Source organism: Danio aesculapii, chromosome 4 (genome assembly GCF_903798145.1).
Source record: "Danio aesculapii chromosome 4, fDanAes4.1, whole genome shotgun sequence".
In the NCBI taxonomy this organism is placed as follows: Eukaryota; Metazoa; Chordata; class Actinopteri; order Cypriniformes; family Danionidae; genus Danio; species Danio aesculapii.
In genome coordinates, this window is record NC_079438.1 from 26924607 (window position 1) to 26996695 (window position 72089).

Genomic DNA, 72089 nt, shown 5'->3' on the forward strand with positions numbered 1-72089 from the left:
TGTGATTGTTTTAAACGCTGTTGAGAAGGCAAACGAGGTAGTTCAGAATGGCGTGGTGATCGGAGGTTCACTTACTGCGGTGCTCCCCTTGAGCACTCCTTTAAAGAAAATAATCCTTTCAAACGTCCCCCCTTTCATAAAAGACGAACTCATCACACAGGAATTGTCACGCTATGGGAAACTTGTATCCCCCATTAAAAAAAATACCTCTATGATGCAAGTCTCCTTTAGTTAAACATCTTGTGTCCTTTAGGAGACATGTTTTCATGATCCTAAAGAATACAGACGAGGATTTAAACTTGGCATTGAAGCTAAAAATAGATGGTTTCGATTACACGATGTTTGCGTCATCTGATACAACGATGAAGAGTTACGGTTGCGGAAAAAACTGACATCTCATCCGTAATTGCCCCGAGAAGGGTGATAAAGATACAGAACAGGACAGTAGTGCGGCTGAGAATAGCGCACCTGTGACTGCCGTACCGGAATCCGGGACAGATGAGACATGGAGTGTGACGCGGGCAGAGCCGCTTACGGGAGAAAGTAGTACAGAGGAACGGGTGTTCGAGTTTTCTCGTGCTGATAATAGTGAAGTAAGAGAGCCGGCAATAGGAGAAACTGTATCTTCAGTTACAGTCGAGTCAGAAAAAGCTAAAGAATCTGGGAATGAAGAAGTTAGGCTGAATGATTGTGAATTGGACATGGAAGATGAACCAACATTTAAAATTCCAATCAAAATAAAAAATAATCTGAATGAAAAAATAAAGAAACAAGCTAAAAAAAAGTGATCTTGATGATGAGAAGATATCTTATGATGAGGATTCAGATTCAAGTGCTTCTGTGTGCTCAGCTTTCTCTGATTGTTCTCAAAATTAAAAGGAAAATGCTCTTTATAAAGCTGAAGACATTAGACGTTTTCTAATAGAGGAGACTATTTCTCCAATCCAGAACCATTCATAAAAGACACAAAATATTGGTCAAAAGAAGGTTTTTTCTCTGACCTTGAGATTTTTCCTTTGTGGAAACTTGTAAACAAGTTAAGAAAAACAATGCTTGATGAGGACAAAGCTAGTATGGATTAGATTAATGCCTTTTGTGATTTTGATTATAATATTCTCTCTTATAAATGTGTTTCTGAACATTAATAGTGTCACGGTTGCAGGTTTGTGCGCTTTCCGGAGTATCTGTTTTGTCACATGGGTTTGTTGTTTGTTTTTCCACGTGTATTTGTTTGGTCACGTGTCATGACGGCACTCAGCTGTTTGATTGATCACCAGCTGAGGTTCATTACTGAGCCTATATTTGGGCTACGTTTCTATGTCTCGATGTCAGTTCGTTGTGTTTGCTTATGTGTATCTGTGTTGTGCTCAGGACTAGAAGAGTGACTGCAGATATTGGTTTCGTCCCTCTGTCCCTGCTCCAGAGTTCCAGTGTCCTCACCCTTTTTGTAGCCTTGTTGGCTTATTTTTCACGGTTACCATTAAATATATCACTTGCATTTGGATCTATCTCTGTACTCTTATTTCACACGTGACAGAACGAACTGACCTTGTCATGGATCCAGCGAGTGCATCCCAGATCTCTGAGTTCGTCTCAATCAGTAATGCCAGGATTGACCGGCAGGATGAGGCATTAGCTACCACCGCTCAGGCGATTCAGGCTCTGGTCGGCCAGGTCTCCTTGCTCACCACGCAGGTCCAACAGCTGGTTACAGGAGCGGCACAAGCTGAGACCGCACCACCCCCTGTAGTGTTGCCAGCACCAACGACTACTAATCGCCTTGTTGAGCCTCGCCTTCCTCCTCCAGCCTGCTATTCCGGAGAGCCTCACCTATGCCGGTCCTTTCTCTCCAAGTGTTCCTTGTACATCACGTTGCAACCGTCGTTGTTCGCCACGGAGCAGGCTAAGGTTGCCTTTGTCATCACTCTCCTTTCGGGTAAGGCGGCTCAATGGGGAACTACAGCCTGGGAACAGAAACTGCCATGCTGTTCTACCTTCGAGCTGTTCTCCAAAGAGCTTAAGAAGGTGTTTGATCGGGCCGCTTCCGGGAGAGAGGCCGCCCGAATCCTCGCTGAACTCCGTCAGGGAGATCGGAGCGTGGCGGACTACTCTATTGAGTTTCGGACTTTGGCGGCTGAGTGCGGCTGGAACGAGGAGGCGCAGTGGGACATGTTCCTGCATGGACTATCCGAGCGTCTTCAGGACGAGATCTATACTGCAGATCTTCCAAAGACCTTGGACGAATTAGTGGATCTGGCAGTTCGGGTGGACAACCGATTGCTCCGCCGAGAGAATCGCAGGCAGCAGGTCAGGTTTTTGGAGCCGGTCTCTGGTCCTCCGGTTTTGGCTGCGGCGCCGGAAGTGGGAAGCGCTGACCCGGAACCGATGCAGGTGGGCAGGTCCCGCTTGTCCGTGCAGGAGAAGCGCCGACGGAGAGAGGAGGGACTCTGCCTTTACTGTGGTGGCACGGGACATCGTGTGGTTTCCTGTCCAGTAAAAGACAACACCCATCAGTAGGTAAGAGGTTACTGATGGGTGAAATTAATCTGGATAAACCCTCTGCGGCGGCTACCTTGTTGCCCGTCACTTTATCATGGGGTTCCGGAAGCCAGAACACCCATGCCCTTGTTGATTCCGGGGCAGAGGGGAATTTCATTGATTCCAGTTTCGCTTTCAGTTTTAAACTTCCGGTTAACACCCTTTCACAACCCATTGCAGTACGCGCCCTCAGCGGACTTTCCCTTCCCAATATCACTCACTCCACTAAACCCATAAAGATGATCACGTCCGGAAATCATGTTGAAAATATATCTTTCTTTTTAACAGACTGTGCTAACACACCAGTGGTTTTAGGTCATCCTTGGCTGATCCTCCATAAGCCTCACATTAACTGGGGTCTTAATACTATATTTTCATGGAGTGAGAACTGTCATGAGTCTTGTCTTTCGTCTGCTCGTTCTGCTGTGTCTTGTTCTGTGTTTCAGGAGGAGCGCATGGACCTGTCAAACGTGCCCAGTGAGTACCTTGACCTGAAGAGAGTGTTCAGTAAGTCTCGGGCTGCTTCTCTGCCTCCTCATCGTCCCTATGACTGTGCTATAGATTTATTGCCAGGTACATCTCCGCCTAAAGGCAAACTATACTCTCTTTCTATTCCTGAGAGGGAGGCCATGGAGAAATACATTTCTGATTCTCTAGCGGCTAAGATCATTCGCCCTTCTTCTTCACCGGCGGGGGCGGGGTTCTTTTTCGTGAAAAAGAAAGATGGGTCTCTTCGTCCTTGCATAGATTATCGAGGGTTGAACAACATCACGGTGAAGAATACTTATCCTTTGCCGCTGATGTCTTCAGCGTTCGAGCGTCTGCAGGGGGCATCTTTTTTCACGAAATTAGATCTCCGCAACGCATATCATTTGGTTCGCATTAAGCAGGGTCATGAATGGAAAACTGCATTTAATACCCCCAGGGGTCATTTTGAATATTGTGTTCTCCCTTTTGGGCTTTCCAACGCCCCCGCAGTTTTCCAAGCACTCGTTAATGATGTGTTGCGAGATATGATAGATCAGTTTATTTATGTCTACCTGGATGACATTCTGATTTTTTCCCGTTCTCTCCAGGAACATGTGCAGCACGTCAGGCGAGTGCTTCAGAGGCTGCTAAAGAATGGGCTTTTTGTCAAGGCGGAGAAATGCGTGTTTCATGCACAGTCTGTTCCTTTTTTAGGACACATTGTGTCAGTCGAGGGGGTGCGCATGGATCCAGAGAAGATTCAGGCTGTGGTGAATTGGCCAATTCCGGAGTCTCGTAAGGCCCTGCAGAGATTTCTGGGTTTCGCCAATTTTTACCGGCGTTTTATTCGCAATTTCAGCCAGCTCGCCGCCCCTCTGACGTCCTTAACCTCCTCCAAGACTTCCTTCAGGTGGTCGAGTGCAGCACAGGCTGCATTCACAAAATTAAAGGGCCGCTTTGTTTCAGCCCCCATTCTGGTGACTCCTGATCCCTCCCGGCAGTTTGTGGTGGAGGTTGACGCGTCAGAGGTGGGGGTGGGCGCTATCCTGTCCCAGCGTGCATCCTCGGATGACAGAATTCATCCTTGCGCGTTTTTTTCACACCGTTTATCTCCCGCAGAACGTAATTACGACATTGGTAATAGGGAGTTGTTGGCTGTCAAACTCGCTTTGGAGGAGTGGCGTCATTGGTTGGAGGGTTCGGGGGTTCCCTTTATCGTTTGGACCGACCATAAGAACCTTGAATACATCAAGTCTGCCAAACGACTTAGCTCCAGGCAGGCTCGGTGGGCATTATTTTTCGGACGATTCGACTTTACCATCTCTTATCGACCGGGTTCTAAGAACATCAAACCCGATGCGTTATCCCGTCTTTTCGATTTTTCCGAGCGCAATACGTCTCTTGAGCCCATCGTTCCTCAGAGGATTTGTATTTCTGCGGTGACTTGGGAGATCGAGAGCAGGGTTCGCACAGCCCTAGATGGGGTAACGCCCCCGGCCGGATGCCCACCCAGCCGCTTGTTTGTGCCGGAGGAGATTCGGTCTGACGTCATTCGATGGGGACATTCCTCCAAAGTGGCTTGTCATCCTGGGGTGAGTCGTACTATATTTTTGGTTAAACAGCGATTCTGGTGGCCAGCTATGGCACGGGATATACGTGAGTTTGTTTTGGCCTGTTCCGTTTGTGCTGTTTCTAAGACTTCTAATCGACCTCCCGCTGGACTCCTTCATCCTCTGTCAGTGCCTTCGAGACCCTGGTCGCACATTTCGCTAGATTTTGTCACAGGTCTCCCGCCATCTGGTGGCAATACGGCTGTTTTGACCGTGGTGGACCGGTTCTCGAAGGCTACTCACTTTATCCCTCTGCCCAAATTACCCTCAGCCAGAGAGACAGCGGATGCTGTCATAAATCACGTCTTTCGCATTCATGGCCTCCCGACGGACGTGGTTTCTGACAGGGGGCCTCAGTTTGTCTCTAAATTTTGGAGAGAATTTTGTCGCTTATTGGGGGCGTCTGTAAGTCTTTCTTCTGGTTTCCATCCTCAGAGTAACGGACAGACTGAAAGGGCCAACCAAGATCTCGAGCGTATGTTACGTTGTTTGGTTTCCCAGAATCCCACCTCTTGGAGTCAGCAGCTCCCATGGGTGGAGTACGCACACAACTCATTACCAGTGTCTGCCACGGGCCTTTCTCCGTTTCAGTGTAGTTTAGGTTACCAGCCACCAGTTTTTCCCAGTCTGGAATCCGAAGTCGCGGTCCCCTCCGCTCACGCCTTTGTCCAGAGGTGCCGACGCACTTGGAACAGGGCCAGACAGACCCTCCTCCAAGTGGGTGCGCGCACCAAGGCTAAAGCCGATCGCCACCGGTCTAAGCCTCCCGTTTACGTCGTCGGTCAAAAAGTGTGGCTTTCAACCAAGAATATTCCCTTGCGTTCCGTATGTAATAAACTTGCACCTAAATTTATTGGCCCATTCACTGTCACCAAAATCATTAGTCCGGTGGCAGTCCGCCTCAAACTTCCTCCAGCGTACAGGAGAATACATCCCGTGTTTCATGTTTCCAAATTAAAGCCCGTTTTTCATACGGCCATTAACCCGCCCAGTCCGGTCCCTCCCCCGCCGCGTCTCGTAGATGGGGAGACCGTTTATTCGGTTAAGCGCATTCTGGATTCTAGACGGAGGGGGCGAGGATTTCAGTACTTGGTGGACTGGGAAGGTTACGGTCCAGAGGAGAGAAGTTGGGTTCCGGCTAGGGACATATTGGATCACTCTCTTATCGATGAATTCAATCGCCAGGTAAGCTCTTCTGGGAGCACCAGGAGGTGCTCTTAAGAGGAGGGGTATTGTCACGGTTGCAGGTTTGTGCGCTTTCCGGAGTATCTGTTTTGTCACATGGGTTTGTTGTTTGTTTTTCCACGTGTATTTGTTTGGTCACGTGTCATGACGGCACTCAGCTGTTTGATTGATCACCAGCTGAGGTTCATTACTGAGCCTATATTTGGGCTACGTTTCTATGTCTCGATGTCAGTTCGTTGTGTTTGCTTATGTGTATCTGTGTTGTGCTCAGGACTAGAAGAGTGACTGCAGATATTGGTTTCGTCCCTCTGTCCCTGCTCCAGAGTTCCAGTGTCCTCACCCTTTTTGTAGCCTTGTTGGCTTATTTTTCACGGTTACCATTAAATATATCACTTGCATTTGGATCTATCTCTGTACTCTTATTTCACACGTGACAAATAGCTCTATGAACCAAGTAAAAATTGGACCCCTAAATTTAAACGCTGCTAGAAATGTTCAGAAAAGGATGATGATGTATGAGTTTATAAGGGAGAAGTTAATTGATGTTATGTTTGTGCAGAAAACACACAGTGATAAAAGAACTGAAGTAAATTGGAAAAGAGAGTGCGATTGAGAGCTATTTATGAGCCATAAATCTTCCATTAGTAGTGGAGCAGCAATTTTATTTTCTAAAAAAAGTTACTCCAATTTCCTATAAAATCAATGAAATCGAGAAAGGACGTTTAATAAAAGTTATAGTACAACTGGAAAAAATGGTGATGGTTTTTTTAATATGTATGCACCTGCCAATGGAGCAGAAAGAGTTGTGTTTTTATAATTTACTTAATGACACCTTAAAAAATTTAAATACTGATGATTTTCTTGTTTTAGGTGGAGATTTTAATTGCAGTAAGAATGACTAAATTGACAGGAATCACTTAAAGCCACATCCTGCTTCTCAAAAGATTATTAAACAGTTAGTTCAAACCTTTGATCTCAGTGACGTTTGGAGGAATAAAAATAAAAACTCTAGACCGTATACTTGGGCTCACTGTAAAGAGAATTCTTTATCTTTGGCGCGATTGGATAAATTGGACAGTTTGAGACATAATTTCAGTGTTTTTAAGTCCTGTATGATCAATCCTGTTGGATTTTCTGACCATAGTGCAGTTATTTGTTCTGTATTCATGAATAATGTAAAGTCAAATAGTGCTTTTTGGCATTTTAACGCTTCTTTAATAAGAGATAAACATTTTAAAGACTCTTTTATTTATTTTTGGGATGTTTTCAAGCAAGAAAAGTTTTTATAGAGTTCTTTACAACAATGGTGGGACTGTGGGAAGATACAAATAAAGAATTGTTGTCAACAGTATACATTAAATGTTACGAAAGAAATAAGAAAATCTTTGAATGAATTAGAAAAGGAGATAAATGAACTGTAGAGTTTGTCAAATGATAATAGAGCTCATATTGAAACTCTTTCTTCAAAGAAAATTTGTTTGGCAAGATTGCTAGATATAAAAGCACAAGGAGCGTTAGTACGCTCACGCTTTCAGAGCGTCAATTAGATGGACGCTCCTACCAAATTTTTCTGTGATATGGAAAAGAAAAATAGTCAAAATAGAGTAATTCCTTCTTTAATTTCTGAAAATGGAAAAGAAATAACCGAATTGACTAAGATAAGAAATATTGCAACACGTTTTTATAAGAGATTATATATGGCTGAAATTACTAATGAAGCAGTACTGACTGACAATAGTTTTTTTGAAGGGTTGCCAAAGATAGATGAAGAAAGTAATGCTCTTTTAAAACTGCCTTTATCCACACAAGAACTTTATACAGGTTTAATGAATATGGAGAATGGGAAATCTCCTGGAATCGATGGATTACCTACTGAATTTTAGAAAGCTTTTTGGCCCGTTATAGTAGAAGATCTTTTAGAAGTATTTATTGAAAGTTTGACAAAAGGTTATCTTCCTCTTAGCTGCAGAAGAGCTGTCATCACTTTACTCCCCAAAAAGGGATGCCTCCAAAATATCTCAAATTGGAGACCTGTTTCATTGTTGTGTACAAAATACAAATTTTTGTCCAAAGTTATGGCTATGAGATTTAGTAAAGTAATAGAGAAGTGTCAAATTATGATCAAACATATTGTACACCAAATAGATCCATCTTTGATAACATAACTCTTGTAAGAGATGTTTTGGAAGTGATTTGGTATCAATACTTCTTTAGATCAAGAGAAGACTATTGACCGTGTTGAGCACTCATATTTATGCTACACGTTACAAGCTTTTGGTTTGGCAATGTATTCTGGAATTGAGAGTGTATTGAAAATTAATGGAGGTTTGGGTAACCCCTTTAAAGTTCAGAGGGGGGTAAGACAGGGATGTTCAATGTCTGGAATATTAGATGTGCTTGCTATAGAACCCCTGTTACTTATGCTAAAAAACAATCTAAATGGGTTGACTTTACCAGAATGTAACAGCACCTTGTTTTTATCTGCATCCGCTGATGATGTTGTTGTTTTTATAAATAATGCTGAAGATGTAAAGTTACTAAAACAGACAGTTGACAAATTTAAAATGATTTCATCAGCTATAGTCAACTGGAAAAAAAGTGATGCACTGTAGATTGGAAAATGGGAAAAGGGAAGTCCTGCTTTACCAGGAGGACCGCTATGGCAAAGAAATGGCATAAAATATCTTGGTGTTTATCTCGGCAGGGAGTCATTTATACAAAAGAACTGCATAGGAATGGAAGAAAAATGAACAGGACGCTTAAAAAATGCAAATGGCTGCTTCCTCAGTTGTCTTTTAAAGGACGTATTTTAATTATAAACAATCTTGCAGCTTCATCGTTGTGGCGTAAGCTTCATGTCTGGATCCTCCTGTTGGTTTTTTATCGTAAAATTCAAGCAGAAATGGTTCGTTTCTTTTGGGACAAGTTGCACTGGATCCCTCAAAGCATTCTTTTTCTCGCTAAAGAGGACGGAGGTCAAGGCTTAATACATCTTGCAAGTAGATGTGCGACTTCTCGTCTTCAGTTTTTGCAGAAGCTCATGTTAGGGTCTGAAAGATTGGCATAGATACCTGTTGCTAAATGCATTGTGCGTAGAGTAAATGGAACGGGACTGGACATTGCTTTGTTTTTAATGGATTGTAAGAAACTTGATCTGAAAAGAATTCCTACTTTTTATCAAAGTCTTTTTAAAGTTTGGTCTTTGTTTAAACCTCAATGGATGGAACTTTTAATGTCCATTTACTGGCTACTTGATGAGCCAGTTGTGTGTGGAGCACGCTTTGATGTATCAGGTGATGATTTACCAGGTCTGATGAATATGCTGCAATAAAACAAATGTATACAAATCAAACATATTGTCAATAATACAGGGTCTGATTTTAAGGAAGTGGAAACAATGTCAACGTTTTGGGGGGTAAAATCTGTACGCTTTATGAAACATTTTCTAGATGAGATAAATAAGCTTTTATGCTTAAAGTAACAAATGCTAAATGGCTAAAAAATAGAAGTGATACTGTGTGGAGAGAGAAGTTAGAAATGACTGAATTAACAAAGCCAGTATGGAATGTCCTTTATAAAGCACCATTACCTAAAAAAGCGGGTGATCTTCAATGGAGGATACTCCATGGGGCCATAGCAGTCGATTCTTTTGTTGCTATGCTAAATCCTAATGTTGGAGAAATGTGTCTGTTTTGTAATGAAAGAGAGACTTTTCATTGGTTTATGCTTTGCTCCAGACTTTCATCTTTATTTAATATTCTAGAAATTCTATTTTTAAGGTGTTATTTACAACAAGAGATTTTATTCTTGGGTACAAATATAGTTGGAGGAAAAAAGTTCAATGTCAGTTGATTCATTTTAGAGTTGGTACTGCTAAACTAGTCATTTATGTTAGGAGAAAAAACTAAATGGATCAAAAGGGAGATCAAGAAATTGTTTCAGTTCTGAAGAAAATGTTAAAGTCACGAATTGTAACCGAGTATGCTTTATACAAACAAATGAGCACATTGGACATTTCTGAATTTGAGTGGTGTTGTGATAATGCGCTGTGTTTTCTTGATGAAGAACAGCTCATCTTCTCATATATACTGATGGAAGATGGAAGATTTGGTTATTTATTATTATCTCCTTACATTATTTGATTAGTATTTTTCCTCTGGTAAATAAATTGATGTGAGATTGTGTTAAAAATTATTTGTTAATAAAAAGGCTGGCAAAAGTCTCACACACACACACACACACACGCACACACACACACACACAGCTGCTGACTGCTCCTGCAGAGGATTGTGGGTAAATCTCTCATCAGTCTTCAGCTCAGTTTCACTGATGATCCAGAATAATAAAGCCTAAACCCAGGCCAGAGCGGCTCAGTGAATGTGGTCTGGACTGAGTGGATGAGGCTCATTGTGTCTCTATAGATGTTGTAGAAGATCAGAGTTCCTGCACTGTGATCCACAAACACTCCTATTCTCCTGCTGAGCCGCTTCACTGGGAGATCAGCGTGTGTGTGATTGTGTCTGAATGACAAACTGGAGGAATCACAGAACAAACTCCAGGACTGAGCATTATATCCAAACAAGCACTCATCACCTCGTCCTTTCCTCCTGATGCTCTTATATGACACTGATATACACACACCATAATCTCCACTCCAGTCAGTCTCCCAGTAACAGCGTCCACACACACTCTCTCTGCACAACACCTGAGGATAATCATCAAATCTGTCTGGATGATCAGGATACGGCTGATTCTCCCACACACACTTCACCTTTCTGTTCTCCTCAGACAGAATGAGAAGAGTGTGTGCTGTGTTTGGATCCAGTGTGAGGAAACAGACATCTGAACACAAGAACACACACATTTATAACCACATCTGTGTGTGTGTGTGTGTGTGTGTGTGTGTGTGTGTGTGTGTGTGTGTGTGTGTGTGTGTGTGTGTGTGTGTGAAAGAGAGAGGGAGTGTGTGTGAGTGAGAGTGTTTCTGTGTGTGTATGAGTGAGAGACAGAGCGTTTGCGTGTGCATGTATGCGCATGTGTGTGCGTGTGTCTGTGTGTGTGTGTGTGTGTATGTGCATGTGTGAGTGCAAGCGAGTGTGTGCGTGCGAGCCAGTGAGTGTGTGTGCGTGTGTGTATGTGCATACGAGCGAGCGAGTGAGTGTGTTTGGGTGTGTGTGTGTGTATGTGCGTGCGTGCGAGTGTGCGAGCGTGGGAGTGAATATGTGTGTGTCTTTGTGTGTCTGAGTTTGTGTGTGTGTATCTGTACCTGTGTGTGTTTGTGTGGATGTGCGTGCGTGTGTGCAAGTGAGTGAGAGAGTGTGTGTGTGTGTGTGTGTGTGTGTGAGAGAGAGAGAGGGTGTGTGTGTGTGAGAGAGAGAGAGAGATTTTTGATTTTACAAAAACATGTAATTACAATTATTAAATCATTTCACATATATTATTATTATTTACATCAGTTCATTTATAAAGAACAATTCTTCATTGATTACAGAACACAGCCCAGCATCACAACGCCTTTCACGCTCAAAAACAGTAATTGCATTTGTCAATTTATAGTAATTAAAATCAACAACAATTCTAGATTTTATCATGTTTTTAAAAATAGATACAATGTTTTTCCCATTTCTTTGTTCAATTTCATTCTTCCTAGAAAAATAGATGGCTAATTTTGCTTGGCCAATAAGAAGATTAATTAGTTGACATTTGTATTTCTGCCATTTGCTATTCTTAAAACCCAAGATAAAAACCTGTTTTGTAAAAAAATGACCCATTCGTGACAATATATCAGTTAGAATATTAAAAAGTGGAGAAAGTCTCTTACACTCTGTAAAACAATGAAAAATAGTTTCTCTCTCAGGACAAAATGGACACTTATCACTTATATTAGGGTTCATTTTTGTTACAAAAGAGTTCACAGCTACTGCACCATGTAATATTCTCCACTACAAGTCTCCTCCTCTTTTTGTCAATGGTGGTTTATATATAATTCTCCATTCTGGTTTTATTACTTCTTCTACTCCCAGTGTGTTTCTCCATACTGTGTCAGTTCCGTCTTTTAAAATGTGCTCGTTATTTATTTTCACAATATATCTGTAAAAAATTTGACCTTTGGCTGAACTAAAATCAACACTTTCATTAAAACATAGCAATGGACTATTATACCCAACATTTCCAACAACAGGTTCAAATCTGATGTCTGGAAAAAAATCTTTGTCATCTGGTATAAAAAGATACCGACTATAACTCTCAATTTATCTAAAAGTTTCTTTGCAAACCGTATTGATCGTATACCCATACATTTAGCAATATTAGATTAGATTCAACTTTATTGTCATTACACATGTACAAGTACAAGGCAACGAAATGCAGTTTCGGTCTAACCAGCAGTGCAATAGCAGCAAGTGCAGGATACAGGTATAAGCTATAAAGTGCAGTTATAGAAAAATTATGGTAATATTTAGAGGTGGATGTACTATCAACATTATATACAGGTTGTATTAGCTATGAACAGATTTGCTTTAAATGTGCAAATGTTAAATAGTGCAGTGATTGTGAGGAGTATAAGTTAGAGGAGTGTGGGGGGTGTATTGGGGGGGGGGGGGGGGGGATCAGTGAGGGGCAGAGTTCAAAAGGGAGACAGCTCTGGGGAAAAAGCTGTTTCTCAGTCTGCTGGTTTTTATCCGGGGGAGCCTGAAGCGCCTGCCGGAAGGCAGAAGAAAAAACAGTCTGTGAGCAGGGTGAGAGGTGTCCTTAAGAATACTGCGTGCTCTGCACAGAGAGCATTTCTTCTGGATGTCCTCAATGGCTGGCAGTGTAGTCCCTGTGATGCGTTGGGCAGTTTTCACCACCCGCTGCAGTGCCTTACGCTCAGCAACAGAGCAGCTTCCATACCAGACTGTGACGCAGTTGGTCAGGATGCTTTCTATTGTGCAGTGGTAGAAGTTCACCAAGACGGCTGATGAAAGCTGGTTTTTCTTTAGTTGCCTCAAGAAGAATAGGCACTGGTGAGCCTTCTTGACCAGGCTGGAGGTGTTGGTGGTCCAGGAAAGGTCCTTTGAGATGTGGGTCCCCAGGAACTTGAAGGATGAGACAGGCTCAACGGCCATCCCGTTAATGTGGATGGGATCATGTGAGCCTGTTCGTCCCTTCCTGAAGTCCACAATGAGCTCCTTGGTCTTGTTGGGAGCAGATTATTGTCGGTGCACCAGGTGGCCAGATGCTGTATCTCCTCCCTGTAGGCAGTCTCATCATTATTGCTAATTAGACCAATCACTGTGGTGTCATCTGCAAATTTGATGATGGTGCTGGATCTGTTCACAGGCCTACAGTCGATGGTAAAAAGGGAGTAGAGGAAGGGGCTCAGCACGCAGCCCTGTGGTACACCACTGTTGAGTGTGACGGTGGTTGAGCAGATGTGGCCTGATCTAACATTCTGAGGTCTGTTAGTCAGAAAGTCCATAACCCAGTTGCAGAGAGACGCGTCGATATCCAGGTCTCTAAGTTTGATCATTAGCTTAGAGGGTATGACAGTGTTGAATGATGAGCTGAAGTCAACAAACAGTATTCGTGCATAAGTGTTTTTTTTGTCCAGGTGAGTGAGTACAGAGTGCAGTGCTATGGAGATGGCATCTTCTGTGCTCCTGTTGCCACGGTAGGCAAACTGATGTGGGTCCAGTGTGGATGGCAGAGAGTCTTTCAGATGTGCCAGGACCAACCTCTCGAAGCACTTCATGATGATGGGTGTGAGTGCTACAGGGCGGTAGTCATTCAGGCATGTTGGGCTGGAGTGTTTGGGCACCAGCACAATAGAGGTAGTTTTAAAGCATGTTGGCACAGTTGCTAGGTTAAGCGACAGGTTGAAAATGTCTGTGAATACCCCAGCAAGCTGTTCTGCACATGCTTTGAGGACGCGCCCAGGGATACCGTCTGGTCCAGCAGCCTTACGCACATTGATCCGACTCAGTGCGGTGTAGACTTCTGAGGAGGTGAGTGTGATAGTTGAGTGGTCCGTTGAGGAAGTGTTTCTGGTGTAGGGTTCTGTATTGCCTCTTTCAAAGCGGGCATAAAAGTCATTTAGCTCGTTCAGGAAGGAGACATTTGTGGCTGTGGGTGTGGACTGGCTGGGCTTGTAGTTGCCGATGGCCTGGATGCCCTGCCACATGCGCCGAGGATCAGAGTTGGAAAAGTGCTCCTCTAGCTTTAGCTTGTAACAGTGCTCGGCCTTTTTCAATGCCCCTCTTCAGATTAGCCCTGGAAGTGCTGTAGGCCTGTGCATCTCCTGATCTGAAGGCAGTGTTGCATGCCTTCAGCAGGAGGCACACCTCCTTGTTCATCCATGGCTTTTGATTTGGGTATGTGGTGATCTGTTTCTGGGTTGTAACACTGTCTATGGTGGTGTTGATATATTCCAGAACAGAGGAAGTGTAACTATGAATGTCTGTGTGAGAGCCACACGTGGCCTGGGAAGCAAACATACTCCAGTCTGTGTTCAAACCTGTCCTGGAGTGTGAAGTCCACCCCTGCTGGCCACACTTTGATGGTCCTTACTGATGGCTTCACACGGTTAATGAGGGGTGAGTACTTGGTGATCAGGAACAAAGAAAGGTGATTTGATTGACCCATGTGGGGGAGGGGGGGTCACAGTGTATGCTTCAGCCATGTTTGTGTAAACTTGGTCTAAAGTTTTGTTTCCCCTTGTGTGGCAGAAAATGTTTTGATGGAATTTGGGGAGCACTGTCTTTAAGTTTGAGTGATTTAAAATCCCCCGCAACAATAAAAGCAGCCTCCGGGTGAGCAGTCTGTTGTTTGCTGATGGCTGCATGAAGTACATTCATAGCAAGCTTGGCATCAGCATCGGGAGGAATATAGGCAGCAGTTATTATGGTGGAGATGAACTCCCGTGGCAGATAAAACGGTCTACATTTAACCATTAGAAATTCCAGGTTAACAGAGCAATGTCTCCCAACGACGACAGAGTTTGTGCACCAAGCTTTGTTAATATAAATGCATAATCCTCCACCTCTGGTCTTACCGGAGTCATGAGCCTCGCGATCTGAACGCGTCGCCATCTAGTCTCTAAATATTCGTAGCATCACTCCAGTGCCTGCTTTGTCAACAATGTCTCTCAATTGTAGCATTTTTTTGGATACTAATATGTCCAACAACCCTGGAGTGTCATCTCCTGACACATCTAAGCGGCCACCAAAAACCACTGGCTCTTCAAGTAGCCAGAAGAGAGATACAGTATAGTGGTTTCTGACCACTTGTGTTTGAACATACGCCATACTTTTAAAAACGCTTTTGTAAAAGGATGGCAGCCCAGTTAAATCCAAATATTCACAATCCATAAAAAAAAAAGAGCAGTATAAAGTTTCAGCTTGTTCACCCCACATAAAACACTTTGTGCCACTTTGTGCCTCCACACAATATTTTTGGGCCCAAACAATAGTCTCTGGATGAACTGCAGTCTATACATTGCTCCTCTACTCACATGATCAACCAAGCCTTGACCTCTTTCATCTCTTGGTAAAAAGAGAACACTTTGAGGGATCCAGTGTAGATTGTCCCAGACCATCTCTCTTTGAAGTTTTGGAAGTAAACCAATAGGGGGGTCTACACACGCCAACTTATGCCATATAGAGGATCCCACCAAGTTGTTAATTATAAGTGTGCGGCCTCTATACGATAACTGGGGAAATAACCATTTCCATTTTTGTAAAAGTCCCTGGATTTTCTCAAGCATACCATTCCAGTTCTTTTGAGCACAGTCATCTTCACCTAAAAAAATTCCAAGGTATTTCAAGCCACCTTTCTTCCATGTCAAACCACCAGGTAACTTGGGAGGTCCACCACTCCAGCTACCCACAAGCAAGGCTTCACTCTTTTCCCAGTTGACTTTAGCAGAAGATATCGTCTTAAAATCACTTAAAATAAAATCCAATTTTTTAATATCTTCTGCATTCGATATAAAAGCAATAACATCATCAGCATAAGCAGAAAGATGCAAAGAAACATTACAATGAGGAATACAAATACCCCTTTTCTCAGACCTTAATTTATTCAGCAAAGGTTCGATAGTTAGTGTATACAACATCCCTGATATAGCACATCCCTGTCTTACTCCTCTCTGTACTTTAAAAGGAGCACTTAGACCACCATTGACTTTTAATACACTTTGAATGTCACTGTACAAAACAATAATCATATTTACAAAAGCTGGGCTAAAACCAAAAATTTCTAAAACCTTTTTTAAATATTTATGTTCTATACGGTCAAATGCTTTCTCTTGGTCTAAAGAGATCAATCCACAATTAATACCGAATAACTTTGTTACTTCTAAAACATCTCTAACCAAATAAATATTGTCAAAAATTGATCTATTCTGTATACAATAATTTTGATCTTGATGTATTACTTGACCTATTACCTTACTTAATCTGTCGCTGTCACCGGACGATAGCTTCGCTGCGTGTGTTTGGAGTTTTGATTCGCAATTTACATTTTTATCATAAAATACCTCCTCATTCACTAAATATTTATCTCTCCTACTTAGGGTGAACAATCCCTTAACACACTCATACAAACAAATCTACTTTTAAACGTTCTGTCTCTCGAGCATCCGCCTGGTGTTTGTAGCTTTAGCCTGCTAGCACTGCTGGTCAGCTAAAGCTACCGACCTCTTTCATTCACTTATTTTCTCACTTACTGGCTTTGCTCTTCACCTTGTACAATGTCACTTGCGTGTCTGTCCTTGAGTGCAGGAGAAGCATCGATGGAGGAGCTGGAGCTGGAGACAGTGGAGTCCCAGATTCGCTCCCTCGAGACGAAGCGAGCGGGGCTCAGGGCTAAGCTCTTAACCCGTACTCGCTCGTCTGAGGTAAGTTTTCAATACAATGACAATTCTTCTTCTCCCTCAACCCCGCGTGCTTCTCTGTCCAGGCCCAGCGCACCGAGGACGCGGTTCGCCCAGGCGTTGCTCACGCAGACACCCGGCTACCACGGCCCCTGGGTGCAGCCGCGTAAGGTGCTTACCGGGCCCCGGGGCAGAACGTCTCCTCCTCCGGTGTTCGAGATCCCCACGGAGAACCGATTCGCCCCTCTCCGCGAGACGGGTCGCGATGTGGCCATCATTGGCGACTCAATCATGCGTCACGTCTGCTTTGCTTCCTCCAAAGGTAAACAAAGTACGCACTTTCTGCTTCCCTGGTGCCCGAGTTAAGAATATTTCTGCACAGATACCTACTATCCTGAGCACTGCCGAGAGCCTCGGTGCCGTCGTCCTCCACGTTGGGACGAACGACACCGGGCTCCGACAGACAGAGATCCTGAAGAAGGACTTCAGGAGCCTGATCGAGACGGTTAGACCCACCTCACCCGCCACGCAGCGTCCTAGGCTTTTACGCGCTGACGGGCTACACCCCAGTCGAGCTGGAGCTGAACTCCAGTCAGACAACATCTCCAGAATACTTTGCTCTATCTGACTAGTAAGTAAAAATTCACAAAATTCACAATTTAGCCATACAGACTCCTATTCGTCCCACATAAATAACAGTAATGCATACCTAGCTAACCCCATAGAGACTGTGTCTGTTCCTCGCATTATTAGATCAAGAAACAAACGTACTGTGTGCTCCAGAAATAATCTATTAAGAATTAAACCAGAAAAACCACTAAAAAGTGAAAATACAAATTTCATGAAGCTTGGTCTCCTAAACATCAGGTCACTAGCACCTAAAGCACTTATCATGAATGAAATAATAACAGATAACAATCTTAATGCACTCTGTCTCACTGAAACCTGGCTGAAACAAAATGACTATATTAGTTTAAATGAAGCAACTCCTCCAGGATTCTTATATAAACATGAGGCTCGTCAAACTGGTCGTGGTGGTGGAGTCGCGTCAATCTTTAGTGATATTCTTAATGTTAATCAGAGAAACGCACTTATGTTTAGCTCCTTTGAAGTATTAGCGCTTAATGTTGTCCTTCCAAACACTATGCAAAAACCTACGTTATCTCTCGCTCTAATCACCATATATAGACCCCCAGGACCCTATGTCAATTTTCTAAAAGAGTTTTTTGATTTTATCTCTGACTTACTAGTTAAAACTGATAAAATACTAATTGTAGGAGACTTTAACATCCACATAGATGACGCTAACGACACATTAGGGCTCGCGTTTATGGACCTACTACTTTCACTAGGGATAAAGCAAAATGTTATTGGTCCAACCCATCACCTAAAGCATACACTAGATCTAATTCTGTCTTATGGAATTGAGGTCATTGATGTAGACATTATACCACAAAGTGATGATATTACAGACCACTACCTCTTACTATATAAGTTGTGTTTACCTGAAATTAGCAGATCCGCTCCAATATATCGCCCTTGTAGAACTATTGTTCCATCCACCAAAGATGAATTAATAAATAACTTACCTGATCTTTCTCTACTTCGAAATGCACCCGTAAACGCAAATGACCTTGATGTAGTAACCAGCAGCAGCATGGATGCCATCTTTACTAGCACTCTAAATACTGTGGCACCCATCAAACTAAAAAAAGCTAGAGAGAATAAAACTACACCGTGGTATAATAGTCAAACCCGCGCTCTCAAAACAGCAACCCGTGCCCTGGAACGTAAATGGAAAAAAACTAATTTAGAAGTCTTTAGAACTGCGTACAAAGACAGTATGTCCCGCTATAGGAGGGCTTTAAAGAGCCCATATTATACATGAAATATGGTCATATGTAGGTTGTAAGGGTCTCCAACAACAGTCTAATATGCATGCAAGGTCATAAAACACTTTAATGGTCTTATAATCTGCATTTATTTTTACCTAATTATCCCAGCGACTCCCATATGAATCGTTCAGCGATTCATTTGTTCCTAACCCGCTCCTCAGTGCGAAGCTAATCTGCGCTGATTGGACCAATGACAGCCTGCTGCGATTGGTCGACAGTGACAGGCTTCAGCGCGAGACAGAGTGAAATGCCCAGCTGGTAATCAACTATATAAAAGTAGTCACAGTGCACACATGCTTTATAGTGTAAGGCTTTTTTCACACACACACACACACACACGCACACACACACACACACACACAACCCTCCTCAGAAGAACTGGGGAGATCGACGCGAGTCTCCTAGCCACTTTACCTGCTCTTTTCTCTCTCTCTCTCTCTCTCACACACACACACACAACGCTCCTCAGAAGAACTAGGGAGAGCGACGCAAGTCTCCTGTCTCCTAGCTTCTAGGCGTCACACACTCGACCTGCTTTTTCTCTCTCTCACACACACACACACGCACACACACACACACACAAACACAAACACACACACATCACGTTCCTCCTCAGAACTAGGGAGATCGACACCTCTCCCGTCTCCTAGCTTACGATGGCCATAGCAACGACAAACGGCAGTGGAACGCGAGCTCACAAAAGCAATTAACGTTAAATCCGTAAACAAAGCGCCACGCGTCGCGTTTTTAACGTGGCTTACATGCAATAAGAGAATATAAAGAGTAACCGCGTGTACTGTACCAGGTTAACAAGTAACAAAACAAGTAACATAACTTGCAAGCTAGAGTAAACGAGGCAACAATTTTAATCGCACTTACTTACACTAGTGAATAAACCTCAACCACTGACTCTTCACAGTTTCATCTTTGGGTAGAGATTGTCAATATTATCCATCTGAGCACAGCGTGACTTCATTCGACCGGCGGCGTCTGTGTGTGTGTGTGTCTAGTGTTTTTTCTGTGTTTGTGGGCGGGTCCGCAGGTTTCAAATCTCCCTGGTTTGCGCGCGTAACTACTGGCAAGGCTTGTGTTTCGTGGCTGCGTCATCGCGAAACACCTAATGACTCGTTATCAAGACGACTCGTTTGAAGCACTATGAGTCGACTCTTTTATAGATGAATCAATAATTTTAAACACTGTGCACTTACAGATTTAAGCATTAGCTGGATATTTCACTTCACTTAGAGCTGTGTTACACACTACATGGAAGGGCATTTTCAAAAACCCATAATATGGGCTCTTTAAAATCTGCCAGGGCTGAGCACCTCCGCAAACTGATAGAAAATAATCATAACAATCTTAGATTCCTATTTACACCATTGCTAAATTAACAAATAATCGGTCATCTTTGGAAGAAAACGTTCCACCGCAAATTAGTAGTGATGACTTCATGAATTTTTTCAGTGATTAAATAGACGGCTTTAGACAGAAAATAGGAGATATTAAACTTTCTGCACCGCCTTATACTTCAGATCCAGTAAACACGCCTCTGAATCTAAATAACCTACAGTGCTTTAAAATCATAAAACAGGAAGAGCTAGACATAATTATAAATAGCTCTAAATCAGCTAAATCAGTATATTGGACCCAATTCCAACAAAATTACTGAAAGAATTGCTACCTGTTATAGGAGAACCTCGTCTTAACATTATCAACTCTTCTTTATCTTTAGGCCATGTTCCAAATCCTTACAAGTTAGCTGTTATTAAACCTATTATTAAGAAACCACAGCTGGACCCCAGCAACTTAGCTAATTATAGGCCTATTTCAAATCTTCCATTTATATCTAAAACACTAGAAAAAGTTGTTTCTGCTCAATTATGCTCCTTACAGCAGACCAACAATGTTTTTGAAGTGTTTCAGTCAGGTTTCAGAGCTCATCACAGTACAGAAACTGCATTAGTGAAAATAACCAACGATTTACTCTTAGCTGCTGACCAAGGGTGCATCTCGCTATTAGTTCTACTCGATCTTAGTGCGGCATTTGACACCATTGACCATGGTATCCTTATTAATCGCTTAAAGTCTACAGGTGTCCAGGGACAGGCCCTACAATGGTTTAAGTCATAATTAGCTGACCGTTACCAGTTTGTGAATATTAATAGACAGCCTTCACAAATCAGCCCAGTAAAATACGGGGTGCCTCAAGGATCAGTTTTAGGCCCTTTGCTGTTTACAATATACATGCTACCCCTGGGAGACATTATTAGAAGACATGGGATCAGCTTTCACTGCTATGCAGATGATACTCAATTATATATTTCAACTAAACCTGACGAGACGTCTAAACTGTCCAAGCTAACTGAGTGTATTAAAGATGTTAAAGACTGGATGACCAACAATTATCTTCTCTTAAACTCAGAGAAAACAGAATTATTACTTATTGGGCCTAAATCCTGTACACAGCAGATCTCACAACTCGACCTACAATTAGAGGGATACAAAGTTAGCGTTAGCTCTACTATAAAAGATCTGGGTGTCATATTAGACAGCAATTTAACTTTTAAAAATCATATATCCCATGTCACAAAAACTGCTTTCTTTCATCTGAGAAATATCGCTAAGTTACGAAGTATGCTATCCATCTCAGATGCAGAAAAGCTAGTCCATGCTTTTATGACTTCTAGGCTGGACTACTGTAATGCTCTGTTTGCTGGCTGCCCAGCATCCTCTATTAACAAACTTCTTTTAGTACAAAATGCAGCTGCCAGAGTTCTTACCAGGTCTAGAAAATTTGATCACATCACCCCAATTTTATCCTCCTTACACTGGCTGCCTGTTAAGTTTCGTATTGAATTTAAAATATTGCTTCTTACATATAAAGCTTTAAATAATCTAGCTCCTGTTTATCTAACCAATCTTCTGTCTCGCTACAATCCAACTCGCTCTTTAAGGTCTCAAAACTTAGGGCTTCTGGTAGTACCTAGAATAGCAAAGTCGAGTAAAGGAGGTCGAGCCTTCTCATTTATAGCTCCTAAACTCTGGAATAGCCTTGCTGATAACGTCCGAGGCTCAGACACACTCTCCCAATTCAAAACTAGATTAAAGACCTATCTGTTCAGTAAAGCATACACTTAGTGCACCACTTAGGGGGCTTCCACACAGGATCTGCATCTAGTTTATATACACTATGAACAGCAGCTACGCTAATTATTTTCTTTATTCTCCATTTCCACCCGGGGATACTCTTCCCGAGGCCCACAGACTATGCAGAGTCACTGATTCGATCCAAGACCAACGATAAGATGATCCCAATGTTTCCATATCCTGGACCAGGCCGTATCCTGAGCAGCTACTGTGATGGTCATGGAAGGGTGGAGAACATGAGACTGATTCCTGTGACGCTCCGGAGACAGACGAGTCTTCGCTGAGGCCAGCTTCCAGCCTCCGCCACTGAGACTGCAGCTCTGCACAAGACGTTTGGCCAGCGGAGAAATTAAAATGGTCGTGCCCAACTGAGCCTGGTTTCTCTCAAGGTTTTTTTTCTTCACTTCCGCCATTAGTGAAGTTTTTTTCCCTCTCCGCTGTCGCCACTGGCTTGCATGGTTCGGGATCTGTAGAGCTGTGCATCGTTGGATTTATTCAATATTTTGACTCTCAGTAGTGATTATTAATCCACACTGAATTGAGCTCAACTGAACTGAACTTAAACACTACAAACTGAACTACACTGTTCCTATTTACTGTGACCTTTTATGTGAAGCTGCTTTGACACAATCTACATTGTTTAAGCGCTATACAAATAAAGGTGAATTGAATTGGTGTGACTGGTCTTGAGATTCAAATTCCAGACAAGGCCACTCTCATTAACTTGAAATCACAACCTTTCGGCAGCTATTTCCTTGTTTGCATTTCATCATCATCCACCTAACATGAGATCATTAGTTGAAAGCCACGGGGTACTTGAAGTCAAGATCTCCATTACCAAAGCTTAGCGGAACCATTTAGGTTTGTAACGTGACAGTGAGATTCAAGCAAGATTGGATGAATCTTATTTGAAGTGTGCAGCAAGTCTGAGAATTCGAAGCTAACTATTGTCCTCAGATCATCACGTCTAAGTTTTGAGAAGACCAGTCAGAATTGTTTCACACAACTTAAATGTAACCCAACAAAGACAACCAGATGGGACTTGAACCCACAATCCCCAGCTTTGAAGGCTGATGCCTTTTCCATTAGGCCAATGGGTAAACACTAGTGTTTGTCATATCTGATGTATGGCTCAGGAAGTTCTTGTTACTCAGAAAACAGTACTTTAGGATCCCTATGCCATATTACATTTAGACAATCTGTGTGTACACCTAATGACAAAACAGCTTCTCTAAGGAGTTTTCCATTGTCATGTCTTTTTGACCTAAGGGTATGAACCTAGCTTTTTAAAGGTAACACTGGATTGTCTTGCACAGTCAACTTAAAAGGAACTGCATCAAAGACAACCCAGTTGGTACTTTAAACCCACAATCCCCAGCTTCGAAGGCTGGTGCCTTATCCATGGGACTGTTTCATACTTACTGTGAACTGTAATATGCCCCCAGGGAGTTGCTGACACATGTAACAAAAACAACATGAACAAAGAGTAGATTGGATCGGTCTGACAGAATTTTTTGTGGCACTGCAGACTGCTTCTTCAGGGCTCGTTGGTCTAGGGGTATGATTCTCGCTTTGGGTGCGAGAGGTCCCGGGTTCAAATCCTGGACGAGCCCTGCGACGGTCATAGAAAAAGCAGCGGTGCTGTGCTATCCATGGTGTTTCTATGTTAATTGTAGCAGCTTTTGCTGTGACTTTAGTGAATGAACAGTTAGTGGACTTCTGATCTAATTCAGTCTAACATGTACAATTATACAGACAAAAAAAGGAGCGGCAATGATTCGGTTGTTAGATTTGTTTATGGATCTTGAACAACCCACCAGCTTTATATGTAAGCACCATTTTTGTCTTTGTACACAGTCTCTTCTCTGTAGGCACCATGCAGGATTCAAAATGGCCTTTCGCGTTAGGTATCTCGTTACCCTTTTAGTCAAAATAGGTAATATGCATGGCAATGCAGAAAGTTAATGACATGCACACACATCTCAAGAAGGTTTTCACAGCAACCGTGTTTAATCCACCAAACATTGCTCCCAAATTGAAGTGAGACCTTCAAAGACAACCCAGATGGGTATTGAACCAACAATCCCAAGTCCTGGAGGTTGATGTCTTATCCATTAGGCCACTGGGTCATTTCGTCAATCATTTGTCATGGATCTTTTGTATGCCTTCAACAAGATGCCAACGCATGGAAAACTGCACTTTAGGATCTCGATGCCAGTTTGCATTCCATCAAAAAAGATGTGTGCAACTAATGGTCAAACATTTTCTTTGTGCAATCATCCACATTCGTGGCTCATTGGTCCTGGGGTATGGTTCTCGCGTAGGGTGTGACTGGTCTTGAGTTTCAAATTCCAAACAAGGCCACTCTCATTAACTTAAAATCACTGCAGCTATTTTCTTGTTTGCATTTTATCATCATCCACCTAATAAGAGACCATTAGTTGAAAGCCACGAGGTACTTGAAGTCAAGATTTCCCTTACCCCCCGACAATACTTTCTCATCACAGCACAGACCTGCGTCCTCTTAAAAAAAACAGATGCAGTCGTCCTCCAGGAAACGGCGTTTCAGAGCTGTGCCATGCCACTGCTGAGCTGCACCGTGAAAGACCTTGAAGTCATTAGGTGTTACCAAAGCCATGGTCCAAAAGCATGGCCAAAAGCACATTTCGCCTGGGCCTTTTAGAACTGTGCTAGCATCAGTCTTGAAAAGAGCTGTGCATAAAGCAACTCTCTAGCAGCAGATGGAGTGGGGAAAATGTGCCACAAAGGGACAGCCAAAGAGGACTGGGCGACTTGGAAAAAAAAACTATCAAATCCCAATCTTGATGAGCCGTGCAGAGGAAGATTGCAATTACGTATAGGAGGCTTGAAAGAAAAGAGAACAACAACATAGGTGGACGTGCAAAACACGTAGTCTGCAGGATTCGAACCTGCACAGTGAAACCCCAATGGATTTATAGTCTATCACCTTAACCACTCGGCTACGACTACAGACGTCTGCCTTCTCTCTCCTGCTGAGGTGGCAACCAAGCACAGGGTCAACAGGGGTAGAGGAAGGTGCACTAGCTCTTGTGCAACTTTTCCGTACAATCTCTGGAAAGCAGGGACAGCATAGCTCTCTAATCTAACACACTCAGCTAACTTCAACTTCATCCACACAAGCTGATGATCTGAATTCAGAGCAACGTGCTCTCGCAGGCCACACCACAATGGACAGAAACCAAGTGATATGAAAAGAACAACGAGGTCTCTGACAAACAGACAGGCCTTCGCCTGAACAGGGACTTGAACCCTGGACCCTCAGATTAAAAGTCTGATGCTCTACCGACTGAGCTACTTGTGTTCCTGTCTGTGGAAGCACCTGTTTGCGGAGTTGGCCCTCTGCAAGCCCCTTGCCGGCTGACAACACTTTCACATCACAGCACAGACCTGCGTCCTCTTAAAAAAAACAGATGCAGTCGTCCTCCAGGAAACGGCATTTCAGAGCTGTGCCATGCCACTGCTGAGCTGGACCGTGAAAGACCTTGGAAGTCATTAGGTGTTACCAAAGCCTAACCTCTCGGCCACGACTACGCATGGTTGCAGCTCGTTGACTTTTTCTCCTGAATGTGGGCAACATTGAACGCAGCACAGATGGGGCATAAATGGCCTGAGGTTGTAAAAAAGCAGCACAAGCATTGCTCGCAGTTAACAGGAACACGCTTCCGTGACCCGGATTCGAACCGGGGTTGCTGCGGCCACAACACAGAGTACTGACCACTATACGATCACGGCACACCGCTCGCTCACCGATAAGCTCTCCAGCTGCCTGGACACTAAGGGACACTGGTTTGTGACCGTGATTCAAACTGGGATTTCTCTGGCCACAACACAGAGTACGGATGACTGTACGGTCGTGGCAAACCACTGTCGCTCACCCACAGCTGCCTGGTCACTAAGTGACAGGGGCTTGTTTGTGAGTTGCAGAGGAGGATTCCAATTACGTATAGGAGGCTTGAAAGAAAAGAGAACAACAACATAAGTGGACGTGCAAAACAACGTAGTCGGCAGGATTTGAACCCCCAATGGATTTCTAGTCCATCGCCTTAACCTCTCGGCCACGACTACAGACGTCTGCTTTCTCTCTCCTGCTGAGGTGGCAACCAAGCACAGGGTCAACAGGGGTAGAGGAAGGTGCACTAGCTCTAGTGCAACTTTTCCGTACAATCTCTGGGAAGCAGGGACAGCATAGCTCTCTAATCTAACAAACTCAGCTAACTTCATGGGCACTCTTTCCACACAAGCTGATGATCTGAATTCAGAGCAACGTGCTCTCGCAGGCCACACCACAATGGACAGCCACCAAGTGATATGAAAAGAACAACGAAGTCTCTGACAAACAGACAGGCCTTCGCCTGAACAGGGACTTGAACCCTGGACCCTCAGATTAAAAGTCTGATGCTCTACCTACTGAGCTATCCAGGCTCTTGTCTGCTGAAGCACCTGTTTGCGGAGTTGGACCTCTGCAAGCCCCTTGCCGGCTAACAACACTTTCTCATCACAGCACAGACCTGCGTCCTCTTAAAAAAAAACAGATGCAGGCATCCTCCAGGAAACGGCGTTTCAGAGCTGTGCCATGCCACTGCTGAGCCGGACCGTGACAGACCTTGAAGTCATTAGGTGTTACCAAAGCCATGGTCCAAAAGCGTGGCCAAAAGCACATTTCGCCTGGGCCTTTTGGAACTGTGCTAGCATCAGTCTTGAAAAGAGCTGTGCATAAAGCAACTCTCCAGAAGCAGATGGAGTGGGGAAAATGTGCCACAAAGGGACAGCCAAAAAGGACTGGGCGACTTGGAAAAAAAACTATCAAATCCCAATCTTGATCAGCCGTACAAGATGTTGCTGTCGATTTATTGAACGTTTCTCTAGGCAACATCAGAGTGTAGGGACTACAAAAAAAGCTAAATTGCGACTAGTCGCTGGACTTGAATTATTCAATATGGGATTAAACACGCAGGCCCGCAACCAAACCTCGCAAAAGCCAAAGTTCCTCTCACAGAGAGAAAAAGCAAAAGCAGCTGCCTGTTCCGTAGTCGGCAGGGTTCAAACCTGCGCGGAGAGACCCCAATGGATTTTAAGTCCATCGCCTTAACCTCTCGGCCACGACTACGCATGGAGGCAGCTCGTTGACTTTTTCTGCTGAATGTGGGCAACATTGAACGCAGCATAGTTGGGGCATAAATGGCCTGAGGTTGTAAAAAGCAGCACAAGCATTGCTCACAGTCAACAGGAACACGCTGCCGTGACCCGGATTCGAACCGGGGTTGCTGCAGCCATAACACAGAGTACTGACCACTATACGATCACGGCACACCGCTCGCTCACCGATAAGCGCTGCAGCTGCCTGGACACTAAGGGACACTGGTTTGTGACCGTGATTCAAACTGGGATTTCTCTGGCCACAACACAGAGTACGGATGACTGTACGGTCGCGGCAAACCACTGTCGCTCACCCACAGCTGCCTGGTCACTAAGTGACAGGGGCTTGTTTGTGAGTTGCAGAGGAGGATTCCAATTACGTATAGGAGGCTTGAAAGAAAAGAGAACAACAACATAAGTGGACGTGCAAAACAATGTAGTCGGCAGGATTCGAACATGCGCAGGGAAACCCCAATGGATTCCTAGTCCACCGCCTTAACCACTCAGCCACGACTACAGACGTCTGCTCTCTCTCTCATGCTGAGGTGGCAACCAAGCACAGGGTCAACAGGGGTAGAGGAAGGTGCACTAGCTCTAGTGCAACTTTTCCGTACAATCTCTGGGAAGCAGGGACAGCATAGCTCTCTAATCTAACAAACTCAGCTAACGTCATGGGCACTCTTTCCACACAAGCTGATGATCTGAATTCAGAGCAACGTGCTCTCGCAGGCCACACCACAATGGACAGCCACCAAGTGATATGAAAAGAACACCGAGGTCTCTGACAAACAGACAGGCCTTCGCCCGAACAGGGACTTGAACCCTGGACCCTCAGATTAAAAGTCTGATTCTCTACCAACTGAGCTATCAGGGCTCCTGTCTGCGGAAGCACCTGTTTGCGGAGTTGGCCCTCTGCAAGCCCCTTGCCGGCTGACAACACTTTTTCATCACAGCACAAACCTGCGTCCTCTTAAAAAAAAACAGATGCAGTCGTCCACCAGGAAACGGCGTTTCAGAGCTGTGCCATGCCACTGCTGAGCTGGACCGTGACAGACCTTGAAGTCATTAGGTGTTACCAAAGCCATGGTCCAAAAGCGTGGCCAAAAGCACATTTCGCCTGGGCCTTTTGGAACTGTGCTAGCATCAGTCTTGAAAAGAGCTGTGCATAAAGCAACTCTCCAGAAGCAGATGGTGTGGGGGAAATGTGCCACAAAGGGACAGCCAAAAAGGACTGGGCAACTTGGAAAAAAACTATCAAATCCCAATCTTGATGAGCCGTACAAGATGTTGCTGTCGATTTATTGAACGTTTCTCTAGGCAACATCAGAGTGTAGGGACTACAAAAAAAGCTAAATTGCGACTAGTCGCTGGACTTGAATTATTCAATATGGGATTAAACACGCAGGCCCGCAACCAAACGTCGCAAAAGCCACAGTTCCTCTCACAGAGAGAAAAAGCAAAAGCAGCTGGCCGTTCCGTAGTCGGCAGGGTTCAAACCTGCATGGGGAGACCCCAATGGATTTCAAGTCCATCGCCTTAACCTCTCGGCCACGACTACGCATGGAGGCAGCTCGTTGACTGTTTCTGCTGAATGTGGGCAACATTGAATGCAGCATAGTTGGGGCATAAATGGCCTGAGGTTGTAAAAAGCAGCACAAGCATTGCTCACAGTTAACAGGAACACGCTGCCGTGACCCGGATTCGAACCGGGGTTGCTGCGGCCACAACACAGAGTACTGACCACTATACAATCACGGCACACCGCTCGCTCACCGATAAGCTCTGCAGCTGCCTGGACACTAAGGGACACTGGTTTGTGACCGTGATTCAAACTGGGATTTCTCTGGCCACAACACAGAGTACGGATGACTGTACGGTCGCGGCAAACCACTGTCGCTCACCCACAGCTGCCTGGTCACTAAGCGACAGGGGCTTGTTTGTGAGTTGCAGAGGAGGATTCCAATTACGTATAGGAGGCTTGAAAGAAAAGAGAACAACAACATAAGTGGTCGTGCAAAACAACGTAGTCGGCAGGATTCGAACCTGCGCGGGGAAACCCCAATGGATTTCTAGTCCATCGCCTTAACCACTCGGCCACGACTACAGACGTCTGCTTTCTCTCTCCTGCTGAGGTGGCAACCCAGCACAGGGTCAACAGGGGTAGAGGAAGGTGCACTAGCTCTTGTGCAACTTTTCCGTACAATCTCTGGGAAGCAGGGACAGCATAGCTCTCTAATCTAACACACTCAGCTAACTTCATGGGCACTCTTTCCACACAAGCTGATGATCTGAATTCAGAGCAAAAGCCACAGTTCCTCTCACAGAGAGAAAAAGCAAAAGCAGCTGGCTGTTCCGTAGTCGGCAGGGTCCAAACCTCCGCGGGGAGACCCCAATGGATTTCAAGTCCATCGCCTTAAACTCTCGACCACGACTATGACTTAATTGTAGCAGCTTTTGCTGTGACTTTACTTAATGAACATTTAGTAGACTTCTGATCTAAATCAGTCTAACATGTACAACTATACAGACAAAAAAAGGAGCGGCAATGATTCGGTTGTTAGATTTGTTTACGGATCTTGAACAACCCACCAGCTTTATATGTAAGCACCATTTTGTCTTTTTACACCGTCTCCTCTCTGTAGGCACCATGCAGGATTCGAAATGGCCTTTCACGTTAGGTATCTCGTTACCCTTTTAGTCATAAGAGGTAACATGCATGGCAATGCAGGAAGTTAATGACATGCAAACACATCTCAAGAAGGTTTTCACAGCTACCGTGTTTCATCCACCAAACATTGCTCCCAAATTGAAGTGAGACCTTCAAAGACAACCCAGATGAGATTTGAACCAACAATCCCAAGCCCCGGAGGTTGATGCCTTATCCCTTGGCCACTGGGCCATTTCGGCAATCATTTGTCATGGATTTTTTGTATGCCTTCAACAAGAACCGGGTAACACTTTATTTTGATGGTCCCCCTTTAGATAGTCTGCTGACCGTAAGTTACATTTCAAGTTCTTATCTGTTTACTTTCATCTGGATAGTATCTGTAGATTGTCTTTAAATGTTCTTAGGCAATCAATACAATGTCTACAGCATGTAAACATTTATTAAACTTTCGGTAAGATAAGTGTTACCAATTTAGGTTCTAGATGTTCAACAGTGTATCAGTAGATATGCAACAAATCTTCAACAGATGTTCAGCAATGTATTAGTAGATATGCAACAAATCCTCAACAAGTTTTCAGAACATTGACCACCAAGATGTTTGTTGTTATTGTCTGCATGTAGTTGTTATCCAGTTTATGAATAGACTTTGAGTAAACATTCAGATGCCTATAAGTAGCAACGCAAGATATTTTAACATGAACTTTAATCAAATATAAAATTAGGGTTAGGTACAATCTAAGAGTGTTCAATTGACTATTTGTTGCATTTAACCTAACTTTCAGTAGACAGTTATTTTACTTTAAAGGGAACATAGTTTACCTATTTTTTATGATTTAATATTAATATTATGGTTCTTCTGAGTGTGCCAGTTTAGGTTCAGTTTAAAACACAATTCAGATTTTTTTATTATAATGTGTTAAAAAGTGTCATGTTGGGGGCGTGTCCACAGTTCGCTGATTTATGGATGTGTTGCTTTACATGTAAATTAGTTACGGCTTCCCGCCAACGTAACAAGGGGCGGGGCCATGAGCTCACCCGCTCTGCATTTGCAACAGAGTCTGACAGGCAGACAGAGAAGGAGCAGGAGTGAGAGGTTCACCAATCAGTCGTACATGTACGACTCGGACACAGACCAAGCAGAGAGTACAAAATCATATGTGTCTTTGTACAGTTTTACAGCCAACTGTGTGCTAGTTTCAAGTGCCGAGCTTGTACACAGAAACCAATAACCACGCACATTGAATGAACTTTTACTGAGGCACCGGATGCGCCGCTCGAAGCCGCGACACGGCACACCAGACACTCTCTGTGGCAGGGCAGAAACATGAAGTGTTCCGAATCATCGCGCCACGCATTTTTAAATTCTAAACATAGGTTTCTATTAGGGTACACACAACGGCAATTCAAGTCTGCAGTGGTCCGAGGCGCCCAGCCGTCGACTTGAGTGTACCCTGATAGAAACCGATGTTTAGAATTCTAAAACGCATGCTAGTTAAGATCACAGGGAGCTTCTGGGATCAATATTGGTGGGCGGGGGGACCGCACTCCTACGTAAAGTTGCGGTCGGCTTGAAAACCGCTCCAATAGCTCCATCGTTTTTATGTTGTTAAATTGAAAAAAAAGCACTGGGTGTGCTTATATCACCCCAATATGATGGTCTATACACCATACATGCACATATGTCTGTCCAAACAGCTTGAAAAGTAGATTTTTTACCATAGGTGCCTTTTAAGGTACATTTATCAGCTCATCTGTTGTCACACTGGGCCCATCAAAATGAAGTGAAAACCTAAGAAATGCTGTTGAATGACTGTAAGGAGACAACATCACAGACAGCATGGCTACTAATCTGTAAATGTTCAGCAGATAGTCAACAGACAGGTAGTAGTGACACTGATGCAAGTATTTGAAGACAAAAACACAACAGCGCCACACGTACAAGAACATACAAATAAATACCAGAGTCATTAGTTCGTCCAACTACTTTTAATTTATTGCTGTCAAAACAAAAATAAAATAAAAAAATTAACAGCCCAGGTAATTAAGCTGAAGAAAACATTCGGTTCAGGACAATTAAGAACAATTGTTGTTACATCCACAGTGGAATGAACAGCCAACTTATCCAGCATATGTTTTTATGCAACGGATGCCCTTACAGCTGCAACCCATCACTGGGAAACATCCATACACAATCATTCGAACACATGAACTAAGGACAATTTAGCCAACCCAATTCACCTCTACCACATGTTTTTGGACTTGTGGGGGGAGGCGGAGCACCCAGAGGAAACCAACGCGAACACCGGGAGAACATGCAAACTCCACACAGAAACACCAACTGACCCAGCCGAGGCTCGAACCAGTGACCTTCTTCCTGTGAGGCGAACGTGCTACCCACTGAGAATGTTTTTTTTCATTGTCTTTATCATAGTAGGCTGAAAAATAACTAATTTTAGAAATACAATTTAGATGACGAGGTGACATGGTGGCGCAGTGGGTAACACGTTTGCCTCACAGCAAAAGGTTGATGGTTTGAGCCTCGGCTGGGTCAGGTGGCATTTCTGTGGCATACCATGTGGGCTTCCTTCGAGTGCTCCAGTTTCCCCCACAAGTCCAAAGACATGTGGTACACTGTAAAAAGTGCTACACTCACAAAGTTGGTTTTATATACTTTAAATAATTGCAATCTAGTTAATTATATTTGTTTTATACCAAAAAATATCAATTTGCTTCTTCTTAAAATATATCAGTTTTTATATAACAGTATATTTTGAATAAAACTAATGCAATTTATTTGAGTAGATTTTTGTATGTGGTTATTGTGTAGAATAAATGTTATAAAAGTGAGTTGACACAGACAATTTATTAGAGCAGCTGTCGATGTGTGCAGGTCTGTTCATCAAACATGATTTTAATAATTCTGCGTGACCCCATTTTCACTGCCCGCCACTTTGCAGCCAGACAGCATCTTCAATGGTCGACATAAACTGCTCGCAGCAGCGGATCTGATTAACACGGCAAGTTGCAAATGTAGCCGAATGATAATGGCAAAGTCATGCTAAACTGCCGACTTCACTAGGCAGGTGAGGTTTTAGCTTGTAAATTGTACTGTAACGTCAGGTAACAGACTGCTCTCACATGGAAAGCTAAGTTGGCTAACGCTAACCAACGCTAGTTCATGCTAACGATTAAAAGTGATAGTCCTGAGAAAAAAAAGTTAAAGTAGTTTTAAAACACTTAGTAGGTATAACTAACGTTACAGAACGGATTAACAAGGTCTCTGGTGGGCGGTCGGGGTGTGGGTGCAGTTTGCTAGCGCTAACTTGGCTAGCTCACCTAAATAAAAATCAGCACATTAAGAATTATATTAAATACAGAAACGTATGGAACAGTAGTTCGTGTTTAGCGTAACATTAAGTAGCTTAAGGTTTGTGTTTTAGAGATTTAGTCCATAAGTTTTTTGTTAATACTGCAAAGTGAATAAATTACAGATTTATAATTTATTTTAACTTAAATTACATTTATGTTTACAGAACCATTTAAAATGTGCGCACCTCATTCTAAAATGCATTTTCTTGGTCTTTAGATACCAAAGGGATTTAGTTTATTTTGTTAAGAAAAACATTAGGTACAACTACAGCTATAATTATTTGCAGGTAAGTAAAACATGGGTAAAATTGCAAACAATAGTGGGCTCCATAGAATTGCATTTGATATCTGAAGATTTTTTTGTATGTGTGCAATGAACAAACAGTAAAAAATAGCCTAATGCAGTTTCTTATTATCTGTCAGTCTTTCACTAAAGCTAACTGAAAACACTGATTCACTGAACTGTCAGTTGCCAGTAACATTAAATTTGGAGAAAAAGTAAATTAAATGTAGTTTCAGCAAAAATGTATTGTAAAGCTTAATGTAATATGTAAAATGGCAATGTATTTATTTAATTTTGTATTATGACTTATGCAAAGTTTGGTGCAAAATGAAGATGACAGTTAAATTATAGATTTTATATTGACCATTTTCAAACTGTTTAATATGAAAGTTACATACACATTTTTATGCTTTATAAGTTGCAAAAGTAAACTGAACATGTAATACCTAAATTTAAATAATTCCTTGATTGACAGGCAACCAAAATGCCATACACTGTTACACTGAATAAAAATCAGTTTTCTTTAGAATTTGATTCTTAAAAACACATGGAATAATGTAAGTACACAATAACCTATATAACCTTTTTTTTTAATACAGAAGTTTAACTAAGGTAAATTTTAACTGATAATCTAAGGTGTTTCATTCATGTATCATTCTCACTGCACTTTTGTAACTTGACTTGTAGTTTATCTAAGATATTTGCTATTGGTTCCGACGTCTTTGCCTACTGCTCCGCTCTCTGCTCACTTGCTTTTATATCTTAAACCCTAATTTTAACTTGAGCCTATCAGCACAGTGCTCAAACGACAGAGCTTGAAGATCAGCATCGATTCTACAAACTTTCTGGAATATAGCTTTACTAACAAGAGGGGAATTATCGTCTAAACAATCCTCCCGCTACCAGCTATCAGCTGCTCACATTCCTGAGACGGGAAAACACGGCTGTGAAAATGCCTCTGGATCGGATTAATTCAGATTCTCACTGCTGTACAAACTGCCACAAACTTCTACAAAAAATTGCAGTTCTTGAAACAAAGTTACTTGCGATCCGACCAGAACTGCAGCGTCATTGTGGACGCTCACAGCAAATAGCCGGTGAGTCCCATAAATCTATTCCTACCACTATTTCGAGCACTGAAAAACAGATTAAAGCTGTTGAAAATGAGCATTGGCATAAACAAGGTGCGAGACCAAAGGGTACTCGTGGGGTCAGATCACATGCTGCCGCATTAGCGTCCTCTACCCCAAATACAGCTCGGACTCAAATACAGCTTGAGAACAGATATGAAGTATTGAGTAATATGGGTGAAGAATCCCCAAATGCAGTCAGACAGAGATCGCATGACTCAGCAGCTAACTCTGCATGGAACAGAGGCTCAAGGCCGACTAGACAGCGGCATTCTGCTCCGATCGCACCTGAGATAAGAACACTAGTTGTAGGAGATTCAATAATCAGGAATTTTAGGAGCAAATCTACAATGACATACTGCTTCCCTCATGCAACAGTTTCTGATGTAAACAAAGAACTTAAGGAAATTCTGAAAAAGCACAAGACTGCAAAACGGATTATCATCCATGTGGGGAAGAATGATATTCGGAAGGAACAGTCAGAACTGCTCAAGAGAGATTTCTGTGAGCTCTTGGAAACAGTTGAAAGAGTGAAAATTCAGCCGTTCATCAGTGGACCACTCCCTGCAAGAGGGACAAATATGTTTTCACGGCTTCTTAGTCTAAATGTATGGCTGCAGAAAGCATGTAACAGGAAAGGACTGAATTTTATTGACAACTTCAATCTCTTCTGGAACCAAAGACAACTGTTGACATCAGACGGCCTTCACCCAAACAAACTTGGTGCAAAGGTGCTAAAGGACAATATCTTTTTCTCCCTCCATCATCCATCAGCTGTGTGTGCCACTGACCTCAATCCAAATGGCACATACACACCTAGCATCTGTCCGGATGACCACAGGACCTCAAATCAGCTCCCGAATGGACTTGGGGCTGACGCATCACCCAAGGACAGTGATAACGCTACGCAGCCAAAACACCCACTGTTGATAGAGACACTATCGCTGGCCCTCTGCTCAACACAGACAGACTGTGACGCATCAGAACAGCATCATGTCTCGTCACTAAAAAATGATCCTCAGGAAAACACCCAGGAAAACATATTTCAGCACCCAGAATCTCCAGAGCCACAGCCTCTGTCACCAGACACGTTCTCATTATCACCTTGCTCGCCTCTCTTGGGTTTCTCAAAAAAGATGGAGGAACTGGTGCATGCTGGAACTAAACTTTCACACTCTATTGCCGCAAGCCCCCAGTTACCAACCAAAAAGCGGCCTGCTCCACAACCACCTCTGAGCCCACGTGGAAGAGCCCTCCGACATTTGCCCCACCGCCAGGGCCAAAACAACAACGCACCATCTTCAGCTGGTGAACAAAACTGCTCTCCATGATGTGTCTCGGGTGCCTGCTTAGATAACAGTGTCTTTATCAGATGTTTACAGAACAAGCAGGAACCCAGTGTGCCTGTAGCTTTCTCTACACATATATGTGTTGTATTACGTGACAGAAAACCGAAGACTTTTTCAGGCCGTATAGCAAATCACTCAAATCTTGTGTCTATTAAATATAAATCTGAGACTACTGTAGCAAAAACAGCTAAAACTGTTAAGTTAGCACTTTTAAACATCCGATCACTTAACAATAAGTCACTTTTAGTCAATGATTTTATCAGCTCAAATTGCCTTGATTTTATGCTTTTAAATGAAACTTGGCTAGATGACAGCTGTAGTGCAGCAGTTCTGAATGAAACAGCTCCTTTAAACTTTGACTTTTTGAGTGTTTGCAGAGCCAATAGGAGAGGTGGAGGTATTGCTGCCCTGTTTAAAGATATCTATGAGTGTAAACAAGTGTCATTTGGTGACTTTTTGTCTTTTGAATATCTGAGTATAGCACTAAAAGGTGCTCCACGTATCTTACTGATCATTATCTACAGACCTCCAAAATATTCTCCAACTTTTATTGATGATTTTACAGAGCTGTTATCATTAGTAACCTCTGAATTTGACTATTTTACCATTGCTGGGGATTTTAATATTCACATTCATAATCCAGAAATCAATGCTGTAAAAGAACTGATGACTGTTTTGAACACTTTTGATCTGACTCAGCATGTTCAAGGACCCACACACAATCGTGGACACACTCTTGATCTACTTATAACTAAGGGTTTACACATTTCATCAACTGTTGTTAAGGATGTTGCACTATCTGATCATTTCTGTATTTTCTTTGACATATTGATCACTCCAGCTATTAAAGACAGATCTGTCTCTGTCAGAAAGAGATGCATAAATGAGAACACTAATGAGCAGTTTATGAAGGCCATATCGCTAGCACCAAGTATATCTGCAGACTGTTGATTCTCTCATTGATTTGTTTAATTCTAAAGTTAAGAATTTCATAGATGACATTGCTCCTGTTAAAACCAAGAAGATAATTAGCAGGCAAAGGGGATCTTGGACTAGGTCCCCAAGAATTAAAATAATGAAAAGACAGTGCAGAAAAGCTGAGCGTATGTGGAGAAAGACCAAACTAGTAGTCCATTATAATATCTATAAAGACAGTCTTCGTGCTTTTAATATGGAACTAAAAACTGCTAGGCAGACTTTCTTCTCAAGCCTTATAAACAGCAACGTAAACAATGCTCGTAAACTCTTTGCAACGATAGAGAAACTCACAACCCCCCCCCCCCCCCCCCCCAGTCAGATTCCCAGTGAGCTACTCTCTAAAAGCAAATGTAATGAGTTTGCTCATTTCTTTACTGACAAGATCAATAATATCAGAAAGGCAATCAGCTCATCCAATCAGCCAAATTGTGTCGACGTCAGACTAGCTCAACCACAACTTAAGAAATCAGACATTATGTCCGATTTCATGGCAATTAATGGCAAAATCTTAGAAGAGATCGTGCAAATTATGAAAACATCAACCTGCAGTCTTGACACGCTCCCCACATCATTCTTTAAAACTGTGTTTACCTGCTCATAAATGGATCTTCTAAAAGTGGTAAATGCTTCACTTCTCTCAGGGATTTTTCCTAACTCACTTAAAACTGCAGTTGTTAAACCCCTCTTGAAGAAGAGCAACCTGGATAATACCCTATTGAGCAATTACAGGCCCATCTCAAATCTCCCTTTCATTGGCAAAATCATTGAAAAAGTTGTTTTTAACCAGATTAACAAGTTCTTAAACTTCAAGGGGTGTTTAGACAATTATCAATCTGGTTTCAGACCACATCACAGTACAGAGAGCGCTCTTATAAAGATAATCAATGACATCCGCCTAAATACAGATTCAGGCAAACTAACAGTGCTGGTACTGCTCGATCTCAGTGCCGCATTTGACACTGTCGATCACAGCATACTTCTGGATAGGCTGGAAAACTGGGTTGGGCTGTCTGGGACGGTCCTCAAATGGTTCAGATCTTACCTTGAAGGAAGAGGTTACTATGTCAGTATAGGTGACCATAGGTCGAGGTGGACACCCATGACATGTGGAGTCCCACAAGGCTCGATTCTGGCACCACTCCTGTTCAACCTTTATATGCTCCCTCTGAGCCAAATAATGAGAAAAAACCAAATCTCCTACCACAGCTATGCTGATGACACTCAGATCTACCTAGCCTTACTGCCTAATGACTACAGCCCCATTGACACCCTCTGCCAATGCATTGATGAAATTAACAATTGGATGTGCCAAAACTTTCTTCAGTTAAACAAAGAGAAAACTGAAGTGATTGCGTTTGGGAACAGAGATGAGGTTTTCAAGGTGAATGCGTACCTTGGCTCTAAGGGTCAAACAACTAAAAATAAGGTCAAGAATCTTGGTGTGACTCTGGAGTCAGATCTGAGTTTCAATAGTCATGTCAAAACAGTTAGTAAATCAGCATACTACCATCTCAAAAACATTGCAAGAATTAGATGCTTTGTTTTCCAGTGAAGACTTAGAGAAACTTGTTCATGCTTTTATCAGCAGCAGGGTGGATTACTGTAATGGCCTCCTCACGGGCCTTCCCAAAAAGACAGTCAGACAGTTGCAGCTCATCCAGAACGCTGCGGCCAGAATTCTGACCAGAACCAGGAAATCAGAGCACATCACACCTGTCCTCAGGTCTTTACACTGGCTCCCAGTTACATTCAGAATAGATTTTAAAGTATTATTACTGGTCTATAAATCACTAAATGGCCTAGGACCTCAATACATTATAGATATGCTCACTGAATACAAACCTAACAGATCACTCAGATCTTTAGGATCAAATAGATTAGAAATCCCAAGAGTTCAGTCAAAGCAGGGTGAATCGGCTTTCAGCTATTACGCCCCTCGCTGCTGGAATCAGCTTCCAGAAATAATCAGATGTGCTCCAACATTAGGCACGTTCAAATCAAGACTGAAAACACATCTGTTTAGCTGTGCCTTTACTAAATGAGCACTGTGCTACGTCCGACAGATCGCACTACTATGTTTTTCTCTTCTTTTTAATTCTTTTATAACACATTTTATCAGCTTTTATTTTATTTTATTTCTATTTTTACCATTTCTATTATTTGTTTTTTATTTCTCTTATACTTGTTTCTTTTATTCCTGTTTATGTAAAGCACTTTGAATTGCCACTGTGTATGAAATGTGCTATATAAATAAACTTGCCTTGCCTTGCCTTTAGTATCTAGCTATTTAATATTATTTAGTATCAACCACCTGAACTCCTGTTTCTTTTTTCTCTCCACCAATAGAGATGTGTGGAATCAGAGGTGCATGCGGCTGCCCACAGGAAAAATTTGCCATCAGCCCAACACAGTTTGGATAATCATAGGACTGTCAGAGGTTTACCAAACCTGTCAAATGCATGATGGCTCCTGTTTGGACTTACCGATGTCCTCGACTTCCATCTAAACTGTACACATTATTTGACATATATCAGAGACTCTTTGTGGGACTGGACCTTATGCATCATCAAAGTATGCAGATCTCCTTACTGATTTGTCTTAGATGATTTCTCAATAGGATCTGGCATTATTAATGTTTTTATTTGTGTATGTGCAGCCACATTAATGGCCTGTTTTGTAGTCACTATTAAAAGGGACACAGGTTGACATTGAATAAATGTTATGGTCTTTAATCCATCTTCCCATTCTTATTTAATTGTTATTGACCTTAAAGTCTGTTTATCTGTTTTTACTTAATCACTGTATATTGTGCTTAGAATATAGAAATGAAGATTTATTTTCTGAGGTTACAGCCAGAAGTCAATTGAATTCATTTTAAATGACATATGCATGGTTAATTTTATTTAGATAATAAAGTTCTTAATACCTAATTAAAATAAGTACAGGCAACATATAGCAATGTATAAATCAGTTAGGTTTAACAAAAAAAGTAAGTTTATCTGACTTGAGTAAATTTAGAAATATTAGTTGGCTAAACTTAATTTTGGTGCATTTGTTTTAAGCAATGTTTTAGTGTTTAATGTACTTAAAAAAGGCTGGAAGTTGATTCAATCTAAAACGTCCGATGCAGCCACTTGCCTCACTTTTATGAGTTAGATCTAGGTCATACTTATAAACAAGCACATTAATACTATGATTAACAAACAAAACCTACCTCACTGTATGATTGCATTTAAAACAAAGTAGTTGAAATTCTTACCACCTTTACCACTTTGATGTACATTTATCATAAGCTAGCAATATCTCACACCCTGGTGTCACACTTTCACTGTCTGTGCCCTCCAATCACCCCCATTAGACAGGGTGTCCATGAGCACCTATTGTGTCTTTCTTTTGATCTGACAGCCTATTGATGACAGTGAATAGTGGCTCATGTGGCTCTCCATGAACTATATGGGTGATTCTATAGTTGCAGGTACATTTAGTGACCAAAGCTATCCTTTTTTCAGCTTTTAAAAAATTGTTACATTACATTGTTACATTTTTGATTATTTATAAAATGTGTTCTCCATTTTCAAAGACCATATTACCAAAAATCATGATATCTTGATGTTCGAATTAGTCCGTGTATTTTTCCATCATGTATCATTGTGCAATCAAAAGTATTTTATTTTGCTTAAATTGCTTAGATTCACCAATATTTTAAGTTTAAATGTTTAAACTGTAAACTGTCAATACTATTACCACAATTATAAAAGGAAAACTGAATATTTCATTATTCACATATTGGACAAATTAAAAATATTAATTTCATTAGTATCATGTGATCTTTGCAGTTATAGAAACTGAAATAAGTGTTGCATGCAAAACTGTTGCAAACAATTTATTTGTGTTGAATTTAAACAAACAAATTAAATTGAGCAATGTTCAACTTAATTTGTTTGTTTAAATTCAGCCCAAATAAATTGTTTAAAACCACTCAAAAATATTGAGTAAATCCAAGGAATCATCTTTGAATAATTTTTTTCAGAGAATGTTTGGCTAAAAAGTTGTAAAACTGTAAATTGTTACTGTCAATTCAGTTCCAATTTAGTAACTGTCCATTAGGATTTTTCTTGCTATGATTTATTAGTATTTCTAAACATTAGTAAAATCATCCATGACAGAGTTGACTAACAATAAAAAAACTTTTTATTCCCTAAAATTAAAACATTTAATAATTTATGTTCAGCAAAAGCTGAATTATAGAAAAATAAATGTTTTCTATAAGATACTGGAAATAATTTATGTTTTTAAAGAGTTTCATTCTGTAACTTTTTTTAAATGTAAAATATACATGGAATAGAATCACCCATATTAATTTTAATGCAAATAATAATCTTTAGAATAACTGTAGTGTTGTCACTATGCTGGAATTTACAACATTGAGATGATACCTTCAAAAAATATCAACATTCCATACCATTTTCTATATTTTGTGATTTAAAAAAAATCTTAATGTTATTATGAATTATTATTTAATGCACGAGAATCAAAATGAACATTAGTATTTTTTATAACTAACAAACACATTTTTTAATAGCAGCTTTTCTTTGCATATTAGCCAACTTGTTAGTGGTTGATAGCTAATACATTATCATTTATAGCTTATCAAAAACATTTTTTCTGAGTTTATTTTGCATATAACATGTTTTAATCAACACACACATGGCGTTTCGCATGCTTTATCATACCGCTCTCTGTGTGTGCATCGGCCTGCTCCCTGAAACATCTTGAATTATCAATATTTATTCTATTCATTATTGAATTCTGAATTTTTTATATTGTATTGCACAATTGTCAAGCACAACAGTGAACAGTTACAGTTTAAGATATCTTGTGTATAATTTTTAAGTTTTTCCCTTATCAGTTATAAAGTCCAATAACAGAGGAGATCACATATGATAATTAGAAATTTAAAGGGAAAAAAGGACAACACGTCAATCGACAGCACATTACACGGCCTTCGTATTTAATTAATCGAGTCAGTAATATTAAAATCAATTCAGTTACTAACCTCTCGATATTGTTTACACAGATGAGGGACACGCAGCAGCGCGCGTCCAGAGAAGAGCGCGCGTTTAGAGAGAGCAAAGCGAAAGCAACATTATGTGTGGATATGTGTCAAAATATTGATATTTTTGTCACAAACTGCAACAAAGTGCTTTGCACTCGTGTTTGAATTTTGTATGTTGCACTTTGCACGAATTTTACTACTGAAACTGCCAACTTGTCCGTTTCTGTGCGTCATTAACAGATAGTAAACTTAATATTTGCTCTTTCCGTGAGAAAAATGCTATAATGTTTAAGCGGGCCCAATACATCTCCCGATTATCCCACTCGGTGCTGCTGAACTGTTTGTGTTCTTTAAGACTTTCTATTGTATGAATTGCGACTGCATAAAATGATATTAAAGGTGCGTTTGGTAATGCGCGCTCAGACTAGTGATGAGCACAGAAACCTTCGCTCTATGCTGAATTAGTTTCTCTTTAATCTTTTGCAGCCTGAATTGTTTAACATTATTAAAACAGAATACTTTAATCAAGATTGTAAATGAGCCTGGCTTGCCAAAACATGTTTTTTTGAAGCTCATGGTCACATCTTATGCTGCTCAGTTATGAACCGCATCGCAAAATAAATTGTTGTTATCTGATGTAGGGCTTCTGGCCCACTCAGGCGCTCCCTTAGAGCCGGGCCTGATCTCGATGATCAAATGTCATAAAGATGTCTGTTCAGTCGTACCTGTTTCAGACAACATTTCTTCAAAGTGTTTTATAATCAACTCAAACCAAACACGGCGCCGCGCGCACTGTTCGCTCAAGTTAAAAAAAATCATATGCGCTTCACTGGCCGAAACCTCCGCGATGACATCACATTCGCTGCGCAAACTAGCGGACGCGTCGAGTATAAACCAGGTTTGGTCGACTGGACGTGGTCCGTACACTGAGTATCCTGCTCTGCTGTAACCTCCAACTTACAATAACTCTATGGCGAGTGGATAGTGCCACTTCTCAGCCTCACATGGAGAAGGAGAAGGAGCAGTCGACCCTAACGTCGCCGCCTCAACGTGTCGAATTTTGAATAGGAGTGAATGGGAGGGCAGACGTCAAGGTAGCGGCGGCGACACGGCGACGTCATATAAAAACCATTTTAGGCGGCGACGTAGCGGCGACGCACGTAAGAAAATTGCAAAAAAAATTGACGTGTATGATACGTCTTAACTAAGTACGCCGCCTCATACGACGTCTCCTAAGCACGCCGCCTCACACGACGTCTCCTAAGCACGCCGCCTCACATCGCGTGTCCAAATAAAGCTTTACTTTACCAAATAAAGCATTACTTAATGCCTGAAAACAATATCTATGTTCATATCATAGTTTATTAATCCAAAAAGTTGTGATTGATTATAAAAAACACCCAACTTCTCTTTAATGGCTGGTTTGTAAACAATGCAATACATCATTTAGTGTTAAATTAAATCATTAACAAAGTATGAAATTATTAAGCATATTATACATGTGTTTTTACGTTATACGGTATTTGTAGTTTAAACTGCTTATAATGTCTATTCATGTAAAGTTAATGCTTAAATGATAAACTCTATTTGCTGATGCTTAATAGCTAATTAGTGTGTAGTTATTATTATAAAGTGTTACCAAATTAGTAGCCTATTAAATTGCAGGAATATTTTATAACACATGATAATGAAGAAACATAACATAATAGGGCCAGTTAAGCCAGGCTTATGGTTTAGCTGCATTGGATATATGTGAAGGTCAATTTCATGTTCTTAACCACCTGAGATCGCTGTATACATAAATTATACACGAGCAAATTATGTCTTGAAATGGCTTATTATGTGTCAACAAATGAGTGTCTACACTCATTAAAGGATCATTTTCTAGTCTACTTTAAGGCTTTGTTATGCAGCTTTCAAGGCAAGACAAGTTTATTTTAATAATACAACTTTAAAAATAGTCATTTAAAGTGTTTTACATAAACAAGAGTAGCCTAAAAGAAGCAAGTAAAAATCATAAAAACGACAAAAATATATAAATTATTAAAAACAGATTAAATTGTGTTCCATTTGAATGTATCACTTTCAGAATGATACAGAAATCTGCAATCTGACCATGAGAATTCAAAGTAAAAAAGGCAAAATAATTTTTTTGGGTGTTGTAATATTACAATGCATTGTTGTTAATTGGTGTATATCAAGATGTAGGCTAATTTCAATATAAACAGTAATCAACAATTTATTACTTCATGTGGGCAGCTTCAACTAATATGTTTTTCTATTGTTTAGTCTTATTTTTTACGGTTTAAATATAAAATGCAATATACAATTTGTAGAATATTTAAAAATATATTTAAAATGACAGGTATTTTGATAATATCATGTGTATTATTATGTGAATTATTGTTTTTGTTGTAATTATTATGCAGTTGTAATTATTATGCAGTATGACTAATTTCTACACTTTTGTATTATCAAAACTCGCATCAAGTCAAGTATTAGACAAGTGATGTTGTCCTTCCCAGCTTAGTGTATTTAAATGAAAAAGAGGAGGACCTCCAGGAGTACAATGTATGTGTCTAAAAACATTTCAGATGTTTATGGTTTTCATAAGGCATTTAAAATGTTTGTATTTCTTTAAAACAAAAATACAGCTCAAACACTCATTTGTTATATACCTGTTTTTTATACTATACCAAAGAATTAATAGTGTCATGTATATTTTAGTCCAATACATTTTTTAACAACATCCTGTTCATTATTTCATTTAAGGTATCTTTACATGTGAGAAAGAGATTGCAAAGAAAATTGCTGTCTGGAGGGATAAATTTAACGATAGACTTGTAAGATTTGTAAGTCATGGCTGGCTTGGTAAATCTGGTTAGAACCTGTACATTTTTTGACTCACAAGGCTTAGAACCTCACTGATTAAAAACATGAGACACAAATACCATTGCTAAACACACTGCATTGACTGGATCATTGTGTTTTTTATTTTGAGACTAAATTTACAGTTTTTTTTAATCAATACACAAAGTGCTGTCAAATTTTGTTTAATATGTGATTAATATCGTAAAAGAAAGTTTGCGCAGATCTGTGCAAACAAATCTATAAATGTTATACAGATTTGTTTAACAAATAATCTATACAATTTTTTTATTTATGGAACACATGAATATAATGTTTTTTACCAACAAAAACAATTGAGCTTTTTTTTTTCAGAATAAATATATTACATTTATTGGCTAATTTTCTTTTAACAGTAGTTTCCATTACTTGCTCCACAGCCTTTGCATTCCTTTTTTTTACACAATACATTTGATGAACACACAAATAAAAAAAAAATCACAATATCTAATGATATTCAGCATGGCACAAGTATCATTTTCATAGTTTGTGTGGCTCTGTATACCAAATGCATTTAAGTCAATAGTATCTGGATGCAGCCTTGATGATGCAAGCTGAGATTGCATCGTCTCAGTGATGCAATGTCAGACACAATGTACTCAATGGAGCTAGTGACATCAATGTCTGGGGTAGGGTTAGAGGTGGGGTTAAGTGAGCCCATTAAAAAGCATTGGATGCATCTCTAATTGCACTGTAATAGGTCTGCATCCAGAACCTTCTCATTTAAGTGCCCATGGGCCTGCTGATCTAAAAAATAAATTAGGTGTAATAAGGCTCCTGGCTATAGAGACAAGAGACATAGACTCTGTCAAGTTTACATCTTGAGTGTTGTCAGAATATTGGTTTATTTATTGGTTTGCTGTAAATTACAATTGAATTTAGATTTTTTTTTTTTACAAAACTGGGTCAGTTGGTGTTTCTGTGTGGAGTTTGCATGCTCTCCCTGCATTCGTGTGGTTTTCCTCTGGGTGCTATGGTTTCCCCCACATATGAAGACATGAGGTATAGGTGAATTGGGTAGGCTAAATTGTTCGTAGTGTATGAGTGTGAATGAGTGTGTATGGATGTTCCCAGAGATGGGTTGCAGCTGGAAGGGCATCCACTGCACTTCTAACATCAACAGACCTTGTGAACCTATTCGCACCAATTTTGGGTGCAATCCAAACCGCTCCACTGACTTTCTCTTGCGGGAAGCAGCATCTCTGCCATTTTATTACTACTAATAACAGAAAAATGGCCAAAAGCTGCCGTGTGACATGGTGTATAGGGTAAAACCCAACAGACCCAGAACTAAGTTTTTCAAAGCATCAGAACTGTAAAAGCCAGCTGTTTATGGCTGACAAATATGGATCTAAGAGATAGACATAAAGCAACAGCTGAAGAAGCCATTTAACTTCCATCATTTGTCCAGCAAAAAGTGCAGGTAACGTAAAGAAACAGGGGTTGACAGACCAACACAGTTTAGTTTGTCTATATATCCACTGCTGAAATTCTGAAAAAATTCTGTCGCCAATTACATTGTATTCTAGCAGGTGTAATGGTACTTCGTTATTAGTAGATGCTGCTCCCTGCTCTTGTCTTTAAATAGATATTTTGAGTGGTCAACAGCTTATGAAAACCTTTGTTAGATCTTTAACTTGTGTACTGTCCAAATGGTCACATAACAGTTTTTTAGACCTTGTTCTTTTTGTTGTTATTTGTCAAAAATGACAGAGGCAGCTTCCCACAATGCAATGTTAATGGAGCCATTTAAAATAGTTTTTCCCTGGTGGACGTGGCCTTCAGATAGTGACGCTTTGTGCTTTGTTTCTGTTCTAACCGTCTACATCAAGCTCAACCCTGTTCCTAGAGATGTACCTTGCTACAAAATTCAGTTGCAACCATAACAAACACACCAGTGTGTAATTATCAGGTACTGGTCAGGTCCTAATTAATTGGTTTAGTTGTGTTTAAACTGAACTCTTCTGGAAGATAGATTTCCAAGAACAGAGTTGAGCACTCCTGATCTACATGGAGGCATGCCAACAGTACACATTTTGGATGTCACTTTCATGACGCATCCATTTCATGGATTTAGCGGAATGAATCCAAACTCTAGTACTCTTATAGACTAAGATTAGTTTATAATATCTGAGTTCAAACAGATCATAAAGTACTTACTTTCAGACAAATAGATGTGTCTGAAAGGCCTGGAAAGACAGACAGAAAAAAAACTGCAGCCTGTACAGCATACATTAAAACATTACCAAAAGTCTGACAAATTGTAAAATATGAAAGTGAAATGGTAAATACAGTAAGGACTTTGATGACGGTTGATATGCTGGTGTGCATTACAAAGATGCAGCATGCAAGTGTTTACCAATGCGCTCATGGGTTAATTTAGAAATATTTTGATAGAAAGAGTGTGAAAGTGTATACTGTGTTTTGTGTCTCAAACTAATTTGTGTTGTGAGATATGTATTTATTTAGCCTGTCTTCAAGAGCAAATCCATTTCTGTGATGCATTTTCAGTTTAGCAGATAATGCAAATTTGACAGAGCAGCAGATTTTGGTGTCCTTTTTTTTATGTAAATTTGGTAATGTTACTTGAACCTAATTTGTTTGAATATAATGGCCTTTTATTCGGACTACTATATCTGCTGCTCTTCTCATTTCTATAGGAGTTTTTTTTAATTGACAAAGATGGAAATTGATCGTTCATGCCAAAAATGGGCAATCTGTAACTAGAGCCCTTCAGTTCTCGACAAATAGCATAGCGCAGTTAAGATGTTATTAGAAATTGTTATTAGAACATTAGTCATCAGGTTTTTCTAAAAGGACATTAAATGAAATAATAATGTACATTGTTGCGTTTCTATTTTATTTTTTATTGCAGAAGGAAATATTGACAACCTTAAGCTTGAGGACATCTTAATCTTTGCCAGTGGAGCATCAAAAATTCAACCCAGGCTCATTCTGAGAACGTAGTCCCGGGGACGTTTCTGGAGACCGCGAGATACGTAGCCGGGGGTACGTCCGGCTGCATTTCATTTTTTTAAGCGAACGCTGCGGGGCCGTGTGACGCCGTTCCTTTCGGCGCTTGCCGGCCGGCCGGCCGCTCGCCTCCGTGTGGAGGGCTTTCCCGCTGCAACCAGTTTGTCCGGTTAGCTCTTCGTGTACTTTGGCGGACTCGAGGCGCAGGGAGGGGCTGACCACGACGACGACCGGGTTCGAGTCCGGGGAAGAGCGGTTCCAGAAATCAGGTAAGAAAACAAAATCCAAAAAATGAAGCGAACAGGTTCGTCACAGGGTGAGGATGTACTCAAAATCTGAAAACGTGGTAAAAATCAGACGAGGGCTTTTCTTTTTCTGGACGGCTTTTGTGAATCGTCAACGGTTGGGCTTAGGGACGGAGGAGGAGGGTGGGTCAGCCGATTGGCCGGTCGCACGGTCAATCATTCTGTCGTCCAGGCAGACAGGCTGAAGGTCGTTCGACAGCGGCCTCTAGCGGGTTTACGCGAGGACGGCGCGGGAGAAAGCGCGCACAGCGGCCTCTCGCGGATTCGCGAAAACAAAAACTGCAAAAATACGTACCTCCCGGGACGTATCTCGCGGTCTCCAGAAACGTCCCCGGGACTACGTTCTCGGAATGAGCCTGGGTTGCAAAAATTCCACTCGCAGGGTTTCGCGAAAATCCAACCATTACGTTCAGTGAACCAGTGTCTGGGCGAAACCTTCCCACAGCGAACACTTGCTCAGTGAGCCTGAAATTGCCAATGTGCACGGTGTACAAAGACATTTCGGAAGGTATGGCATTTGGGATGTCTTGTGCCAAAACATTTGGCATGGCCTAATTGTGTGTGTTTGTGTGTGTGGAAAAGAGAGAGAAGGAAAGTGTATGTGAGAGTGTGTGTGTGTGTGTGAGAGTGTGTTTGTATGTGAGAGTAATTTGTGTGTGTGTGTGTGTGTGACTAAGAGGAAACGTGTGCTCATCATTCATGTATATTTCATGTTTCAAGTTTTTTTTCATCATGTTGCTTTTGTTAAACTTGGTTATTCGTTAAGTGTACTAGTTGTTGCACAAGTTTATGTATGTTATTTCGTGTTCCTTTTATCATAATAAAAAAATAGCACTTTGGTTGAACATGATTCAGTAATGGACAGTGGTTCCATTATTTTAACAGCTCTAGATGTTAAACCTGCTTTAAATATTTGTTCATTTAACATGAAAAGATGATGTGGATTGAATAGGATTTAGTTATCTCTATTTGATTTAAATGTTTTTGTGCATGTTTTGAACACATAAATCATGTTAAATGAACCACAAATATTTTGTGCTAGTGTAACATCATTATGACCTGTTTAAAATAATGTGGTGTAGATGTTATGATGTTGTTTTTTGATTGTAGTATCCATGTATGTAGCATACATACACAGTTATGGCTTTCTAAGTGAAGCATCAGATAATACTGTTGTTAATAAAGCTGCCAACACCAAAGCATGAGTGCTAGTTTTAACGGCGGTAACCGCTAAAGGATTTTTATGACTAACGAATATAATCCAATTTCCAATATCCACTAGATGCAAAAAAAAAAAAACACATCTGTAAGAAATTGTATGTTTATACAATCTCACTTGGGTATGCCTGATATAGCATAGACTTAAAACTTTGTTCTGCTGCTTTTGGCTTCCGCATCACAACTTCATCCATTGGTTCAGGATGAATTACTTGGATGACATTTTTGTTACAGACACAGGTAAGTTTTTATATTCAGCCAATAAGTCATTAATACACAAATTAAATAAATACTTTTAGCTAATGCCAAGACTGTCGTCTAAAAAATAAAAAATAAACTATTTCCATGAAAAAGATACATTTTGATGAAATATTCAAACTTTATTACAGTGACACCTACACTACAGTAAACTCATATCTTTTTATTCTTTTCAAATCATGTGTAGTGAAATGATTATATAAAATGTGCACTAAGAATCTTGCTTTGATTAGACATCTTAACATTGTACTTGGTCTGTGCCATGTGTGATGGCACTGGTGCATAATGGTGGCCCCGTCTTTACTCATGGTGCTTTAGTGCACTTCCGGTGTTCAATTCCGTTGTGAAAAAGTATTGTTGATGGTTCATGATTAAGCTTGCTTTCATATACAATATACTTAATGCAAGTAATCTAAATGCTTTAAAGGAATACATTTGATTTTTTCGAGTTATTTTACCTCTTATGTTTGGTTAATTTGTTTACAGGGTCAGTGTACATTAATAAACATTACTGTAAAATGTGGCAGAATTAGCCAAGAATATGTGACATATTTTTGTATTGCTTCAGAATCCCAACTTGTACAGTAAACATTTGAATGAGTGTGTGGGTGAATTTAACTAATATGGTTACAGTTCTGACAGACTCTACAGGGATTCAGATACACCGGAATCACAGATCAAATTAAAACCTCATGTACAACAGTAATTTTACAGCACATCCTACTTTCAGACATCACGTTAAAAAAGACTGTTTACCGGTAGTCTTCTTCCCCGGGCTGTCGCCAGGAAGATGTAGACACTAGTCGCAGACAGATTCATGTGGCCAAATGAAACTTTTTACAAAGCATAGCTATACGACCACAGAAAATGCATAGATAGTACAACATTTTCTTAGAAAATGTGTATTCGTTAAATCCAGAGTAGATTCAGTTGTCTAAAATCATATGAAATTTGACTAAAACTAGACAAAAGTAGCCTAAAATGATTCAGATGACTAAATATGTCAGAAGTAATGTTTTGTCTTCTATAAGGCTAAACTAAACCAAAATATAAAATATAGTCAAAATATAACACATCCTGTGCTGAAAACGCACATTGATTAGTTAACAAGTATAATACAGTATTATTTATCATTTATGCATTATAATATTATGAACTAGGGCTGCAGCTCAGAAACAGTTATATTTACCATAATTTAAGATTTTTCATTCATTTAAAGTTTTTATGTATAGTGCTTTTCACAATAATTTACGTCACATAAACATATAGACTAGTGCTTCTAAAAATGCTGTCTGTGTATGATACAACCGTGTGTGTGTGCATATATAGCCTGTGTGTGTATCTTGTCCACAAAGTCCGTTTTTTAGGCATCACCTCTCAGGTCCTCGTAGGGTTGGCATTATCCCGGCTTGGATCAAGTGGCACTCCGCGATCTCTACAGGCCTTCGGATGGGTATCTCATGGAGGAATAGCTGTTAATTTTTTTGTTTGAACAGGAGATATGTCAATGTGACATGTATCCCTTATACAATTAACTCATGTGATGCATTATATGCTTTACTGATAAATAAGTCCTTATAATCTAGTGTCCAACGTGAATCTTTTCATGCGGAAATGTGAATTGATTTACAAAAAATAATCAGAGCATTTCTCAGCAACAAATTTGAGCATTTGATGGTTTTGGGTTTATTTTTTTAATTAGTCTGTGGACGAAACGTGCCATATAACAGCTTTTACACAATACATTATACAGTTGGCCTATATATATTTTTTTAATATGCAAAAGGCTATACCCCCTATTTCACAGTCAGAATGACTCAAGAAATCAACATAAACATAACATAAAGGAATTATACATCTCAGAATAATATAATGATAACTTGTTCGAGCTAAACTTAAAACCACGTTTATAGTGATGGTGAATTATATGAAATAATAAATATAAATTGGTAGTAAAACAACAACCTAAGGTTACTTTATTATTTGGCGTCACATGACACGTATGTCGGGAAATGCTTATTACACGTTTGTTGAGGCGACTTCAGTGTCAGACGTGTTTGAGGCGGTGTGCTTATCACAAGTTTATTGGGGCAACGTTAGTGTCAGACGTCTTTGAGGCGACGTGCTTGTCACACGTTTGTTGAGGCGACGTAACCCTCTCAGACGTAAAAGTACACGACTGTCTCCTTCGTTCGGTTATCCGTGGCACTATCCACTCGCCATAGTCTCTTGCCAGAAGTAAATGTATATGGATCCCAACCATCTCAAAATGCACTGATCTACCCACGTCATGGGAAGATCTTCACAAGATTGACGCCTGGCCATGTAATGTTACGGCAGCCAAAAGGAATACATTGACTGGGAATCTACTTAGAAGCCAGCTATGCTCACCACTATATTACCAACACTTGTGTACATCCTTTCACAGAAGTGTAAAAAATGAAAGCTTTCAACCAAGGAGTTTTTTGTGTGGGCGAAAAAAAAAGTCGAGTATGGATCCCATCTCTTTCTGACGTTGAGATTGGATAAAGCGAAGGTACAACCTCACCAAAAAAAAAAAACGAAGGTCGATAATTTCACTCTGCAGTGGTGGAGTTCTCATCTTCTGTCACCCAGTATTCACTGTAATGAGCTCCCCCGGTTTGAATGTCATTGCAAGGGTTGACTGGATGCAGCTCATGAAAGGGCAAGCTGACATTTTGTGGAGTAAAAGCTGGGCTATGTGTAAGAATGAATGGCGTGCTTTGTTTGCTGCAAAACATGCTAATAACGTTCTCCTGTGTGATGCACTGTTCAAGTTACTGCTGATGACCAGTCGAAGACCTTTGAAGAAGCAAGGATTATTAATGAAGAAAAACTGTCCAAGCCCAGTTTTCTACCCTCCTCTTGCTGTCAGCCAAGGTCTTTAGTGCCAGCGCTGCAGACAATGCTGTTAGGACTGGATTACATAGCTGATCTGTGTGGGGGGAGAACGGGTTCTCTTACTCTGCAGATCCTTGTTAGTATAGTGGACAGTATCTCCGCCTGTCACACGGAAGACCGGGGTTTGATTCCCCAACGGGGGGGCCCTTCTTTGTCTATTACTTTTTGGCTGTTGCCTTTCACAATAGTGGTGTGCTGGATCGCCTTTCTTTAATCATACTAATTAAACAAAGATAAACCAGAATCCTCCCTTCGCTATATTTCTTAGCTAGGGTTTAGTTCGTCTTTAGTTCGTTTTAGATCAACTTTATAATGTATTTTACAAAAGAATAAATTAGATTCATACTTTACCACACAGGGTAACTTTGATGGGTTCTGGTAAATGAAGTCAATGTCCACTCCAGTTGAAGAAACGTAATAAAAAACACTTTTATTAATAAAATAAAATCCAGTGAAAAGGTAGAATAAACAAAAGACAAATGACAGAAACAAAATCCTTACTTTATCCTTCATTGAGGATAAAGGGCAACCAACCTCAATATACAGAAGTCGGAAAGCACAAAGCTGGTCAGTTTGGTTCAGCTTTTAAACTTCCAAAATCAGGTCATGCACATAACTACACCTCATATATCAGTGAGGACTTGACATACTGCTTATAACTACCCGTACACCATCTGGGTTTTACCCAATATATCAAAACACTAATTATAAATCACTAAGGACCAACTAATGATGTGGTCTGACCACTCAGTCAAGAATTCTACTATTCAGCAAAACTTATAGGTCATGTCTTATGTGAACAAATTTATAGCTGTTCCATAGGCACATCTTAGAACATAAATCAACATAAAAGCACTCTCATACAAAATTTTTAGATATTTTAAGGCACTAAGCATTCCACAAGGTATTTCCAATGAGAGGCATCCCTAATTTACGATGACTATGAGACATCCCTGCTTCGCAAGCAGAGTCTCAGGTCTTCAGGGTCAGCTGCGCAAGTTGTATGCACTCAAAGGAGGTCAGGAGAAGGTAAGAACAGATAAGGGTCAGAGAGAGGTAACATCTCCCCCATCTTCCTGAGTCTTGTGCGCCCTCTTCTGGTCACATCATGCTCTTCTCTTACTCTTGACTGTTTCAGATAGTTGAGCTCTGAAGAATTGGAATGTCAGAATACAGGAGAGGTTTGCGTTTGTATTTTTGTTGTCTCACATTAATAATGGCACCATTCATTCCATGGGCACCATTCACTACAACGCAAGGAACGCAACATCCTCTGCACATGAGAAAATGTTTTGCTGCATTCATGTTAAAGATGCAACTTTTTGTCCATGTGTTTCTTAAGCTGCGCCGAATGAACGAAACTCTGTAGACAAAGATCAGATCTGTACAGTTTCTCTCCAGTGTGCATCCTCTTTTGTGTTTTCAAATGTGTTAACTGATTAAACCTCTTATAACACTGTGAATCGTCTGGGGCAGTCTCAATTTTGAAGCTCTAATAAAAGTCTTCTCACACTCAAAGCACATATACTCTTTCACACCAGTGTGGATCTTCATGTGTTCATTAAGGTGTGATAATTGGCTGAAACTCTTCTCACTGAGTTTATGTGTATGGTTTCTCTCCGGTGTGGATCATCATGTGTTTATTAAGGTGTGATGATCGGCTGAAACCATTCCCACACTGAGTGCATGTGAATGGTTTCTCTCCAGTATGGATCCTCATGTGGTGATTAAGGTGTGATAATTGGCTGAAACTCTTCCCACACTGAGTGCATGTAAATGGTTTCTCTCCAGTGTGGATCCTTATGTGTTGATCAAGGTGTGATAATTGGCTGAATTTCTTCCCACACTGAGTGCAAGTGAATGGTTTTACTCCAGTGTGGATCCTCATATGTTTATTAATGTGTGATGAGCATTTAAATCTCTTCCCACACTGAGTGCACGTGAAAGGTTTCTCTCCAGTGTGAATCATCATGTGTTTATTAAGGTGTGATGATCGGCTAAAACTCTTCCCACACTGAGTGCATGTGAATGGTTTCTCTCCGGTGTGGATCATCATGTGTTTATTAAGGTGTGATGATCGGCTAAAACCATTCCCACACTGAGTGCATGTGAATGGTTTCTCTCCAGTATGGATCCTCATGTGGTGACTAAGATGTGATAATTGGATGAAACTCTTCATACACTGAGTGCATGTAAATGGTTTCTCTCCAGTGTGGATCCTTATGTGTTGATTAAGGTGTGATGAGCTGTTAAAACTCTTCCCACACTGAGTGCAAGTGAATGGTTTTACTCCAGTGTGGATCCTCATGTGTTTATTAATGTGTGATGAGCATTTAAAACTCTTCCCACACTGAGTGCACGTGAAAAGTTTCTCTCCAGTGTGAATCATCATGTGTAGATTAAGGTGTGATGAATGGATGAAACTCTTCCCACACTGAGTGCATGTAAATGGTTTCTCTCCAGTGTGGATCTTCATGTGATTATTAAGGTTTGATGATTGGTAGAAACTCTTCCCACACTGAGTGCATGTGAATGGTCTCTCTCCAGTGTGGATCCTCATGTGAGTCTTAAGATTGTCTTTTCTTCCAAAACTCTTTCCACACTGAATGCAGGTGTAACGATTCTTGTCTCTCCTTTTCACAATGCCATCAGTCTGTAAATGATTTTTTTCCTCAATTTTGACATGATGTTCCTCCTCTTTACTCCCCTCATTCTCTTCAATTAGGTCTGAAATACATAGATAAAACATTAGTTTTCATTAAGTCTATAAAACTCTCATCTAAAGCTGAAAATTGAAAAGACACTGGAAACATCGGCTACAAACACTGTAATTTTGATGCACATCAAAATAAATCAGATCATATTTTGTTTGGTCTATTAACGTGTACACATTTAAGCAGACAAACAAACAAACAACAACAACTTCAGCCAGAACCCTGCTCTCCCCAAAACTTCAGCCGCCGCCTCGCCAGCTATCAAGCCTGAATTACAGCAAGACGCTGGCTCTTCCAACTTCTACTCCAACTTCCCCGCACAACGCAAGCCACAACTTCGACTAAACTCAAGACGCCGGCGATCCAAGCCATTTCTATGACCCCGGACTCTCACTGATATCCTAGAGGTCTACTTTCGGTAACGTACATGCTTTAAACGGAAGCCTCACTACATAACTACACTCTAACAAAGACTAAACATTTTATAAAGGTTTCAAAAGACGAGACTAGCGTGAATCAAATGATTTCAATAAAGAACTCGCCTCTCAACCTCCCGCCTGTCCACAGATCCATAACTTTCTGACTGTTGAAGTAGTTCGATTGCAACTGACCAAGCAATCTATTCCACAAACATTAGTCCACAACATATTCATATGTTGATAAACGTCCATGGAAGGATGCAATGTTATCATTTAAACCAGCTGCTGGAGCGCGTGCAACAGAATAGTCTTTCAGGCATAAACACTATATCGATTTTGATTGACAAAATGGCCGCTGACCTTTTGTACTCTGTACTTTGGACTGATACTCTAAGGAGCCAATAGCTGAAAGGAGAAGTGTCACCATCCAATGAGCTTTCCAAACTTTAGATGGCCCCGCCTTATCTCTTGACAGTTTCATGAATAGACTGAACGCTAAGACTTGTAAATGAATTAGGCCAGATACTCGAGATTTTTCAATCATGGTAAGATTCCAAACGTGATCTTAGCCCATGATAACAGTTCATTCATACAGTTCCTACTAAATGGTGACTTCGTTTTTTTAAGTTAAGGGTTTGATGTTGGCAGTTGATATTTACATTTTATTAAAATAACAATAATAATAAAAATAAATAAATAAATATATACATAAAATAACCCCTCTGCCACATCTAATCTGATAGCCATGGAACCAATGAAAAGAGTATTACCCAGCCAGTGAAAAACATACAACACATAAAGCATTGAAGCTCTTTTGCAACATGCCAATAGCTACTCGTATATCAATACACATGAGTGCCATAGTCAAGTTTATAATGGCAAGTCAGTGGGATGTGAAACAGCAAAGAAACAACTTCCTGCTTGACTGCTACGAACAAGGAGGACATTTCTGGCAGTGGAGTAACGTTTCATTCACTGTCTCTGTGTTAGATACATTTTGCTTTTAAACAAACTTCTATATCACTAAGAGGTTTAAACTCCACTTCACTCTACTGTCATCTCACCTGCTCTTCAAGAGGTACTTCCAGGACCGCCAGCCAAGACACGCCCCATATCCTCAGCTCTCCATCCATCTGCCACCCTGCAGGGGGACGAATGTCCACTTCTACAACCCTTGCACATTGTGACATCAAAGCTATTGTAACATGTTTTAACAAAGGCGCTTCCATTCACAGTTGCCCACGCACTTATGAAGACACCTCGCATGAATATCAGCTAAAACATTTAATTATGTCTTCTGTACATGTACCATGTTGTGAATATTTCATTTTCTAATTCTTTCTTGTTTTCTCATTTTAGAGATCATGGCTACCGGCTCCAGAAACTGCCCTTATTTAATCCATCACACTCTACATCCATTCCAAATGTATTCACACTCTTCGCAAAGATGCATTTCCCCTCATACAGCCCACACACTTGATGCCATATTCACACTAGCCCCTTTTGGTTTTTGAGAAGTCTGAATTAACATAATTTCAATCCCACATTCCATCCCATCATAGCTGATCTAACTGGGCAGGAGGAGGAAGCAACGGATCATTTACCACCTCAAGAGAACAATATCACATCAGGGAAGCCCAGCTGATCCTCTCCAACCGACCTCCACTCACATGCATTTCTAGGCCTCTTCCCCTCTTTTCTTCCTTTAATTTCCCTCCAAACTCAAACTATCCCATACTTCCATTTACTCTATTTCACAACAGCTCTAACCCATTTAGAGGTCACCCAAGTTTCAAATGATGTAGCAGCAATGCTCTAAACAAGTCATATACACTTACACTTCAAATACCACTATCGTCACACACTTCAAGTTACATTCACCCATAGCACCACTGCACTGGCATTCTAGCTGAGCCCCTCTTTTACTTCATCTCTACATATCATTACTGACCACACTTTTATTCTTACAGGAACATGCATAACTATACAATGCTGACTACCACCGCACCTTTCTGGTTGAAAAGTGGTTACAGTTCTTTAAATGTATTGAAAGAGTCTTAAAGGTATTTAAAGGTGTTGAATTACACTTTCTGATTCCTGTATATACTCTGTTTCAGAATATGAGCAGCCACCACAGAAGCACAAAGGGCTTTACAACAACAAATCCAGACCCTGGGAAGGTGGTCATCCAATGCCTTAAAGACATACATACGTCTTCGCCAAAGGCACCTCAAAGAAGCCCAGATAACTCTCGCCAGCCATCAACCCACATCTACTCAAGGGCGAGGGCATGATCCAGCCACCTTCCCTCCTCCTTTCCCTTACTTCTAAACTGAGTAACACTCAACTTTCTCCCCCAGCCACATAGTAAATCGAAGGTGCATACAAGCCCCCTCGTCACCCCGCCACCCCCGGCCGTTTCTGCAGGAGTCTTCACAGCCCCCTCCCATTTCCCGACTCCTGCCAGACCCTGCCCCCCCTAAGGCTCTGACTCCCGCAGGAGTGTTACCCTGAGCTTCGACTCCCGCAGGAGTCATCTCACTGCCCCTCCCAGTCCTTAGCAACCTTATTATTATATATATTTATATATCTATATACGCAAGTACATAAATATATATTTATATATAGCGCTGTCACTCCCCGCTCCATCTCCTCACGGAGTGTTCCTCGAGCACCTAACTCATCCCGTCACCCTCTAACAGGAGTCTTCACCCTCCAAATCCTCTTTTCCCAGACTCCTGTCAGAGTCGGCCAGCTTGCCCTGTTCCCCGGGCGCCGACCCCCGCAGGGGTCATGTCACCCCCCACCCCCAAGGCCACTGAAACTCATTAGATATATATATCTATGGATTTTTTGTTCATAGATATATATTTATATAGAGCGCTGTCACTCCCTGCTCTATCTCCAGTAGGAGTGTTCCTCGAGCATCGACTCCTACAGGAGTCTCGCCAAACTTGCCACTCATTCTCTAGCAGAAATCTCCACCACCCAAATCCCACTTCACGATTTCTGCTGCAGTTGGCAAATAATAAGAATTGCTGCCCCCAACTACCGCAGCGCCTATTCTGACTCAGAAAAGTCTCCTAATTGCCCCCTCCAGGCCTTAGATTACCCCATTATATATATATATATATATATATATATATATATATATATATATATATATATATACTCTCATATATATACATATATATTTATATATAACGCTGCCACTTCCCAGCTCTATCTCCGTCAGGAGTGTTCCTCGAGCATATTTTGTTTTGACTCGTAAGGAGTCAACCCTAGCCACCCCTTTTTTGGCCCCCTCCACTAGTCACCCTCCCCCCCACCCCCCTGCTCAGGCTCCAACAGGAGTCTGTTTCACTCTTTGCTCCAGCTGGAGCTCCCTAGCCTCTTTCCCTTTCTATAAACTCTATATCCAGCAGCCGGATATAGCAAAAAGGTTCTAGCTTTTGGGGGGAAATTCTTCTAAATACACGGCTGTTGTCCCGAGTTGATAGCATTTTGGGGAGCTCTTGAGACCTACCTGATCTCGGATCTCCTGATATGCTTATCGACCGGGCGGGAGCCCTGGGCTCAAATATCTCTGAGCTCAGGGTTCTCTCCCGGGACAGCATGCCAAACCTGCTTTATACGCCAAGCATATCTAAGTGGGAACTCTTGAAATGCAAATAATCAAATGCACTCCCTCTAGATTACTCGTGTTGTGTTCCCTCATGTGTATCTTCCACTAAATTTAAACATTTTTAACTTGCTTGGAAGCCCCGATTGAGACAAATCCTGCATATTCACAGCAAGTGCGCATAATTCAGCTTATATTAGTAAGTTTGCATTATTGTATATAACTTATGCAAATGTTCCCAGTACTGGGTTGCAGCTGGAAGGGCATGTGCTGTTTAAAACAAATGCTGAATAAGTTGGTGGTTTATTCCGCTGTGGTGACCCCTGATGAATAAAGGGATTAAGCTGAAAGAAAATGAATGAATGAACTTGTGCTAATGCTTTATGCCCTGTTTGCTGTAAACTGGAGTGATGAGGAGATGGCAAGATGACATACTTTGCTACTTGTTTTCATTCATTTGTACTTTTGTATTTGTTTTCTTGCCTTTGTGCATGTCCTAAGGCTTAGCTGAAGACATACGTGATGACAATTATATACCCGACAAGATGCAGAAATGCCATTTAAAAAGGTGACCTGCTGTTTGTCTAATCAGGGACAGTGACAACATAAATATACAAATAATAATGTTAACCCAGGGTTTGCAAATGTGAAACGTCTGTTAATGAACACCCAGGATTATTTTTTAACCCCAGGTATAGCATGAGCAGTGTCGAACATGATTACAGATAACCCAGGATTCTGTATATCCAGGGTTAGAATGACCCAGGGTTAACAATTTGAAGTGTGAAAAGCCCTAAGAATACTCAGCATCAGCTCTCAGGATAACTAGAGTACAATGACAAACAGCCACAATTGTCAATCATGTCATAGCAGTGACCAGGAGCCTGTTTCAGAAAGGAGGTTAATTGAAAACTAAGAGTATTTTAACCCTGAAATGAGAGAAACTCTGGGTTTTCCATTTCAAAATGGCAGGTTTGTCAAACTGGAGAAAGCAGGGTAAGTCAAGCCTGTTTCTAAAAGAGAGGTAACTTTAACTTAGTGTCAGTTACCGTGGTAACTTACACTGTGAACCTAACCTGGTCAGGAGCAGGTTTTATTCTCTAAACTCTGAGTTTCTGTCTGTCTCCTCCCCTTTTTTAAAGACGAAGCAGTATTTCTCGCCTTAGCCTTACATTTCCACCCACCTATTTTAATGCTCATTTTGGATATGCGCATACAAAACGATTGATGGAAACATCATGATGCATACTGTAACTTTTTAAAAATACACATAAAAAATGCGCAAAACTGAGCAGGGTAAACTTTTATTCCATAGAATCGATGCGCCTAAACTACAATGGACAAAAAAAACTACAAAAAAAACACTTTTACTGAACAAATTACAGTAGGTGCATTAAAAAAGCTTTGTTATAAGAGATGAGGATGAAAATGTGAGTAGACAATCCACCAGGCTGAGCGCACTGCAAAACATCGAAAATGTTGTTTTGGTCAATCTAAAACGCTTTAACCGTTTTAGTATTAATGTATATTATTAATGACCTCCAGAGTGTCAAGAGAGTCTGTTCTCAACGTCTCATGGCTGCAAACACCCTCACTTGTTCATTGTGTGTCAACATTGTCTTCTGATGCGCGAGTACATTTATTAAATAAAGAAAAAAATTGACGCAGCTTCTTCTACCGCAGTAAATTCTGTTTTTACTGTTGATATTTGGCTCCAGTTAGTCAGGAAGTGACGATTTTGTTCTCTTTGATTCGTTGGATGGAAACGCTGGTTTATTCGCACATCTTTTATGTGATATTCCAGTTATGCACATACATTTAATTAATATTTTTGCATGGAAACATAGCCATTGCCTACATTTCAGTCACACAAAGAACAAATGTAAGTCACGTATGAGAATGGCTTGTCCTTTTTTAATAAATATTTTGCTTAAATTCACTGTCCTTTAACATGTACTGTTACAAGATTAATGGGATTATTATTCGTTCAAATTTTTTTAGTTCTGCTTACATTATAAATGTCATTTTAACCTATATCACTTGATCAATAATAGAGGCAGGGATACGTCCCCCTCACTTTTAGAGACAGACCATTTAGAAACAGGTGATTAATAATTATATGAATGTATGATCTCATACAGCCGTCCCCCCCTCTTTTAAAATGTCTGCTACGTCCCTGCTGAAACCCAAAACTCTGAGTTTTTAATCTCTCTGTAAATCAACTCAGAGTTCAAGTTTAAAATCAGAGTTAGTTGAACCTCCTTACTGAAACAGGCCCCTGATCTCATTTGCTATTGTTTTAGAACTTCAGTTGCCTATTGGGGAAAGGATCAGGACTAATAAACGGCCATTTGCTCTACAAACAAGTGTGTTCATGACTATACATACAAAGTAACACAACAAAATTAGAAAATATGACTTTCCAACATCAAGCAGCATTAGGCATGGGCCAGTATAAGATTCTGACGGTATGATAACCTTGAATAAAAATATCACGGTTTCACTGTATTGTGATTACTGCTCTAAAATATATATTAAATGTCTGGGTAAAAAATTAAACAAACAAAAAAAAAATTCCCTTTGAACACAATTTTGTTTTTGAGAAACTTTTAAAGTATTTTAGATCAGGAAACACGTCAGGCTGAATAATTCCAATGAATCATTCACTTCTGCTGTCTTCATTTGTTTCAAAAACACAGATTTCTTTACGATTTAAAACAGCATCTTTGGATATATTTTCTGCTGGAGACACCGTTGTCCTGAAAAACTTAAAACATAAAAAAAAAAAAACTACATGTATACTGTAGGAACAGTATAGCAGAACATTTCAGTGGTTTTATACCTAGAAAGCGGTTAGCATCCCATGCCTAAGCAGCATCTGTTTTTAGGATCTAAAAATTCATTTTTTTTTTTTTTAAAAGTCAAATGTTTGCATATCATCAGCATGCTGTAATCCATTTCTTAAGCAGCAAAAGTCATTTTTAGACTAGTTTGATGGCCAGTTGTAGTCAGTGCAATGCTAAACGTTATTGTTCCACTATAATTTGTTCATTTTGTCTCACGTCGTCCCACAGCAACATCATATAGTTTAGAATACTGTACAATGTTTTATAACAATTAATTACTTTAGTGTCTATTTCATACAGCATATTTAAAATTGGGGGCATCCACGCTTTCTGACATACTTTAAACCAGGGTTTCTGCTGGTTTCACCAAGTTAAATGCAAGAATTTTATGACATTTTCAAGACAATTTTGAATGAAATTTTAGACTCATAAAGGGAAAGGAATTTTTCAAATGCCCCAGATGGAAAAGATTTTTATTTGTCCCATCAAAAAAAATTATGATTTAATACATTTAATAATACAATAATAAATGAATGATAAAAAATTACAATATTTTAGATATTTCTTAGCAAATGATTTTAAATATAGTGTAAAAACAAGCAAGCTTTACTTGTATCCATACACTTTTCCAAACACAAACTAATTTTGAATGAAAAAAAATATTTAAAAAAATGAACAAATGTTTTGAAAAGTTAAAAGACTTTTTAAGGTCTAAAATTTAGATTTTGGAATTTAAGACCCCACAGAAACCCTGTTTAAACACAATAGCCCTGGTAATTAGTTATTATAATAATGATGTCATTCTAACTCAGATACTATCTGTGAGAACTAGTAACAACAACTAAAACAAGTTTAAATACATGAAGAAGTTGTTAAAAAAGGGAATTGTGATCAACGTGACATATGCAAATGGAAAGTACCACGCCAACACTATCACTGTAATAGCAGATATCTTCTATGAGAATACTGTAGGTCAAATATCGTCAGCTCAGTTAAACTTTATTTAATTTATTGTTTTTGTTTATTTTATATAGGGCCAGTGCTCAAGGACGCTTTACAAACAGTAGGAGAACAAGAAATTGGGAGACTAATAATGCATAAAATGAATGACAAAAGACATGAGAACAAGTGACGAAAGAAACTCATTCCTCTCTTTCAATGAGTGCTTATGTGCATTTAGGAGAACTAGGCAGCACACTCAGGGCTGCAAGATGGATTTAATTTAGCGTTTTTATTATTAAAATATATCTGAATGAGGATCAAATGACTGAGTTGGTCTTTGAGAATGAAAACCAACCTGTTTGTTCCTGCAGATCTTCCTGTTTGACTCTAAATGTTTCTTTAATCTTCACATCTTCACTCTCCTCTTTAATAAACGCCATCTTTATAACAGTGTGGAGATCAGTCGCTTCAGCAGGAGTTTTTCTCTGTGTTTGGACACTTTATCCTGTTTAAAATGTACAAAACAATAAAAATGTCCTGTTTAAAACAAATAAAACAATGAACAAGCAGGAAACATCCACAAATGACCTGATTAAAACCAGTACTCCATTTCTTATATATAGTGATGTATACTTAGAATGGACTGACATTATGCTACTTTATAAACTAAACCTTTATTAAAACACTTATTACACACATTTCTGTTGTCCAATGGTTAAAATAATATTTTCAACAAAAGGTACCTGATTTAACATAGGATGAATAAAACAGAAACTTTAATCAATCGGTTTATATCTGTGTAAAAGCTTTAAAACAAACCTTTCTCCAGTTGAATCACAGTGCAGGAGCGGCGCTGCTTAATGACGTCACAGCGCCACGCCAAAATAAAAGTCTTTTTTTTCTTTTCTGCCATTTACTCTTAGTCAGGACTTATTGATACAGTTCTCCCTCGTTTTCCACTTTACACTATATCTGCTCTCTCACGCACACACACAGATATTCAGTATTTGAAGCTGATCAAAACCTTTAAACATTTTTAAGACAATTTTTAAAAATGTTTATAATCCACTTTATGACGACTTTCATGTCTAAAACACACTACTTCCTATTAATATGAGTCTAAATCTCATCCTCTTAATTACGACCTCTTCCTTCCTATTTTCACAACTTCCTATCTAGGGTTTATTTTTTTTAAATAATATCTGTAATATAATATTTAAGTAGTTCACACACAGAAATTACAATTCTGTCCTTTACTCATCCTCTACTTGTTTCAAACCTCTTTGATTTTCTTCTGCTGAATACAAATGAAGATATACTAAAGAATACAGGGGCAAACTACAGACTGAGACAAAAAAAAAAAATTCAGCCCTGGCATTTTGGGTCAGAGAGGCCCACTCCATATAATCAAAATGCTACCTATGTGTCCATGCCCTTGAATATAGTTACAACTCCTATTCTATAAAAGCACAAAAGCCATACACACAAGTCTTCACACAAGTAATCAACATTTTGTTCCAGTTCCTGCCTGACTGCTTGAGTCCATTTAGTGATTCTTTTCAATTTACACACCAGTTTCTCTTTTCTTTCAGATTTTACTTCATGACTAGGGCCAGACAGAATCTGCAGACATTTTTTGTTATTTCTGTGGAGAATTTTGTAAAAAATCTGCGGATTTATGTGAAATTATTTTGGGAGTATCGTAACTAAAAACTTAACACATGAAATGAAAAGTAATATTTTTTGAACGTTTATTTAATGTTTACAATGCAAATATATCTAGATCCACTTGTTTGGTAAACAAAGCAAGTCTCTCATTTAATATCTACTAAAAGACAGAAAATATTACTTTACACACTGTATTGTAGATAAATCAAACAAACACTTTCATATTAGTCAATAATATTATTGAAATTAATAAAAAAAAAAGAAAAATATAAATTTACACACATTTATACAAGTAAATAATTAGACTCACTGACGGGCTAAACATATGCGGATTTCTGCACGCGCACATTCCGTGTGGGCCTACTCATAACCCTCTGGCTGTTCTATAAAAATGTCACACTCTATTGGTGCATATAAATATGCTGCTTTTACATCCATCTGGTAAACAATCAGGGTCAATGCGGTGGCCCAGTGGGTAGCATGTTCACCTCACAGCAAGAAGGTCACTGGTTTGAGCCTCGACTGAGTCAGTTGGCACTTCTGTGTGGAGTTTGCATGTTCTCACCGTGTTCGCGTGAGTTTCCTCTAGGTGCTCTGGTTTCTCTCACAAGTCCAAAGACATGTGGTACAGGTGAATTGGGTAAGCTAAAATTGACCGTATGTGGGTGTGTGTGGATGTTTCCCAGTGATGGGTTGCAGCTGGAAGGCCATCCGCTGCGTAAAACATGTGCTGGATAAGTTGGTGTTTCATTCTGCTGTGGCGACCCCAGATTAATAAAGGGACTAAGCCAAATAGAAAATAAATAAATGGTGAACAATCAGATTTACTTGTACAGCTTTTGCATTAACACTCTTACACTAGTCATGTTAGCAGTTGGAGAAAAACATTCCAATTTCTTAATGTCCTGGATTATGTATATTGAATATGTATGAAGACAGAAAATTAATTGACTTATGTTTAATCATCAGACTTATGTTTAATACAAGCAAGGCGTTGTATTGCTTTATGTATTATTGCTTTAAGTATGTTAAAAAAACTCAATAAAAACATGTTATACAAAATCAAAACTACAATGAACAAACTCAGTTAAATAGATTTTTACCATATGCATTGTCTCCTTGATTAACATTATACTTCACAAAAATTCACCAATAACTAAAACTTGTAATTAATAAAACTATATACACCTGCAGCTATATGTTAGAATACTTAGATTTCACTTGAAAACAGAGACAATCTCTGTATTTAACTGAAGTCTAATTATTCAGTTTCACTTTTTACACTTTTGAGTTTTTCTTTTAGACTCCTTGGCCTCCATTACAACCATAACTGAGATATCAGATTGGTGTGACTTTTTGCCACATTGCTCATTGACATCTGCATTCAGATGAGCTAGTCCCTCTGACTGACCCTCTGAAAACATTTCTACAAGGTACAGATCATCTGTGGAACACTCGGCCATGTCACGACTTGTTTCAGCCACATTTTCTTGTTGGTCAGCCAATGCCTTTGTGCTACTTACCCTCTGGCCATGAAATTTCACCTGTACACACATTGACTCGTCTCCCAGCAGCGTAGCAACAAGTGCATCTGGGTCAGGGGTGCCCTTGTTAGGGATGTTCATCAATTTTCGCATTAGAAAATCATCTATAGCGAAAGTTCGTTTTGCCACTGTCCTCAATTGCGAGAATGCCTCTTAATGCGGCAACAATTCTGAACGTATGACAGCAGGCGTCACACTGCTGGCAACTCGTCACCGAAGTTCCCAGATTCACCTTTGGTAAAGCATGTTGTTTCGGGCAAAAATATCTTTACCTCAGCGGTGACAATAATGCCCTTCTTCCTTTCAAAGTTCTCCCAAATCTTTGCGACCGCTGTTAAATCATCAGCACAAACTGCAACTGTAGTTTGTGCTGTACTTGACAAGCACTTACAGCCGGCAAATTTCCGCACTGAAACATTTGTAAGTGTATACCACTTTCCAACATTGCAGTCCCCCACCCCAAACAGTCAGGCACATGCTGTATGTCGGTTCAGCAACATCATATGATCTAGTCATCATCTTTTGGCTGCTGCGGGTGTATGCGTCTCTGACTTCATTTAACTGCAATACCTTGATTTTGATGTTGACCTAAAACACAAAAACACAACCGACTTTTGTTACACAAAACATAAATTCATACAGCAACAACATAACCTTACACTAATATCACATTTTAATCATACAATTAATATTACACTACTTACAAATGCAGCAATACATGTAATGAAAGCAGTGTTAATATTAAAAATTTAATTATCAATAAAACCTACTCAAAAGTTTAACATATTTATTACTCAATTATAATTGCAATACAAAACCATTCAGACACATATACTGAACTCTAAAATTTAGCACAGCACTGTTCTCTACTAGCTTCAAGACACAGACTATGTTTACATCAATATCAGCTTCATTAGCTTTTTGATTGTTCCTTTCATATTTCCATTTTACATGTTGTAGCACAATCAATTAATGGCGTTCTATCACCATTCAGCACTAGTTTCCTCTGGTGTTTTACACAACAGTTCATGCTCATCGTGGCATCATTTGTGATATTGTGCATTTCATTTTTAATTCAACTGTAGCAGCAAACAGATGACAACAAATACAAATTATTTAGCAGCAGGCCACCTCTGCCATTTCATTAATTACCCGGAGAGAAATTCAGCAGTACTGGATTAAAACAAAGTCATTGAATCATTTCACTTGCACCATAATGTGCTCCCCTGCTTGAAGCTAGAGCTGGGCAATATGGGCCCTTTAAAAAAAAATCCCTTCTTCACATTACATTGTCAAATCAAGTTTGCAGATTTTATGTTTTGTTATTAAGTCACTCTCTTAAAATAACGTATTGGGGACACATAAATCTCCACTGTATAATACTATTGTATATAGGGCTGCACAATTAATCAAAAAAGATCAAGATCTCAGTTCAACTTGTTGCTTAGCAATAGACACGTTCAAATGGTATAGAAAAGGTCCCATGTATATGGTATAATTCACCAACAAAAAAAAGTAATTTCTGTCTTAATATAATGAAGTATATTTAGCTGCAAAATCACACATGAGCTCCAACCCAGTTCGTGAAATAGTCACAAAATTTTATCTATTGATTCGTGTTTTTGGGCACGAATTTCCTTCTTTTTTCGTGTCACCCTGCAAGAATTTCCATCCAATATATTTCAACAGGAAATAATTTTCGTGTGTCTAGCATGACTTATTTTGTCATAGGGGACCCGATGCTGCGCTTTTTAAAAATTATTTTTATTAAATATTATTATAGCCACATGGTACCAGACGCAGTATTTTGATTATTATTATTGACAGGGTACCAGACGCAGTATTTTTTTATTCCTTTTTATTATATTGCATTTTTTCCATAGGATAGCAGATGCTGTATTGATTATTTATTTTATTTTTGCCACAGGGTATGCAGTATTTTATTTATTTATTATATTGCCATAGGGTACCAGATGCTGTTTTTATTGCTTTTTTCCTGTAATAGGGGTTAAATCACCCGGTAAAATCAAAACAGCAGTAATTTTGGACACACATGTTTTTTACATAATAAAAAATTATATATATATACATATTCTGCCTTATTCTGTGATAAAAATCGAGGGAAAGATTACATTCTGTGTTTTTATGAGCATTACCCATCATCCTCCGCCTCATGGGTCATTCCGCGCATTAATTCATCTCATCATTGCGCTCAGAGCTCTATTCAGGTAAGTCACGACTCATAATGATCGCATAATGTCTAAATGTTAAGCCTGATCTCACGAGAAAATGTAAGTATTTTATGTTTTGTCAGTTTAGTGGCTAATTCTTACGAATTCAGTCGTACCAAATTGTACGATTTTAAAAAGGAGACGTGGCACCTAACCCCACCCCTAAACCCAACTGTCATTGGGGGATGAGCAAATTATACTAAATCGTACGAATTAGATCGTACGAATTCATACGAATTAGCCACTAAATCAAAAAGTTACGAATTGCCGTGAGATTGTGTTGAAATGTTTACATTTATGCCTTTCTTTTTGCAAGCATTAAACTGACATGTTGTACATTTTAGAGGAAAAATCAAAACCCGATTATAGGTTAACATCCTATCATAGACAAAAGTTCAATAAAATGTAGGCTTGTGAAACATGCTAAACTTGGTTAACTTGGCTACTTAAGTACAAGCTAGCTCTATTAAGAAAAGGGAATCCAAGACTTTCGGTCCAAAAAGGTAAAAAAACAAAACATTTCAATCATGGCCATCACTACTTTTAATTTAACATAATTTCAACACTGTACATTGATGCATTTGAACTTAAGTCTTCAGAGTTGAGCTATAATCAATACATAGCGTTAATATCAACAGGTGTAACGTTGGACATTATTAGTTAGTAATGTTTAATACATAAAAAACGTACAGGTACAGAGATTCAAAGTATGAAATAAATAAATGACAAGTTATGCTTCCTAGTAAAAGCTAAATCTAGTTTGTTGTCAGCTGAAGGTAATCACACTTCCTTTACATGTGAGATCAGGAACCTTAGGCCCATGTTTTATGCCTTTCAACATGTAGTAATAATAATAGTAATTAGTATGTTCTGCTCTCCTTGCAGATTTTCTCGAACGAGTCTCCTGTCACAACACACACGCACAAACACACACATTTAACGAACCCAAAGGCACTTTTAATAGCCAACATCTATCTATCTATCTATCTATCTATCTATCTATCTATCTATCTATCTATCTATCTATCTACCATTGTTTGTGTCTGTTATAATTGTCCATCTGGCTGTTTGTCTATCTGTATCTGTTTGTGTTGCAATGTCCACAAAACATAAGGTTGACTTGCAGGACCCTCACTACCAAGATGGAAGACGAATGGCTCTTGAAATGAAGCTGGACCACATTCTAGCTGAAGCCAGAGTAGGTAAATAAATGAATGTAGAATGCTGAAGATTACATCCATATACATTGCATGACAAAATTAACATCTTATAATGCTTATTGACATGGGCAAATGATGTAATTTCATTTGTAAAAATGAAATCAGAAATATTCACTGCAACAGGGACAGCAGATGTGGAGAGGAAATGTCCACCCTCTGTAGAAGACGCTCCACAGGGCTCTAAAAGGAACATGGGTCGTGGCAAGCCAAGAGGGAGGCAAGGAGGACGGCGCCACGCTTCAGCAACAGGTTATATCTCAATTCCAATTGTAAAAAGTAATTTAAAAGCAAAAAAACATTTAAGTAGTGTTTTTTATACTAAAGTAGAATACATTGCAAAGTATGTATCTGAAATGTATGATTTTATAAATGGTTTGAGTAAAGAGACAGCACATGAAAAACTAAACTGGCAGCGCATTAGATGGTTTAAGAACACCATTTTGTGATTTAAGATCATTTGACATTGAATCATGCAGTGTGTTTTCTAAATATTGATCATTTGACTTTGAATTGATCCTCAATTAAATTTCTTCTATTTTTTGTACAGAAAAAAATATGGAGATACTTTCTGACATTTTAATATCATATCCTTCTGCTGAGCCTCAAAGAAGCTCTGCGGATTTTTGGTCTTTTCGGCAACAGAAAGCATCAGAGCGCTGGAAAGAAGCAAGACCATACAACCTCAAATGCCTTATTGAAAAAGAGGCCGTTGTGTTGTCTTTGCCATGAGTCTGCTGTTATTAGGTTGATTTTCATTCATGTTGAACTGGGAATAAACGGACGACCGCATGATAATTTGACCTATGATAAATTGTGGACCATGTGTATATGAATTTTCTTGGTTTATTTCTTGATCATTCAAGTGCTAAACACTGAGCTACTATGCAGTCTTATAAAACAAATTTAAAACTAACATCTAAAAAAATGTAATATCTTAGATTCTTTTTTGTTTGTTTTCATTAGGTGCAAATACTGTCTTCCTGTGGAGTGGTTCTGTGGAGACTGTGATGTACTGCATAAAAAAAAACCACTCCACAACAGAGAATGTGTTTTCATGGATTTTTGGAAGCCATTCTTCCAACCTCACTTTTTTTCAAAGGGGTAGATGGAAATTTGGATATTGCATCTATGAGAAAGGTATGTGCTCACAAACACCCCAATTTTGCTGTCCATGTGTGTCTGCAGCCAGTTATACATTGTCTAAAATAATATTTTTGTCACTTTTTACCAGCTTTCATATAGCCAACTGTGAAGGTGGGACAATGCTCCTGTCAAGGCACAAACTTCACTGTGGTTCCAGGCAAAGCAGTGATTTTAATTACCATCAATGGTAACACACAAACACACACACACACACACACACACACATATATATATATATATATATATATATATATATATATATATATATACCTCTGGTATTGCATTTGTGATGGTGTTGTTGTTGTAGCACGATTGTTTGTAATTTAGTTTGTAACCTAAACAATGTGTAATGTCAATGTAAACTGGGATTATAAGAACTTGTTTCTCCCAACCATTCACAAAGTGCAGAATTGTAAAATTATACAAGTATGTGGTAAAACAGATTACTCCAGCAGGAGCTCCCTATTCTTCTTTCCTTACCTTAAAGGGCACATAGGTTACCCCTTTTTTCATATTTAATATCTTAAAAAAAGTCTTTTGTGTCCCCAGAATGTGTCTATAAAGTTTCAGCTCAAAACACCCATCAGATTATTTATTAGAGCTGTTTGAAGTGTCTATATTATAGCTGGAAAAAAGGTTTTGCTGTTTTTATGTACTGGCCCTTTAAGGCTAGTCCTCCCCGCCCACCATTCCCACGTGCCTGTCAGCAATCGCCGCCCTCGGCTGCCTCAGGAAGCAGATCTCACGTAACGTGTGTGAGAAATACTACAGTAAGAGCTTTAACAATCAGTATTTGATGCATTTTTTGTGGATTTGCAACAATAAGTCACACACAATGTCATTACAAAGTTCACGCACACACACAGCGAGAACACAAATACATAGCTCAGACACATACACACATACACACAGCGCAGCAGACACACAGAGAGAGAGAGAGAGAGAGAGAAAGAGACAACGCGTTAAGCTTTGCACTCGTTTTGCACGCATGTGACAGGATACAGGTTAATATCCACTGCTGTATGAATATCTGTTATATTAATGTACTCAATAAACCCGATTTAACGTCCACAAACCGCAATTGAAGCGTCTTCTTTTATAATTGTTCTGACACGCGGCTGTGCTGATTAAGTGCATCTGAAGTGAATCGCTGTACTTCATTACACACATGCAATGTTTTAAAACATTTTAAACTTGTAAAACTCACTCTTGATCACGTTTGATGATGATTGATGATCCTAGCGAACTGAACACACCTTTTATTCACGGCTGCTTTGCACTAGTCCTCTCTTGTTGATATGATTATACACGTGACTACCGGACATGTTTACATTTACATTTAGTCATTTAGCGGACGCTTTTATCCAAAGCGACTTACAAATGAGGACAAGGAAGCAATTTACACAACTATAAGAGCAGCAGTGAATAAGTGCTATATACAAGTTTCAGGT

At 40.1% G+C, this 72089-nt stretch overlaps 1 protein-coding gene and 9 non-coding genes across 10 annotated transcripts; 1 reads left to right on the forward strand and 9 right to left on the reverse strand.

Moving 5' to 3' along the window:
• Window positions 1-23236: 23236 nt before the first annotated feature.
• On the forward strand, window positions 23237-23308 carry trnap-ugg (transfer RNA proline (anticodon UGG)). Its single transcript has one exon. It is a non-coding gene; the product is annotated as a tRNA-Pro (tRNA).
• A 1296-nt stretch (window positions 23309-24604) lies between these two features.
• Window positions 24605-24686, reverse strand: trnay-aua (transfer RNA tyrosine (anticodon AUA)). Its single transcript has one exon. It is a non-coding gene; the product is annotated as a tRNA-Tyr (tRNA).
• Window positions 24687-26086: 1400 nt separating this feature from the next.
• On the reverse strand, window positions 26087-26159 carry trnak-uuu (transfer RNA lysine (anticodon UUU)). Its single transcript has one exon. It is a non-coding gene; the product is annotated as a tRNA-Lys (tRNA).
• Window positions 26160-26762: 603 nt separating this feature from the next.
• Window positions 26763-26844, reverse strand: trnal-uaa (transfer RNA leucine (anticodon UAA)). The gene has a single exon. It is a non-coding gene; the product is annotated as a tRNA-Leu (tRNA).
• Window positions 26845-26972: 128 nt separating this feature from the next.
• Window positions 26973-27044, reverse strand: trnah-aug (transfer RNA histidin (anticodon AUG)). Its single transcript has one exon. It is a non-coding gene; the product is annotated as a tRNA-His (tRNA).
• A 264-nt stretch (window positions 27045-27308) lies between these two features.
• On the reverse strand, window positions 27309-27390 carry trnap-agg (transfer RNA proline (anticodon AGG)). Its single transcript has one exon. It is a non-coding gene; the product is annotated as a tRNA-Pro (tRNA).
• A 959-nt stretch (window positions 27391-28349) lies between these two features.
• On the reverse strand, window positions 28350-28431 carry trnas-uga (transfer RNA serine (anticodon UGA)). The gene has a single exon. It is a non-coding gene; the product is annotated as a tRNA-Ser (tRNA).
• Window positions 28432-28559: 128 nt separating this feature from the next.
• trnah-gug (transfer RNA histidin (anticodon GUG)) lies at window positions 28560-28631 on the reverse strand. Its single transcript has one exon. It is a non-coding gene; the product is annotated as a tRNA-His (tRNA).
• Window positions 28632-28895: 264 nt separating this feature from the next.
• trnas-aga (transfer RNA serine (anticodon AGA)) lies at window positions 28896-28977 on the reverse strand. The gene has a single exon. It is a non-coding gene; the product is annotated as a tRNA-Ser (tRNA).
• A 24393-nt stretch (window positions 28978-53370) lies between these two features.
• Window positions 53371-63729, reverse strand: LOC130222339 (gastrula zinc finger protein XlCGF57.1-like). The gene is made up of 3 exons (XM_056454927.1): window positions 63652-63729; window positions 63188-63337; window positions 53371-55016 (listed from the first exon to the last, which is right to left on the reverse strand). The coding sequence occupies exons 2-3, from the start codon at window positions 63270-63272 to the stop codon at window positions 53890-53892; spliced, it is 1212 nt and encodes a 403-aa protein (XP_056310902.1). The 5' UTR covers window positions 63273-63337; window positions 63652-63729; the 3' UTR covers window positions 53371-53889.
• Window positions 63730-72089: the final 8360 nt, after the last annotated feature.

Coding starts and splice junctions, on each gene's coding strand:
- LOC130222339 (XM_056454927.1), bottom strand. CDS start 63,272: ATGGCGTTTATTAAAGAGGAGAGTGAAGATGTGAAGATTAAAGAAACA. Junction 55,017..63,187: donor AGATCTGCAGGAACAAACAG/GTTGGTTTTCAT, acceptor TATGTATTTCAG/ACCTAATTGAAGAGAATGAG.